The 64,314-nt window shown below is 39.6% G+C and overlaps 1 protein-coding gene across 2 annotated transcripts; it reads left to right on the top strand.

Moving 5' to 3' along the window:
* Positions 1 to 9,020: 9,020 nt before the first annotated feature.
* Positions 9,021 to 60,373, top strand: LOC140196408 (ubl carboxyl-terminal hydrolase 18-like). Of its 2 annotated transcripts, none has more exons than XM_072255550.1 (13): positions 9,021 to 9,571; positions 11,777 to 11,929; positions 13,793 to 13,940; positions 14,966 to 15,062; positions 20,256 to 20,401; positions 25,213 to 25,292; positions 30,351 to 30,500; positions 46,254 to 46,349; positions 46,542 to 46,622; positions 47,401 to 47,532; positions 50,417 to 50,496; positions 52,122 to 52,173; positions 58,545 to 60,373. In XM_072255550.1, exons 1-12 carry the CDS (start codon positions 9,341 to 9,343, stop codon positions 52,162 to 52,164), a joined length of 1,437 nt encoding a protein of 478 aa, XP_072111651.1. In that variant the 5' UTR covers positions 9,021 to 9,340; the 3' UTR covers positions 52,165 to 52,173; positions 58,545 to 60,373. The 2 variants fall into 2 exon arrangements, with proteins under 2 accessions (XP_072111651.1, XP_072111650.1); XM_072255549.1 differs by having other exon boundaries at positions 9,022 to 9,571; positions 46,542 to 46,685.
* The last annotated feature ends 3,941 nt before the right edge of the window (positions 60,374 to 64,314 follow it).

Raw genomic sequence — 64,314 nt, forward strand, 5'->3', positions numbered from 1 at the left:
TATGTTTGTGACACTTCTCACGCTCTTAAACTTTTCGATGATTTTAAGTTCCCTGGCCCCCACTGCTTTATTTTCACTATGGATGTCCAGTCCCTATATACTTCCATCCCCCATCAGGAAGGTCTCAAAGCTCTCCGCTACTTTTTGGATTCCGGACCTAATCAGTTCCCGTCTACAACCACTCTGCTCCGTCTAACAGAATTAGTCCTTACTCTTAATAATTTCTCCTTTGGCTCCTCCCACTTCCTCCAAACTAAAGGTGTAGCTATGGGCACCCGTATGGGTTCTAGCTATGCCTGTCGTTTTGTTGGCTTTGTGGAACAATCTATGTTCCAAACCTATTCTGGTATCTGTTCCCTACTTTTCCTTCGCTACATCGACGACTGCATTGGCGCTGCTTCCTGCATGCATGCTGAGCTCGTTGACTTCATTAACTTTGCCTCCAACTTCCACACTGCCCTCAAGTTTACCTGGTCCATTTCCGACACCTCCCTCCCCTTTTTAGATCTTTCTGTCTCTATTTCTGGAGACAGCTTATCTACTGATGTCTACTATAAGCCTACTGACTCTCACAGCTATCTGGACTATTCCTCTTCTCACCCTGTCTCTTAAAAAAATGCCATCCCCTTCTCGCAATTCCTCCGTCTCCGCCGCATCTGCTCTCAGGATGAGACTTTTCATTCCAGGGAGATGTCCTCCTTTTTTAAAGAAACGGGCTTCCCTTCCTCCACCATCAACTCTGCTCTCAAATGCATCTCCCCCATTTCACGCACATCTGCTCTCACTCCATTCTCCCATTACCCCACTAGGAATAGGGTTCCCCTGGTCCTCACCTACCACCCCACCAGCCTCCAGGTCCAACATATTATTCTCCATAACTTCCGCCACCTCCAACGGGATCCCACCACTAAGCACATCTTTCCCTCCCCCCCCCCCGCTTTCCGCAGGGATCGCTGCGTATGTGACTCCCTTGTCCATTTGTTCCCCCCCCATCCCTCCCCACTGATCTCCCTGCTGGCACTTATCCTTGTAAGAGGAACAAGTGCTACACATGCCCTTACACTTCCTCCCTTACCACCATTCAGGGCCCCAGACAGTCCTTCCAGGTGAGGCAACACTTCACCTGTGAGTCGGCTGGGGTGATATACTGCGTCCTGTGCTCCCGATGTGGCCTTCTATATATTGGCGAGACCCGACGCAGACTGGGGGATCGTTTTGCTGAACACCTATGCTCTGTCCACCAGAGAAAGCAGGATCTCCCACTGCCCACACATTTTAATTCCACATCCCATTCCCATTCTGATATGTCTATCCACGACCTCCTCTACTGTAAAGATGAAGCCACACTCAGGTTGGAGGAACAACACCTTATATTCTGTCTGGGTACCCTCCAACCTGATGGCATAAACATTGACTTCTCTAACTTCCGCTAATGCCCCACCTCCCCCTCTTACCCCATCCATTATTTATTTATATATACACATTCTTTCTCTCTCTCTCTCTCCTTTTTCTCCCTCTGTCCTTCTGACTATACCCCTTACCCATCCTCTGGGTTTTTCCCACCCTCCCCGTTTTCCTTCTCCCTGGGCCTCCTGTCCCATGATCCTCCCATATCCCTTTTGCCAATCACCTGTCCAGCTCTTGGCTCCATCGCTCCCCCTCCTGTCTTCTCCTATCATTTTGGATCTCCCGCTCCCCCTCCCACTTTCAAATCTCTTACTAGCTCTTCCTTCAGTTAGTCCTGATGAAGGGTCTCCCCCCGAAACGTCGACTGTACCTCTTCCTAGAGATGCTGCCTGGCCTGCTGCGTTCACCAGCAACTTTGATGTGTGTTGCTTGAATTTCCAGCATCTGCAGAATTCCTCATGTTTACATCTACATTTTTTCTTCCTATTTCAAAATTTTAATTAATTTCTACATAGAAGAATACAGAGTCCATGAAAATATATATTATAAAACAAAAGAAAAAATATAATACCAGATACATTATATTGAATCACATTAATGAACTCCTTACCCTATATTCATATAGATTAGATTAGTTCGTATGTTAGAATATAAACAATTTTATATTTAAAAAAATCTATACCCACTACCAAAGTCGAAGCTGTTTGGTAAAGAAAAAAAGAAAAAAAACTTTATCAGATAATAAATATGTTATTAACCAGCTTCTGTACTTCAAAGAGAAATCAAAGATTATGAAAATAATTTAAAAATGGCCCCAACAAATTTTTTAAATCTTGGTTAGATTCAGAAATTGAACAACGAATCTTTTCTAAATTTAAGCATGCCATAACATCCCGTAACCACTGAGCATGGATATGTGGAACAGCATCCTTCCATTTAAACAAAAGCACCCTCCTAGCCATAAGAGAGATAAAAGCCAGAATGTGCAAATCAGATATCTTCAAAATGATATCTTTCCCTCCAACAATACCAAATAGGGCAGTCAAAGGACTAGGCTTAAAATTCACTTTAAAGAGTACAGAAAAAGTTTGGAATACTTCCTTCCAATATTTTTCAAGACTTGTGCATGTCCAAAACACATGAATAAATGAAGCTTCTCCATTGTTACACCTATCACAGTAGGGAGATATATCCCTATAAAAATGAAATAACTTATCCTTAATCATATTAGCTCTATGGACCACTTTAAATTGTAGGAGGGAATGACGAGCACATAACAGTGAAGTATTAACCAATGTAATAATTTCATTCCAAGTTTCTTCAGAAATTGAAGTCTATAAATCTTGTTCCATAAGATTTTTGATTTTGTCTGAAGAATCATTTCTCATTCCTGTCAACATATCATAAATACTGGATATTGAACCATTGTAAAAAGATTTCAAATTAAGAATTTCATCTAATAAGTTCTTATCAGGGCTATTAGGAAGTGTATATAATTGAGATCGCAGTAGGTCTCTAATTTGTAAGTACCAAAAATAATGGGTTTTTGGTAAACTATATTTAATTGACAGTAGTTCGAACGAAGAAAGACTTCCTCCAACAAACAGATCCTGGAAACATGTAAAGCCCAATCTATCCCATTGTTTAAAAACTACATCAGTCATAGAAGGCTTAAAAAAATAATTTCTAAAAAATGGGACTAGAAAGGGAAAATCTCAATAGACCAAAATGTTTTCTAAATTCTATCCAAATCCTCAAAGTATGTTTGACTACCACATTTTCCATTATTTTACTTAAGGATAAAGGAAGTGAAGATCCCAAAAGAGAGATAATAAAAATTTTATTAACAGAGTTAGCTTCTAAAGAAACCCACCCTGGACAGTCCTCATGATTAATCTAAAATAACCAAAACGCAAGATTCCGTATGTTAGCTGCCCAGTAATAAAATCTAAAATTTGGTAAAACTAAACCTCCATTCTTTTTAACTTACTGGAGATGGACTTTATTCAATCGAGGACATTTATTTTTCCATATGTAGGAGGATAAACTAGAGGCCAGAGAGTCAAAAAAGGATTTAGGAATAAAAACGGGTAAAGCCTGAAAGAGGTATATAAATTCAGGTAAAACATTCATTTTAATAGAATTAATTTGACCAATCAATGGTAACAAAAGGGGTGACCAATTTGATAATGTTCTTTTTCTATATTAATAAAATAAGAAAATTTTCTTTAAATAGGTATTTATAATTCTTAGTAATTTTTACACCCAAATAAGTAAATTGGTTTCTTATAATTTTAGAAGGAAGGTTAATATCAGTTGATACCAAATTACATAGAGAAAACATACATAGAAAATAGGTGCAGGAGTAGGCCATTCGGCCCTTCGAGCCTGCACCGCCATTTAGTATGATCATGGCTGATCATCCAAAGTTCACTCTTGTGTAGGTTCAATTTATATCCAGAAAACTGACTAAAACAAGAGAGTAAAGAAAGTACAGAAGGTAACAAAGTTTCGACATTAGAAACGTAAGTCATTCGCATGAAGTGAAACTTTGTGGGTAGTACCATTCTGTAAAATACCAATGATATCATTAGATTCTTAAAAAGCAATAGCTAAAGGTTCTAAGGCCAGGTCAAAGAGCAAAGGACTCAAAGGGCAACCTTGTCTGGTTCCACGTTGAAGTTTAAATGATTTAGAATTCTGAGAATTAGTAAGAACTCGAGAAGAAGGAGATAAATACAGTAATTTAATCCATTGAATAAAATTGGACCCAAAATTAAATTTTTCTAAAATTTTAAATAAATAATGCCATTCAACACGATCAAAAGCCTTTTCAGCTTCTGAGGATATAACACTTTCCGATATCTCCTTGGAAGGAGAATAGATAACATTTAATAACCGGTGAATATTAAAATGGGAATATCGATTTTTAATAAAACTAGTTGGATCGTCAGAAATAATAGATGGTAAGATATTTTCAATCCTACGAGCCAGAATTTTAGATAGGATTTTAGCATCAACATTAAGTAAAGAAATCGGTCTATATGAAGAACATTTAATTGGGTTCTTATTTTTTTTAAGGATAAGCGAAATAGAAGCTTCGTAAAAAGATTGTGGCAACCTACCTGACTTAAACGAATCTGAAGAAACTGAACATAAATGAGGTATAAACAAGCAAAGAAGAAAAAGCCTTATAAAATTCTCTAGAAAATCCATCAGGACCTGGATCTTTCCCTGAATGCAGTGAACGTACAGCCTCGGCAATTACTTCATGAGAAATACATTGATCTAACTGTTTTTGGTTATCAACAGAAAGCATAGGAATATTTAATTGGTCTAAAAAAATGATTTATTACAGTATTATCTTTAAGAGGATCAGAACTATAAAGTTTAGAATAAATTCTCCAAAGGTATCATTTATTTCTGAATGATCAGTTGTCCTAACACCGTTAGCTTTATACATTTCTTTGATCTGTCTTTTAGCATTAGAAGTTTTAACTTGGTTAGCCAATAATTTACCTGTTTTATCTCCATGAATATAAAATTGACTTTTATCCTTTAGGAGTTGAGTTTCAATAGGATATATTAATAAAAATCATATTAGGTTTTAATTTCAACCTGTCTTTTACATTAAACAGGATCTGAAGTCAAGGCATGTTTTTCGTCTAATTGTTTCAACTGATTGGCTAAATTAATTCTCCCTTTATTAGCTTTTTTCTTAACACTTGCAGTATAAGAAATAATTTGTCCTCTAATATATGCTTTAAAGGCATCCCATATAACAAGGCTAGAAGTCTCCTCCACCATATTCTCTTCAAAAAGGAGAGTAATTTGCCTCTAAAAGAACTTTAAAAAATCCTTGTCAGATAACAAAGTTAGATTAAAATGCCAGAATCTGTTTGTTTGAGGAAAACCAGGAAGGTTTATGGATAAAAGCACAGGAGCATGGACAGAGATAGCAATCTCCTTATATTCACAAGATCGAACTAATGGAATCATTTGGTTATCAATAAAAAAGTCAATTCTGGAAATACGTATGAGGAACATGAGAGAAAAACAAATATTCTCTATCTGCTGGATATTAAAAATGCCATATATCAACAATACCACATTTCATTAGAAATGAGTGAATAAACAAAGCTGATTTATTAAGTGTCAATGGTTGAGAAGAAGACCGATCTAAAACTGGATCTAACCAGCAATTAAAGTCTCCTGCCATCACCAATGAGTACAAACTCAGATCAGGCAGAAACGAAAAAAAAAAACGCTCAAAGAATCCTGGGTCATCTATATTTGGAGCATAAACATTAGCAAATACCAACAACTTACTATCTAATTTCCCTGCCACTATAACAAATTGCTCATTAGTATCAGAGACTACTTTGTGTTGAACAAAGGGAACTATATTTTCTATAAAAATCAAAACTGCTCTAGATTTGGCCTGAAAACAAGAGTGAAAGTGTAATCCTCTCCATCGGCTAAAAAGGCGTGAGTTATCAGAGTTACATACGTGAGTTTCTTGTAAAAAAATAATTGGGACCTTAAGTTTTTTAATATAGGCAAAAATCTTACTTTGTTTCAAAGGGTGATTTAACGCTTTCACGTTGAAACTAAGTTAAAATTATAATCCATTTTGTTACTATTTAAAAGAAAATTAAAAGGATAATCCTTGGGATGATAAATAAAACTAAACAAACAGCACAGATCCTTGTGGAACTCCATTAATTACAGACCTCCAGCTCAAATAAGTCCCTTCTGCCACTACCCTCTGTCTTCTATACACAAGCCATACACTTAGACATAAGTCCAAGAAGCCAATTTACCACGGATACCATGTATCTTCATTTTCTGGATTAGCCTCCCATAAGAGAATTTTCCAGACTCCTTACTGAAATCCATGTAGACAATGTCCACTGCACTACCCTCATCTTTCTCTCTTGTCACCTTGTCAAAAACCTCAATCAAGTTGGTAAGGCACAACCTGCCCTACAAAAAGCCATGCTTGCTCTCCCTAATTAGGCCACGGGTTTCTAAATGCTCCTATATCCTATCCCTAAGAATTTTTGGCAGCAATTTTCCTACAACCGTCATGAGATGCACCAGTCTATAGTTCCCAAGATTTTCCCTCGTTCCCTTCTAAAATAGATGCAGTCCAGTGTTTAATGTTTTGAGGAAATGCTTCAGTGTGCATGCTTCTTTCCTCTCTCTCTACTGCAATCTCATCTTCTTTAATGCTTTGTCACCTCCTTTACAGATATCTCCTCTTCCTCCTCCTTTTCTCCTTTCTCTGTTCTGAGTTCCTGTCCCCTCCAAATCATTGGTCCCTACCATACTCACTTGCCCCGACGATCTCTCTTTTCCTCTGGCCTGTTCTCTTCAGCCATCTAATCATCTGCCCTTCCACTGCTTTCCAGTTCCCATTTTATTACAGTTTCCAAGATCATATTCCTACTCCTTTTGGATCTACCACACATTTCTCACTTCAGACTTTGCTGAACAGCAAACTGATAAGTATCAGTTGATAACAGATGAGAAATGTGAGTCTCCACATATTTGGATCCCAAACAAGCACTTGTTCAGAATGACTATACTTTAAATCTCGGTAGCCTTGAGTGTAGCTTTCACAAGTCAGCTGGCAAAAAAATTGTATAGCATTTTCATAAGAAGAGGTTATTCTGACACTGTCCATGACAGCCCCTGCTGCCACAGCATACATCCAAACACCATGATAATGACTCATTGCCCTGTGGGAGCTAGTGAATTTCAGCAAATTGATTGGCTCCGAGGATATGAGAGCATAACCCGGGATCAAGTCAATGACTACAATGACTAGCTTATAAAACAGGAATTGAGATAATTAATGTTTGGTTGATGATCAGGAAAAAGAATTTAGGTCAATGATGAGTTGAAAATTGAGGATTGGTCCAGTTATTGCTCAAGAATATGGAAGGAGGCATCGGACTGGTCAGTGATTAACTGTGTTTTAGGCAGATGGAGACTGGATCAGAAATGATTGGCCATTGATCAGGAAGAGGGACAGTATTAGCTAATGGTTGGCCGAGATTTAAGGAAAGAGACTGAGAATCTGTGCAATGATTGGCTGAGGAGAAACTGAGAATTAGACAAATAACACGGTGAAAATTGTTGAAAGATACCCAAGACTAGGTCAGTGAGGAGCCCTAAATTTGAAAGGTGCACCTAAGACTGAGCCAATCATCAAAGGTAGTGGATATCATATCTAAAAGAAAGCACAGTAAAACTCCATTAATCTTACAGCCTTGGGAATTCAGTGGTGGTGGATTGGCAGATTTTCTGTTCTATTGGATGTTACAATAGAAAATAGTTTAATAAATTTTCTTTAGAATCCAGAGAGGGAAATGGAAAACAATTGAGTTATGAAAGGGCCATTGAAAGCACACAGCAAGGTTAAAAAGACAGGGAAACAGAATTCAGTGAACCAGTTGCATTAGGATTTCAAAACATTTCATGTTAAGGTTCTGATGATATTTCCGGCACTTTCTCTTTTTTATTTCAGATTTATCACCAAAGTACTGCTCTTGCCTTTCACATTCAGGTAGGTATAATTACATAAATTAAAAGATATTTAGACTGGCATATGGATAGGAAAGGATCAGACAGATATAGGCCAAACATAGGCAAGTGAGACTAGCTCAAGTGTATAGCTTTATTTGTACTGTTAGTCACCTACCCATCAGGACTGTAGACTACATCCAGAGCAACTGAATTTAGTTAAATTGAATTGAATTCAACAACAGAATTTAGTAGGGTTGGAACTAATCAATTGCCGAGTATTGTATTCTCTGAACTCAGTTGAATTTACAGTAAAACTGTTTAGTTCTAACCCTACTAAATTCAATTTCTGAGCACTTTATTCTCTGAACTCAGTTGTATTAACACAAAATGTTCTCTTAAACTGGAGAAGCTAGCACTGGGCATTTCCATCTCCATTAAATTATATTCTTGATAAGTAATCTTTAATTTGACCCATAATGATAAATAAAACCTGCATAGATTAATTTCAATTTCATTATGCAGAGATTGTAAACATAGGCTCATAAAATATCTTGTCATATGCATTTAATAAACAAATTAATTTTCCATAGTTTTTGGATGAGTGAATGCAGTTCTATTTATAGTGTTACCTTACACTTGTAAAATCATGATAATGCTTTACATCATGAAACAAGAGACAACAGGACACTATTAGACATATTGTATTCAAGTATATGAATAACTGGGCATCAGTTTCAGGTCAATGTTGCACTACAACTGATAACAAGCCATCAACCCATAGGTGTTTCTTGAAATGCTGAGTGTTTCCTGTTTTCTGAGTGTAATGGTAAAAGAGTAGCAATACTGTATGTAACCCGCCATGGTTCCAATTTGAGCTGAAAATCGAGTCAAAAATCAAAATTACACGCCCACCCTGGTGTGAAATACTGTAATTAAAGTGATTTATTGCATAAACGTACCACATGGTTAAATTGCGAGTAAACCAATAAGTAATCAAGGTTAACCAAAAAAAATGGACATTTGCCACCGGGATCATTATCGATGCGTTCACAGATCTGGAACACTGCACAACCTGTGCTTCAGTGAGCGTGCCTGCTATCAAGCTCAGCCCAAGGTCCCCTCGGTTTTAATCGTAATACAATTTGGGATAATCCATTTGGCTGAAAAAAACAGTGAATACTAAATGTCTGAAATGAGACAGAAAAATACTGTAAATATTAGTGTGCTGATAGGTTCCTCGTGCTCTTACGCAAAGAATGCCCAGACATTTATTTTGTTTGTGATGTGCGGGCGGTCGTCGTGAAGACGAGGAAATAAAAGAGCACAGTTTCACTTTCGTTAGCTTGGAAAAGGTTTGTGCAAGCGGCTTCAATAACTGCGAGAGTCCGGGGCTGTAAAGATGTCGTACAGTAGATACGCATGGATTGAAAGGCCATATCGTAGTAACTCCAGATCTGCAATCGAGGAACGGCGTCCCCGAGGCACCGACGGGAGTCAGAGGAGGATCAGCGGCACCCAGGCCCTATACTACCCCCAAACCATTTCCCGCAACTATGCGGACCGGGATTACACCTCGCAACATTTGTTCCATGCAGGCTACATGGGCGCACAGTCGATATACACCCCTCAGGTAAGGACAGAATTTGACCCCGCTTCTGCTTGTCGCTACCACAATCTATCTTAAAGATCCAGAGGGAAGAACACAACTGAGCTTGCTGGCTCGCCAGCCTTAGATACCGTCTCCACTTCTCTTTTTCTTCCAGATATATCGCTCTCTGGTGCATTTTAAAATGATAAAAACTTTGCAGCTGCAAACGCTGGAAAACTTCGAATTTTTTTTAGTGTATAGTTAATATATATAGCAATGTTTATTTTGATATGTTTTAATTGTTAGAGCTGTATCCAGTTTAAATATACAGGATGTTTTCTGTTAGAGGAAAATCAAGTGCAAAACACAGTGTCCACGTTCTGATTAAAACAAATTATTTAATGTTACAGCAGACCGTGTTCTGTGCAATCTTCACATCCCAGGCTCTTGACTACTGTCAGATTTCATGGATCCATTTATCACAGCTGTGTCTGGAGTTTGAGAATTTCTTCTCTAAACCTGTCTGCCTTGCAATCTTCACTGCACTCCTCAATTATTTAAGACACTAGTGCAAACTTATCTGCCCTAATAAAATTCACAGGACTATGACTATAAAAAACCAAGCAGGTAAGGAAGTTTGTCTGGAGAGAGATACTGAGTTAACATTTCAAACAAGAGAAAATCTGCAGATGCTGGGAAATCAAAGCAATACACAAAGTGCCTGAGGAACACAGCAGGCCAGGCAGCATCTATGGAAAAGAGTAAACGTTTTGGGCGGAGACCCTTCTAAATAACGACTCATTTAAATAGTTCAAGTCCATGCCCTCTCATTAAGTGATTTGAAATTACTTTTTTTCCCACAGACCCTGCCTTCTAGCAATTCCTCATTTATTTCAGATTTTTGTTTTGGATTACTTGAATATTTCAGTACTTTAAAAGGATTGTACCAACATAGGAAGTGTAATAGCCCACACTTAAATACCATTATAGAATCATAAGACATGGAAAGAGTCACTGGCTTACTGAGTATGTGCCAACCATTAAGAACTGATTTACACTAATTCCAGGTTTTCCTCGCCACATTCTAACAACTCCACCCTTATTTGATCAACCTAATGACTAGGATGTGGGAGGAACCAGAGCATCTGAAATAAACCCATGCAGTCACAAGTAGATTGTGCAGGACTCCACCTTGCCAATGCCAAAGGTCAGGATTGAACCTGGCTGCTGTGATTCAGCAGCTACCAACTTTGCCACTCTGCTGCCCATTTGAGAGTGCTACTGAGAGCCGTTGACATCTTACACACGATTTAAAATTACTCTGACACTCAGTGCTTGGATGATCGATTTACAATAGAGTTCATTTTCCTTGATCTATCCTTGAAAGCTTTAATTCCCTCAGTCTAGCAACAAAAAGCCACAGATAGCTTGGCTTTATTTCAGATGGTCACATGCAGCACAGAAACAAGCACAACATGATAACACTGACATTATGCCCATCTAAGTAAGTCTCATTTGCCACATTTGAGCCGTATCATTCCAAACTTTTCCTGTCTGTGTACCTGTCCAGATGCCTTTTAGATCTTGTTACTGTTGTCATCTCCCAAAGATTTGTTACTGTGTGGTGAATAATAATGCTACTTATTTGCAAAATGGTAAATATAATTCACCTTTTTTAATATGAACCATCAAGAAAGTTCAAAATACGTTTTATTATCTAAGTATGCATACTTCATACAACTGTGAGATTCATCTCCTTATAGTCAGCCATGAAACAAAGAACCCTGATGGGACCCAATACAAACAAAAGAAGACTATCAAACACCCGGTGTGCAGAGAGAGAAGAACAACAAATCGTACAAACAGCAAAAGCAAACAAACAGCATTCAAAACTGCAGTTCACAACGCCTGGTATCACTGCAGCTGATCTAGATGTCACCTAGTTGCAGGCCACAGCTTCAGACCAGCACAGGTTCGAGCAAACCCCCCAGAGCAGTGAGCCGAACTCGTCTGTCTCCCACCTCCAACCCCGACCATTTCAACCTGGCCCGGCACTTCAGCTGTCCAAACTTCAGGTCATTCCTCACTCTTAGAACACTTGTATACAAAATCAACTTATGATTCTAAATAATTTATTTCAAAGTAATACAACAATGATTTAAATTTTTATGTAAAACAGGCATGATAGGTTTCATAATTGCATGTCTTTCTCTCTTCTTCCTTATATTATTTTGGTGATTCTTGCAGAGAACTCGCTTGAATCATGTCCAGGCTCATGAAGAAGCTGATCAACGACCACTGTACCCAATGAGCAACACAACTGACCAGTGCAATCGAAGCTCAGCCTGTTTAGTGAAGACTACTGATCCAGTCGTCAGAACAAGCACAAGTTCAGCAAATGTAAGAATCCAAAACTTTGGTGTGTGTAAATTTAACAATAAAAGAATTACTAAATTGTATGCCTTTTGTTAACTGTAACTCTTCCCGCAAATAGAACTGGCACCACCAGAGAAGCCACTCAAGTCAAAAGAACTGTGGAAGTTCACAGTCATGGAAGGAGCTGATCATAGCTGATACGATGAAGGGTCATCGGCCTGAAGCTCTAGCTCATTTTCTGTAACCACATTTGTTGAGTTTTTTTTACAGCGTTTTTTGCTTTCATATCAGTGCTAGCTGTTCAATTGTAGAAGTATAAAACTAAACCGATAGTCTGCTCATTTGCGTAATTGTGTCGACATACATTTCATTTAGATGATTCAGCCTCCCAAAGAAGACACTCAGTTATGTGGCTCCCTGTCTATCTCCATTGCAATAGTTGCAGAGAGCTTTCGTAAATTGCAGTCGTCAAAAATTCCAGTAAACAAAAGGAACTGTAGTCATACTGTAGGACAATACAAAGATGATACAGTTCACTTTAAGCAATGTCTTCAGCAATCTAATTTATTGTATTCAGATAAACTAGTAGTCATAGTCTGAATGAGGTGATCTCACTGTTCATTGATGCCTTTCTGAATTGGGAACCCACAGTATCAAGTGGGTAAGTACTGATTCATAATTAATATCATAAGTTTGTATGTTTTAACCATCAGAAATCATGGCTGTGCTTCTGAAAAATGTGTTGAGCTTGAACAAAGAATTAGGAAAAGGCAAAATGACTCTCTAACCATAACATTTTCCACATTCCTGCCTTGCTGTCGCTGACCCATTCAAGTAAAGTGTTACCTGAGATCAATTAAAGATAGGCTTGTGATGAGAGTTGGGAAATACCCAGGCTATGGTGTTTTGAACATCAGGCAGACTGCATGCTAATTTGGTTTTGTGGTAGATACATAACATGTTAAAACATTTAATCCATTTAATAAAGCAGTGACATTTTCAGAAGCCAGTAATTCACCTGTCAGAGGAATTGGGGAACCTATTCAGTTATTGAATTGAGCAATACCATTGTTATTTCCCATGATAGGGGATGACGATTTTATTTTTCTGAATGAAAGGATGATAGCAAAACGGAGGGCTATAGAAGAGGGAAGGAGCAGGTTGATAATAGAGTAGGTTATTGGGTAGGCACAACATTGTGGGCTTGACTGTACTATGCTGTTGTGTTCTACGTTCTAAGGTGTCAAACATGCCTGTTCATAGTCAAAAGCTGGAATAGGGACCGTTGAAGTTATTGAGAGTCTAAAAAAGTTCCAGAGAGCTATTTCATAAAGGATGATACCCCTTTAGTGTGCTTGAACTTCTAGAGTACTACTAGTTTGGTAATTTATTTCAGGGTGAGAGTGAGTTCTTTTCTTTACTGTTCCCTCCATTGAGCTGCTCTCCTGTTCCTCAAGTATTTTGGAGCTCATGTAAAGCTATTTGGACAGAACTGTCACACTTGGTGATTAAACAGATTAGTAAAATCTACTTGCAATCGTAAACGTGATTTGTTTTCTAACAGAACTTCAGAAATTCTTCCTGTGTCATTTGGATCTCCTGCAATGTGGAATTGGAATATACTAATAATAATTATTCACTGCTATATTTACTGCTAGAACGTGGAGCTATATTGGAAAGTAATCTTCTTTCCAAGACATGCATGCAAGTTGCACTTGACTGTAGCCTGTAAACATTATTACAAGTATTTTGATCTCAGGATCCTTTACTTGTTGTTAATCTACCATTTATATTTTATTGACTGGTTTATCAGCAATGGCTTACTAGTCTCAACCTGTAGATAGAGTTGCATGTAAAATGACTCTACTCCACATTGATCTTTTTCAGGAAAGAAAATTAAACAGCGATTCAATGGGTATTTCTACCAGAAATGAAATCCAAAGGCATTCAACAACAGGCTGCAACAACCGTGAAAAGAACACCTTGGATGTCGAGCATGAAGAAAGAAGATCTACACGATACAGTGGTGATAGAAGTATGTGTGTGTTAGATGAGTAGCCTCCCTTACCATGCCTCATAGGTCCTTTTCCATGCATACAAAGGACACACAAGAAACTAGAAACAAGAACAGAGTAGCTGGTCTCTCAGGCCTGTCCTGCCATTCAACGTGACCACACTGATCTACCTCAGGCTTCAACTCCTCCTCTGTGTCAGTTCCCCATTGCTTTTAATCCCTGATCTATGAAACAACGAATTCCTATTTTAACTCGACCAGAAAACACACCTGCAGACTTGGAATAATCTCATCTGATTTTTATTTTTGATGAGTATCATTTCTGTGTATGCGTTCAGCACACTGTGATACAGAAGGTCATGATGCTTATTCATATCCCATTTAGAGTCAGTTTTTTAGGTTTGGATTGCAAATACTCAATGAAATTTTACAATTGCTATAGGGATATGAGTTGCAGTGTGTGGTATTAAATGCCAGAATGTCACCATCACTTGTCACAGTACTGAAGCCAAGTGATAGTTGAACATTCATCTGAAGGCATAGATTACTCTAAAGCTTCAGGGTAAATGTGAGTGAGTCCATTCTCAAAAACAATTTTAAACAGTGACATTATGTGCTTGTCCAGATGAATGTAAAAGATCCTAAATGTGCATTAAAAATTTCCAGTCCCAAAAGTGTACCTCAGTAATCCATTTTAAACAGATTAATCAGTTACTTCATTCCTGTTTGTGGTAATTTACTGGCAAAGAAAATAATCCCCATTCAGTGGTGCTGAAATGCCTACATTATTACACTCTGCCTTTTAAATTTACTCCGTTGAAGACGGCGTAATAAATTCTGGAGTCAAAGGCTAAATCGCAAACATTTCAGTGTAGTACATTAAGGGTTACCAATTGGGAATGTTTTTTATTAGCATTTGTTTTCATATTGATTATGTGTTTGTTATAGTGTCTTGTTTACTTTTGCCCAGTAGAAATTTGAAGGAACATATCATGAAAGGTAAGGGATATCATCATGTATACATCTAACAACATTATTTTTCGTAGTGTTTGTGGGGCTCATCAACATGGGCAACAGCTGCTGTGTGAATGTCCTTCTGCAGACTTTGTTTATGACTCCTGAATATAGAAACTTGATTTTGAGGTGAGTTCTAGTTTTGCTGGCCTTTGCATTTAGATCAAATCTTATCCTGTGCTTTAACTCAAGCTAGGTTTTGCAGACGTAATCAATGCCCCTGTATCTTAACCATGCACATATAGTGTCGGCAAGCTCTTTGGTCCATTGAGCTATCAACAAAGCGTCCTTTATTTAAGCTGGTCATCTGTCAAACAGCTGCATTGGGTAGTACAGCAATGTATCAAAGATTATACCACATGGTACATTCAATTCTGAAAGGGTGCACACATATAATTCTATATTTCTTCCCCTTTTCAGAAAGCTATGGGCCAAAGCAAATCATTAAGTATTTAGTAACAAAACCTATACCAACAATTATTTACAAATTATAAAAGTCACTTAGTATATGCATGCTTATAAATTTAACCAAACATAAATTGACTTTGTCCTTGCTGTCTTAACAACAGAACTATAGAAGGATTTCATGGTGTAGAATTTGTCAAATGTGTTCAGAAAAGTTTCCTTATTCAATATGTAGAAGTCGCAACTATACAGAGCACAATACTGGATCTCCTCTTAGGGATTGAGACAAGACTGGTGACAGAAGTATGTGTGTGTACGTATCTAGTGATCACAATTCCATTAGTTTCTTGCTATTTATGGAGAAGGATAGGACTAGTCTGCGATTACGGTTATAGATTAATGAAAGGCCAATTTTGAGGGTATCAGAATGCATCTGAGAAGTGTGGATTGGGATAGGTTGTTTTCCAACGGAGATCTTTGGTAAGTGGAAGACTTCAAAAGGCAAAGTTTGGGGAACCTAGGTTATTGAGGAATGTTGAGGCCCTGATATGAAAAAAGGAGACTGAAATCAGCATTAGGCAGTTAGGATCAAGTAAGATGTTTGAGGAGTATAAGAAGTGCAAGAGAACAATTAAAAGAGAAATGAGGAGGGCATGAGTTTGCTCTGGCAGACAAGGTGAAAGAGAAGCTCAAGGGCTTCTACTTACATATTAAGAGCAAAAGGGAAGCAAGGGATAAAGTTGGTCCCCTTGAAGATTAGCATGGCCATCTATCCGTGGAGCCAAAAGCAATAGATTTTTTTTTTGTGTTTATTTACACAAAGTCTATAGAACTGAGTCAAAAAGACTAGTGAGATCATGGACCATATTCAGATTATGGGAAAGGAGGTGCTTGCGAATTAGGATAAGTCCCCAAGGCTTGACAAAGTGTCCCCTTGGCATTGCAGGAGATTAGTGCAGTAATTTCAGGGGCTCTGGCAGAGATATTTAGAATTAGTACCAGAGGACTGGAGGATAGCTGTTCTGTTGTTAAAAAAAGCTCCAAGAAGAAGCCAGGAAATTCTAGGCCAGTGAGCCTGATATCAGTTGGGTATAAGTTAAGTTATTCAAAGGGACAAGATATATAAGTATTTGGATAGACAGGGCCTGATTAGGGATGGTCAACATGGCATCATGAATAGCAGGTCATGTCTTATCAGTCTTATAGAGTTTTTTGAGGAGATCACGAGGAGGCTTGATGAAGGAAAGTTAGTTGATGTTGTATACAAAGCCCTGCGTAGGAGGCTGGTCGAGAAGGTTAAGTCACTCAGCATTCAGGATGAGGTTGTCAATTGAATTCAACTTCGGCTTAGGAGGAATAGCCTGAGTGTGGTAGTAGCTGGTTGTCTCTCTAACTGCAGGTCAGTGACTAGTGTTGTGCAACGGGTATCGGTGCTGGGATCATTGTTTATCATCTATCTTTCTGATTTAGATGATGGTGTGTAAACTGCAGATGACACCAAGATTGGGGTCATGCTGGACAGTGAGTGTTTACAGTGGGATTTGGCTAATGGGCTGAGAAATGGCAAATGCAATTTAATACAGACAAGTGTGAGGTGTTGCACTTTGGAAGGACAAACCAGGGTCAGACTTGCACAGTGAATGGTAGGGCACTGTGGTGTGTGGTAGAACAAAGGGACCTGAGAATACATAGCCATCATAGGTAGAGAGGATCATCAAGAGTGCTCATTCTCATTTATAAATCTGGGCATTGAATACAAGAGTTGAGATGTTAAATTGTATAAGACAACTGGTTAGATCATACTTGGAGTATTCTGGGCCGTTGTGGTCATCTACCTACAGGAAGGATATCACTAAGCTTGAAATACAGCAGAGAAAATTTACAAGGCTGTTGCCAGGACTTGAAGACCCAGGTTATAGGGAAAGATTGAATAGGCTAGGACTTTATTCACTGGTGCATAGGAGAATGAGGAGAGATCTCATTGAGGTATATAGATAAGGTAAATGCTAGCAGGCCTTTTTCCTTCACTTTTGATAAAGAGCTAGTTAATGGTAATATTGTGCTTCCTTGATGATCCATATATAAAGTCAGTACTGCAATTTTGTTGAATTTATGCAGCAAACATTTAAAATGGGCAACACAACTTTGGGTTAATTGTGACTTAGCTGACAAGCATTGTCCTGTTAACTGCCCACCCCCTTTTAGATATGCTTGCACCATTTCTCTAACTACGTAATATTATTTTCCTCTTTTATCATCCTTGGAGTCATAGAGATGCAGCACAGACACTGGCCTTTCAGCCTGCCATCAATTACCAGATTCCTGAGATTTTCCCTGGTTCTTGGAAAATACCATATCTCTGCTTTTGCACATTAAACTGTTTCTCATTGTTGGGTCTTTTTTTTCTAATAAATAAATCCCCCAAAAAATACAGATAATAAACTTGTCTGACTGCTAACACTGTCAGCTCCAGCTATAACAGGTGCTGGGCAATACTGCCATCTACTGGCAGGTGAGATTTGGTAATGCATGTTTTGTTCTCCCTTCAGGATGTAATTCAACTTAGCGCAAGAAACTTGCAAAGGAATACAGCAAACCATAGTGGGTGCATTGATTATCGTACCCACATTGTTAAGCAAATTCAGTGCAACAAAGAAATACTTAACTAAAAGACTATAAACACAATCTGTCCTTTAGAACCTTGGAGTGATTATAACGTGGTCTTTTTCTTCTGCTCTGCCCTGTTAACTGGGTGCTCTAATCTTACCCGATATTTCTGTCCTGAGATATCTTACCTAGTCCTCAGAAAAATGTTTCATTTGTCACTTGTCAATCTCTTCTTTCTCAGATGAATCCATTTCTTAATGAGCTTTATCTTGAATGAGATCCTTATACATATTCTGTAGAATTCTGTAAAAAAAAAGTTATTTGTTACAGCAACCAAACCTTGTGGTTATTTCAGTCCTTTTGTTCTATTTCATAACCAGTACTTTGGCCCAACTTTGTTTCAAGTGCCAACTTAATTAGACAGCCTAAATTAGTATTCAGACTATCACATTCTACAAGCTTTAAACATAATCTTATCTCAGCACAAGATTCTTTTCAGCCAACATTATTTTTGATTTAACTATCATGCTTTGCTTCTTAACTTTGCACCAATTCAACAGAGTTAATACAACATTGAAACATTTAAGATACTTCATGCAGGGAGTCCAACAATACTGCTGTGTTCTTGGCCTCCCAGTATCTAGATCACTTTTTGAGCTGCAGATTTCAAATTCCCAATTTAAGATGAAGATCTACTTGCACAACAATAAATTTTAGGGCATACAAAAAAAATTGTGTAACTGTTGTTGTTTACGCAAAGTAGCTGCATATATTTTAAATGAGAGGGCATAATTTAAAATGATGAGTATTGCGTAGTGACACTAAACCACACAGTAGTTTAGACAGCAAACATGAAACCAGCAGGCTAGACAAGGGAGATGCAGTGGATGTTGTATATTTGGATTTTCAGAAGGCCTTTGACAAGGTGCCACACATGAGGCTACTTTACAAGATAAGAGCCCATGGAATTACAGGAAAGTTACATACGTGGATAGAGCGTTGGCTGATTGGCAGGAAACAGAGAGTGGGAATAAAGGGATCCTATTCTGGTTGGCTGCCGGTCACCAGTGGTGTTCCACAGGGATCAGTGTTGGGGCCGCTTCTTTTTACATTGTACATCAACGATTTAGATTATGGAATAGATGGCTTTGTGGCTAAGTTTGCTGACGATACGAAGATAGGTGGAGGGGCCGGTAGTGCTGAGGAAACGGAGAGTCTGCAGAGAGACTTGGGTAGATTGGAAGAATGGGCAGAGAAGTGGCAAATGAAGTACAATGTTGGAAAGTGTATGGTTATGCACTTTGGCAGAAAAAATAAACGGGCAGACTATTACTTAAATGGGGAAAGAATTCAACGTTCTGAGATGCAACGGGACTTGGGAGTCCTCGTACAGGATACCCTTAAAGTTAACCTCCAGGTTGAGTCAGTAGTGAAGAAGGCGAATGCAATGTTGGCATTCATTTCTAGAGGAATAGAGTATAGGAGCAGCGATGTGATGTTGAGGCTCTATAAGGCGCTGGTGAGACATCACTTGGAGTACTGTGGGCAGTTTTGGTCTCCTTATTTAAGAAAGGATGTGCTGACGTTGGAGAGGGTACAGAGAAGATTCACTAGAATGATTCCGGGATTGAGAGGGTTAACATATGAGGAACGTTTGTCTGCTCTTGGACTGTATTCCTTAGAGTTTAGAAGAATGAGGGGAGACCTCATAGAAACATTTCGAATGTTAAAAGGCATGGACAGAGTGGATGTGGCAAAGTTGTTTCCCATGATGGGGGAGTCTAGTACGAGAGGGCATGACTTAAGGATTGAAGGGCGCCCTTTCAGAACAGAAATGCGAAGAAATTTTTTTAGTCAGAGGGTGGTGAATCTATGGAATCTGTTGCCACAGGCAGCAGTGGGGGCCAAGTCATTGGGTGTATTTAAGGCAGAGATTGATAGGTATCTGAGTAGCCAGGGCATCAAAGGTTATGGTGAGAAGGCAGGGGAGTGGGACTAAATAGGAGAAAATGGATCAGCTCATGATAAAATGGCGGAGAAGACTCGATGGGCTGAATGGCCTACTTCTGCTCCTTTGTCTTGTGGTCTTATGGTCTTATGAAACCGAGACAGAACAGTAATGACCAAGGTTTGATTTCCAATTTTTGCTGAGGCTGACAATTTTGGTAGTATTCAAGTAGAGGTAATTATTCCCAGGCCTTTGACCCAGGAATGAAATATCACCCGTCCCTTGTGTTTCTGATTTTCATTGCTGCACTGGGCATTGTATTAGCAGAAGGGGTACTCAGTTGTTTTGTTCCTTTGTTAAAGGTGTCGACAAGAAAACATTCTGAAAAATGAACCTAACCATGTCCCATATCAGCTTGATAAAATGTTCCAGCACCTGCAAGACACTAAGCAAATTATTGCATCATCTTTCGACTTTACTTGGTGCTTAAGTTTAAACCACATAAACGGTAAGTGTACTTCTTAGCAGTGTTATGTACCCTGTAACTGGGTTGCCAAACCAGCAGAAATGGAACGCTCGTTGGAGTCTGTGATTACTAGGAACTAAAAAAGTTTTATTAAAGAAATAAGTAATACAGTACACTAAACGTAAAGATATAAATGTAACAGGTTAGCAATGATAATACACACATATACACAGAGCTAGGGTAATAGGAATCAACCAAGCTCTATCGCAGTCGAGGAGTAAAATGATCAGTCTTAAGTGAAGCAGAGTTCAGTTCAGTTTAGTGCAGTTCGAAAGTAGTCGCTGTTGTTGTACCGTTGGAGAGAGACAGAGAGAGAGAGAGTGAGAGATGCAGTTGGTTTCAGGCAGACCTTCTGATGTCTTCGCAGTTGGTTTCGGGCAGACCTTTTGATGTCTTCTAATCCTGCTGTGGTCACTGACTGTGACCCCTCCGTTCCAGATATGATCGTTCTTCCGTGGTGAACCCGGCACCCAGGCAAGGGCAGACACACACCCTAGGTGCCCACCGATCGTACCTTTACACTCTGTGAGCCTCTGATCAGTTCCCGTGAACCGGTCTTCCAAACTCTCACCAAATTGTGGGGGCACACTGCTCTCTCCAGGGTCTCGTGGCGTGTCTCGTGCCTTAGCAAACCTGCTCTTTTTATCCCCCTGCTGGGGTATCACCTGTCTATCAAACTTCAAACAGTTCAGGTTCAAAGCAACCAGTCTGTCAATATCTGAATTGTGTTTCTTTCTCGTTAATCTCTCTCTTCTCTCTTATTAGCATTTTGAATGTTTCTCCATTGTCTTTCGTTATCTCTCTTATTAGCATCATCCGTCCGGTAGCTCTGCTTGGCGTCACACATGACAGCAGTAGTTTTGATATTTTACTTGCCTGTTAAAATGTAGAGTCTGTAAAAATATGATATCAAAATCAGAATCAGGTTTATTATCACCAGAATGTGATGTAAAATTTGTTAATTTAGCAGCAGCAATTCAATGCAATATATAATCTAGCAGAGAGAGAAAAAAAATAAAATAAAACATAATAAATAAACAAGTAAATCAATTACGTATATTGAATAGATTTTCAAAAATGTGTAAAAACAGAAATACTGTATATTAAAAAATTGAGGTAGTGTCCAAAGCTTCAATGTCCATTTAGGAATCGGATGGCAGCGGGGAAGAAGCTGTTCCTGAATCGCTGAGTGTGTGCCATCAGGTTTCTGTATCTCCTACATGATGGTAACAGTGAGAAAAGTGCATGCTCTAGATGCTGGAGGTCTTTAATAATGGACACTGCCTTTCTGAGATACCGCTTCCTAAAGATGTCCTGGATACTTTGTAGGCTAGTGCCCAAGATGGAGCTGACTAGATTTACAACCTTCTGCAGCTTCTTTTGGTCCTGTGCAGTAGCCCCTCCATACCAGACAGTGATGCAGCCTGTCAGAATGCTCTCCTGACCCAGATCTGGGCCGTACCCTCCAAATATCCGGACCTGCCTCTCGGTTTTTTTGCACTACCTTACTTTCCATCTTTCTATTTTCTGTTTATGATTCATAATTTAAATGTTTAATATTTACTAATTTTAACTTTTTAATATTTTAATATTTAATATTTGTAACCCAGGGAGTGGGAAGCACAGAATCAAATATCACTATGATGATTGTACGTTCTAGTACCAATTGTTTGGTGACAATAAAGTATAAAGTACGACACATCTGTAGAAAATTTTGAGTGTATTTGTTGACATGCCTAATCCCTTCAAACTCCTAATGAAGTATAGTCACTGTCTTGCTTTCTTTATAACTACATCGATATGTTGGGACCAGGTTAGATCCTTAGAGATCTTGACACCAAGGAACTTGAAGCTGCTCACTCTCTCCACTTCTTGTTTTATATCTGAACGCAAATGGGATAATTAACATTTATCAGTCAAAGTTTTCATTTAATGATATCTTGGAAGAGTGCTGCAATATAAAATTATATCAGTAGTTTGCAGTGCCCACAGACCATGTAAATAACACTCCTCATCCTATTAATCCTGTTCATTGATTTTACTTGTTAAAGTTATTATAATTCTTGTTTGTGTTCTTCATTAAGTTGTGCTGCAATTCCAGGGCTCATTAAGTCATTAACATGCTACACTACATACTACACTAGTGCCATGCTTGATGATGGATTTAATCAAGAGTAGAAAAATGTGCAGAATCTCTCTCCTCCTGGGCTACAACTCACGGGGCATTATTTAATAAAAGCAAGAAGAAAGGAAAACTGAGAAGAGATGGGGGAGACCTTGAATGGATTTTTTTGCATCTATATTTACACAGGAATGGACATAGAGTCTATAGATGTAAGGCAATGCAGCAGCAAGGTCATACTATACAGATTACAAAGGAGGAGGTGTTTGCTGTCAAGGCAAATTAGGGTGGATAAATCCCCAGAGCCTGACAATGTGTTCCCTCGGACCCTATGAGAGACTATTGCAGGGGCCTAGCAGAGATATCTAAAATATCTTTACCCACAGGTGAAGTGCCAGAGGACTGGAAGATAGCTAATGTTGTTCTGTTACTTAAGAAAAGCTCTAAGGATATGCCAGAAATTATAAGCCGGTGAGCCTGACATCAGTAGTGGAAAGTTATTGGAGGGTATTCTGAGGAACTGGGTATACAAGTATTTAGATAGACAGGGACTGATTAGGGTTATTCAATGTGGCTTTGTGCAAGTGTTGTCTAACCAATCTTGTAGAGTTTTTCAAGAGGGTTTCCAGAAAAGTTGCTGAAGGCGAGGCAGTGGATGTTGTTGACATGGACTTTAGCAAGGTCTTTGACAAGGTCCCTAATGGTTCAGTTGCTTGATTCAGAATAAAGTAGTAAATTGGATTAAACATTGGCTTTGCAGAGGAAGCCAAAGAGTGGTTGTAGATGGTTGCCTGTCTGACTGGAGGTCTGAAGCTAGTGGTATGCCACAGGAATCACTGTTGGGTCGTATGATAATATGTAAACGATCAGTGAATTTGTAGGTGACAATGAGATTGGGGTGTAGTGGAGAGCGAGGCAGACTATCATAGCTTGCAGCAGGAATTGGACCAGCTGGAAAATTTAGTTGAATGAGGGCAGGTGAGACTTAATGCAGACAAGTGTGGGAAGTTGCACTTTGGGAGGACAAACTAGGGTGGAACTCACACAGTGAATGGTAGCCCACTGAGGAGAGCGGTATAACAGGGATCTGGCAATATAGATCCATAATTCTCTGAAACTAGCATCATAGGTAGATAGGGTTGCCAAGAAAACTTCTGGCACATTGGCCTTCATTAATCAATGTATTTCAGACAGGAGTTGGGATGTTATGTTGAAATTGTATAAGATGTTGGTGAAGCCTAATTTGGAGTGTTACGTGCAGTTTTGGTCACCTACATACAGGAAAGATATAAACAAGATTGAAAGAGTACAGAGAAAACTTACAAGGATGTTACTGGGACTTGAGGACCTGAGTTATAGGGAAAGGTTGATAGGTTAGGAATTTATTCCCTAGAACGTAGAGGATTGGGGGTAGCTTTGATACAGGTACAGTATACAAAATTATGAGGGGTAAAGATAGAGTAAATGCAAACAGCCTTTTCCCACTGTGGTTGGACATGACTACAACTAGAGGTTATGGGTTAAGGGTGAAAAGTGAACTATTTAAGGGGATCATGAGGAGAAGCTCTTCATCCAGAAGATGGTGAGAGTGTTGAACAAGTTGCCAGAGCACCAGAGCGAGTGGCAGATGCAGGGTCGATTTCAACACTTAAGAGAAATTTGGATAGGTACACAGATGAGAGGGGTATGAAGGGCTATGGTCAGGGTGCTGGTCGATGGGACTAGGCAGATTAATGGTTCAGCACAGACTAGATGAGCCGAAAGGCCTTTTTTTGTGACTATGGCTGTAAGTGATGGTGCAAGTGTAAATAATTTAAACTAATTTATGATGTTACATATCTACAGAAGCCTGGAACTTCATAAAACAATGGTTCAGCCACAACTAGAAGGTTGCTTGCATTTCTGGATGTCACTCTTTAAGAATGATAGGGCCTTAGAGAGGGTACAGAAGAGATTTACTGGAATAATTGTGAGGAATTTTATTTGCATGGACACTTTGGAGAAGCTACAGTTGTTCTGCTTAGGACAGAGGAGATTGCAAGGGGACCCAACAGAAGTATTTTAAATCATTTAAGAACCAAACAATATAGACAGAGGGAGATTGTTCCCACTAGCTGAAGAATCAAGTATCAGAGCAAATAGCAAGGACAAGGAACCAAAAAGAGAAAGAATGATTTTATGCAGCAATTGGTTGGGATCTGGAATGCACTGCACTACCTTGCTCTTGAATAGAACAACCACAAATGTGATGTGCTAATTGGCCTCTTGTTGCAAATATTCTGTTTTCTGCAGTTACATTTAATGTACAGTGATAATAGATTTCAAAAATACTAGGTGGTATTATTTATTAAAAATATTAAGGAGTCCTTTAATTCAAAATGTCACATACAAATCTACTCAAAGGAGTGAGATTAAGAAATCTTACGACTTAAATACACAATACTATGAACAAAATTCTCTGTTCTAAGAATTATGCTGTGGAGTATCAACTGTAAAAAAAGGAACTTTACCAATATAGTAGCTAGATCCATAAATTCAATTTCAACCTGCAGTATAAACCCTTAGAACCACTACTAAACTAAAAGGATGCAAGATGTATTTGTTGTATTTTGCAATAGGTGTAAAGATTTCCCAATTTTGTATGACATTTTAGTTATGCATCTATTTTCAGTCAGGATTCAAATGGATGTTGAAGAACTATTTTGTTCCGTCTTTTGTCTCGTACAAGATCAATTGAAGGGGACAGACCTTGTAAGTACTGAAGAAATATAATGACTTTTATGAGTAGATGTAAAAGTAAGCAGTATTGAACACTTAAATGAAACAAATACAGATTGCCAGTCTTTTTCTTTACAAAATTTCTGTCACCTTTTATAAATGTATTTTTGACATAACCAAATTTCAATCATATTTTGAATATCAGTAAGTTATTGAGTAGTGAAGGACATCACTCCCAAGTTCAGTGCTAACCTAGCCACTGGTCCAGACATATGCCTGTTAAGCACGTTTCATCTGATGGTGGTTAGGAAGGGAAGCCTAAGTAACTCTTGTCCTCTTGGATATTGGTCGTTAACCTTCATTATTGTTGTCCCCTGTCCCACCCTTAGCGAAATTATCATTCTTGGTTCCTAAACATAGATGTTATAGTCACACCTTTCTACTGCTGCGTGCCTCTCTGTAGAAAAGTAAGTTTTCTATATTTGGTATGAAGTTTAGTGCTGTTATACTGAGTAGCAATTTTATTTGTTCATTTTGCAAACAAAAAACATGGCAAGATTTTCTTGTTCGTGAATGGAAAAGGAGGCCACTTTAGCAGGTTCCCTCTGTTCCTAATAAAGTGGCCACTGAGTATATGGTCATGATATTCTGCTGCTGTAGCACTTCCACTTCAAGTTTCGACGTGTTGGGTGTTCAGAGATGCTCTTCTGCACACCAGTGTTGGAACATATTGTTTCTTGGGTTACTGTTGTCTTCCTGTCAGCTTGATGCCTGACAGCCTGAACCAGTCTAGCCATTCACCGCCACTCTCTCTCATTAACAGGGCATTTTCACCCGCAGAACTGCCGTTCGCTGTATGTATTTTTTTTTGTTTTTCACATCATTCTCTGTAAACTAGAGACTCTTTGTGTGAAATCCCCAGGAGATAACCAGTTTTCGAACTACTCAAACCAGCCCATCTAGCACCAACCAGAATGAAATATTGTAATAGTTATTTGACTTTTTTTTGCATTTACACAGAGCATGGCATGATATGCTATAGAAAAAAGTAGAGTTTCATGCAAATCACTTATAGAAAAGAAAGTCCAGTTTTGATGGCATCAGAAATTATCTGGCAGGAGTGGATTAGGATAGGTTGCTTACTGGCAAATAAATGCTTGGTAAATGAGAGACATTTAGAAGGGAAATTTTGAGTGTACAGAGGTTGTATGTTCCTTTTAGAATAAAAGGCATGGCTAACAGGTTCAGGGAACCTTGGTTTTCAAGGGATGGTGAAGCGCACATTAGGTTTAGGCAGTTAAGATCAAATGAGGCACTTGGCATTCAAGATGAAGTAGTCAACTGAATTCATCATTGGCTTAACAGGAGAAGCCAGCGAGTGATAGTAGATGGTTTCCTCTCCGACTGCAGGCTTGTAACTACTGATGTACCACAGGGATCAGTGTTGGGACTGCTATTGTTCGCTATGATAATGTGTAAACAATCAGCAAATTCGTAAGTGACACCAAGATTGGAGGTGTAGTGGAGAGCGAGGCAAACTATCATAGCTTGCAGCGGGATTTGGACTAGATGGAAAAATGGATTGAATATTGGCAGGTGAAGCTTAATGCAGACAAGTGTGAGCTGGTGCACTGTGGGAGGACAAACTGGAGTGGCATTTACACAGTGAATGGTCGGCCACTGACGAGTGCAGTATAATAGAGATCTGGGAATATAGATCCATTCTTCCTTGGTAGTGGTGTCACATGTTGACATGGTTCTTAATGAGACCTTTTGGCACATTGGCATTCATAAATCAGGGCATTAAGTAAAGGAATTGGGATAGTATGTTGTTGAAGCTGTATAAAATGTGGTGAGGCCAAATCTGGTTAAGAGTGGAAGGTGAAGTATTTAAGGGGACGCTGAGGAGGAACTTCACTCAGTGGTGCAAGTGTGGAACAAGCTGCCATCAGAAATGGTGGGTGTGGGTTTGACTGCAACATTTAAGAGACGTTTGGATAGTTACACAGATCAGAGGGAAATGATCCTGGTGCGTGTCAACAGGCAGTATAACTGTTCAGCATGGACTGGATGAGCTGAAGAGCTAATTTCTGTGCTCGTGCTCTGTGAATAAGAATACATATTGAATAAGCATAATACAATTGAAGACATGATATAACACAACGGCATCATCGGCAATGCAGTAAAGGGTATTTCAAATATTAACAAATGGCCTCCTGTGGTGCAATTGTCCTGTTCCTCCACACAATTCACAAAATCTCATTCCACTTATGAGAGGCAGCTGTTTCTTTTAAGCCCTTTGACTATAGACAACCTATATTGTGTTTAGTAAGTAGAGTCACAGATAATTACTTTTGTTTTTGGTGATTAAACTTTACAGATCTATTGTGTACTCTATGTGGAATGTACATATATTCTCAACAGAACTCAATGATAATCTGTTCCTTTAAGATCATTCTTTGGCTTTTCTCTCTATAGGAATCCATAATAATTGTAATTGTGGCTGAAATCAATCAGAAATCACTATGTTTCAGTCATGTTAATGCCTGATAATTTTTGTGTTCTTTAGATTTTTAATTAAATTAGATATAATTGTGTAGATTCTGCACACATCAATATTATAAGATGAAAAATTGCAATAAGCAGCCTTGCATTGTTTTTGGGAGAGCTAACAGCCATGAACCAGGTACAGACTTTTGGATGTGAGTGATACTGTTGAGCTGCTGTCTCACGTCTCCAATGAAACGAGCTCAATCTAGACATGTGGTATATCTGTGTGAAGTGTGCATGTCCTCCCTGTAACTGTGTGGGTTTCCTTTGGACACTCTGGTTGCTTCCCATGCCTCAGAAACGTGCAAGTTGTTTTATTCATTGGCTGTTGTAAGTTGTCCCTACTGTGTAGTTGACTATTGGAATTTGGAAGGAGATGATGGAAATAAAGTGAATATAAAAATGGGATTGGTGTAGGATCAGGTTTGTGGTCAGATAAGAGGCTTGCTTCTACTATAACTGTTCTTGTATAATTTTTGTGCTGCTTTTCTGCTGCTCAACTGGCCTAAATTAGTTTTTGGCAAAGTTTTGAATAAAATTGTCTCAGTAGCAAGTGATGTCAATCATTCCCAAAAGAAGCAGTTCTAATAGCTCTGATGGAAGAAAGGGTCAGGGATATCTTTCTTGCAGTCACAGGAGGAGTGACACACAACTCTGCGGTATACGTCTCAAGTGGATCCAAATGCTCAAATTTGGATCCAAGTGCACACCACCATGTCACTTTAACAGGTTAGACCTCAGAATTAAATGCTGGAAGTGCAAGCAAAATCCTACAAATAGGGAACTGGTTCCTTAATTATTGGATCAGGAATTAATTCAAATCTTAGAAGCAACTTTCTAAAAGCTTACTGGCATTAATATCATTTGCACTGAGGCTGCCTCCTGATGACTCCTCATGTAAAGCCTTGCCGGTTTCTCTGCCCCCTTCACTACCTCCACCTCCTCCACCAAGGTGACCCTGCAATCATTGTAGTATATTCCAATGTGTTGCCAAAACCTGTCAGAGGTAAAAAGAGTATTGCTTTGGTGACGTGACTCTTTAAGAGGTACTTCTTGGTGTCAGGAATGTGAGGAAAAACAGGAAATATAATCTCTAACTCCCTTAATTTCACATTTTGGAGCCATCTATTGCTGTTTTGGAATTGGCACTAAAGAATTTTGAATTCTTTAAGAAGAATGTTAAACAGCTTTGTGGACCTAATGTCTTTCTTGGTCATGGCATTATATGAAAATTATTAAATTTATTCTTCCTCTCCAGTGGTTTAACAGCATCAGTTGAAACAGGTGTGGGACTGTAAAGGTTCTTTAGCTAAAAGGTGACGGTGACAGAAGACAAATGAGTAATTTGAAAATATCATATAGAGTAGAAATGACAAGGATTGTCCAGCACATCTTCCAACCTTATCACATTACAAAATGTCATTCTCTAATTTCTCCATCATAGCTTATTAAAAGAACCAAAAACATAATCATGTAAATTCATAGCTAAACATCTGCACCCACCGTACTATTTTTTTTTTGGATGGTGGACTGTTGATCTGTAGACCCATACATATGTTTTCTGCTTGGTCTTTGAATAGAGTAGATTGGTCATGGAGAATTTGCTCCTACCTTCCAAGATAATTGTGGAGGAATAGAATCTATCAGCAAGAGATAGTCATCTGAAGTGACATGGGTGCTAGAATGCAACATCAGCCGAGTTGGAACAAAAATGTTCCAGCATCTCTGATTCTTTAATAATTCTTGGACAGAGTGGCTGTAAAGGAGCAGCGAAATAAGCAGCAAAAAAAGTTGGACTACATAAGATAATACAGTTGCCATTCCAGAAAAGCAGATTATCCATTTTATCACAAGCACCACTAAAATTAGGATTTGCATTTATACAAAAATTTGTTCGAGTGTGCACTCAAAGAATTTGAAATACTGAAGTGTTACAATGTGTAAATGTCTGGAACGTCAGAGCCTATGGTAGTGACAAGGCCACAACACGAGCCCTCTGTTCAATAAACATCACATTTAATCGGGTGATGTCCCGAAGAAAAATCTGACCAGAGGCATTAATACATCTTCATTCTTTTGGATATTCATTAATTTATGTCTGCATTTTTTGAGTTTGATTTATCTCCAAAACAGTATTGAGAAAGGGAATTCTTCTTTTGCATCAGAAGCTGTTGAATTATAGTAGAATATTCTCCAAAATGTCATTGTTTCAAAATTATACTTTGCCAGATAGCTCGAGGAGAAATTATGCTACTTGGCTCTTAGCTAAATGTTTGCCATTTGACCAGTTAAAATGTAAATTGAATTGTAAGTGCACAGAGAATGGGCAGAAATGAATTTGTACATCCAGTTCTGCATTCCTAGAAGGCATTCCCTGAAATGGAGTTTCAGGTATAAACAGTAACTGATCTTTATTTGGTTTTTCCTGATGTGATACCATTTACTAACCGAGGTGAAAAAAAAGAGGCTACAGCTATGCCTTGATGCCAGTAAAGAACAGGGAACTGTGATTAATGAATGTTGTTGTACATTTTCCTGTAGATTGCAGAATTTAATAAACTTTACACGGTAACTACTGAGGAATGTATAAAGTGTTCTCAATGTCAACAAGAAACCGAGCAGACTGGAAGCATGCTGACTATTCCCCTTTCTCTATATGATACAACGAATTCAGAGCTTCATGAGAATGTAGTAAGTATTTCTAAAATCATATCTTCATTGGAAATGCCTTGTCTTAATGTTTGATCTTGTATTGACACTATAGCCCAATTCTTCAACCTAAACCTTTTGGACTCAAGTTGGAACAAAATTTTGATTCCAGTCTTGACTGCCTTTTTCTGTGCAGCATGACATCCCTGCATTTTATCAAGAATGATGGTTGAATCTGGATCAAGTATTAGTCTACTAAGCAAGTGGTGCTGCTGGAGCTGACAGTCCCACGGGAAGATAGCTTGGAGGAGGCCTTTGAAAGGAAGCTCTCCAAGTACACAGGACTGGTCAGCAACTGTCAGCAGGCTGGATGGAGAGCGAGGTGTCTCCCAGTGGAGGTTGGTTGTAGGGGATTCATAGCCCGTTCTTTAGTTAGAGCCTTCAGCATTTTGGGCATCGAGGGAGAGAGGAAGAGGAGAGCCATCCGCAGTACCACCGATGCGGCAGAGAGGGCCTCAAGATGGCTGTGGCTCAAAAGAGGGGAGCCATGGAGTCATAAGTAGCTAGCCATCTGGACACAAGCTGGGGTCTGATCAGCCCCGGCTGGGTCACCTGGAGGAGGTTGTATGATGTTGAAAGACCCGAAACACCCGATGATTCCAGGAATATCACTGAAGATGTGTCCAGAAGCATCAATAGATGTATGTACACAGTATTATCTCATTGATGACTGAAGTTAGCTTATTATTTGAATGAATTCTAAAAGTCAGACCCTATAATCATTTAGATTGATTTCAAAATGAGCTTTAGTACTAAGGGATTCTTATGATAGCATGCACATATGTATACTTTCTTTCAATGAAAAACATATATTAAGGTATGTTAGGAAAAAGGCTGTTATCTCAAAATTGTATTTCCTTGTCAGTGAATTATTGATGTTCCAAGATATAAAGAAATAGTATATATTTTATATCTTGGACTGCTCAGATATGTTGAGAAATAACCTGTGTCAATAATAGCCATCCTGCCCAATGTTTGAAATGTGTTTATTTTGATGTGAGAAATATTTTGAATAAAGGTGATGAACTGAGAGCATGAATCAGTAGATGGAATTACGATGTGCTGGCCATTAGCTAGAGGACAGATTATTATGGTATTAAGCGAGAACTTGGAAGCTTAAATTAGGAAGAGATATTTTTAGGGAAATGCATAGCAAAAATGCGAAGGTTGGTTAGAAACCACTTGCATGGGACCCTGGTTAAGCTTGTCCCACTGAGACTGGGAACAGGTGGTAGGATAAAGAAGCGATAGTTGCTAAGAGATGGGGATTAGCTAGTCAAGAGAAAGAAGGAAGCATACTTAAAGTTTAGGAAGCAAAAATCAGACAGGGCTCTTGATAGCCAGGAGGGAGCTTAAGAAGAGACTTAGCAAAGCTAGGGAGGGACATGAGAAGACAAAGGAATACTTCAACACATCCCACTTGTACGTGAAGAACAGGAGGATGACTGGAATGAGCATAGGACTGCTCAGGGACAAACGGGGAAATGTGCTTGGAGTCAGAGGAGGTAGACGAAAGTCCTTAATAAGTATTTTCCTTCACTGTTCATTAGGAGAGGGACATTAAAGAATGTGAAGTTGACATTGTTGTGTGTTTTTAATATTTAAGTTATATTTGAGTAATCTTGTGTATATATTGGTCTTTTAAGCATTCTTGTTTGTTTAAATAATCTATTATAGGTTATATGTAGAAATACTTTAATTGCATATGTCATCATGCTACCACGTGATACATGCATGCCTCGCTTACAAGTAAACGCAAAGTTAGACCCACATTCCTGGGTTCCTGTGTCTTCCTTTGAATTAGTTTAATATTTTGAAGTTAGAAAGCCTAACATTGGCGATGAGGTATTTTTTTTAAATGAACCTGAGACAGCTACTGACCTGCTGAAGTGCAGTGGGATGTTCAAACTAAGAAAAAACACAGCCCAGCATATGCAGAAACTGCTGTGTTAGAAAAAAAGACAGTAAATGGAGGAATTCATAAACAGTGAGTGCTGGGTGATAGTCTGTCTGTCTAGGTACCATATCCATTCCGGACATTGGTGACCATGGTTTTCCATACAGATCTATCCCTCGTTCTTTGGATGACTTCCATTTCCTTGATTTGTAGCCACCTGGCTAGGCTTTTGGTGTACATAAGCTGAGGTCTCCCTCTAGGTTTGCTCCCCTCAATCTTTCCAGAGAGTATGAGTTTTTCTAGTTCATCTTTCCGCATGAGGTGTCCTTGGAATCTGAGTTGTCTTTCTTGTTTTGTTGGTATGAGTGATCTAACTGTCTGGCCTCTTTTGAGAACTTCTTCATTTGGTGTGTGTGTGGTCCATGATATTTTTAACATTCTCCTGTGGAACCATAATTCAGCTGCTTCTAGTCTCTTTTCCATTGCTGGGGAAATGGTCCAGCATTCACTTCCATAAGTCAGGATAGAAAAAGGCTTCAAAGGACTCACAATTGAGGCCATAATATAAATAACATCAGATATGCTGATGACATCATACTAATAGCTGACTCAGAAACAAAACTTCAAGAACTATTCACTATAGTGGGTAATAGTAATTGTAAAAAAAAAAGAACAGAAATGGCTAGCTACAATGGAAAGATTGATGCATTTGATTATACAACAGATAACTGGATTTTATGTACTGAATGGATTGAACAGCATTTTGAAGCAAATGAAACAACCAAGAAGAAATAAGTACTAATTTTGCTGAGTGCATTGGGTTTAAAGGCATACAGTTTGCTTCAAAGTTTGACTGCTCCAACCAAACCAGTAGAAATGAGCTTTGCTGAAATTACCAAAGTGATGCAGGAACATTTAGAACTGAAGCTATTATTTATTATGGAATGCTTTATTTATTTATTCATTTATGTATTTATTTATCGAGATACAGCATGGAATAGGCCCTTCTAGCCTCACCACCCAGCAATCCCCTCCCTAATTTAATCCTAGCCTAATCAGAGTACAATTTACTATGATCAATTAACCTACCACTGTCTTTGGACGGTGAGAAGATGCTGGAGCACCCGGAGGAAACCCGCGCATTTATGGGGAGAGTGTACAAATTCCTTTCACTCACTGATGAAAATTGAAGCCAGGTCTCTGGAACTGTAAAGCATTGTGCTAATCACTACGCTATCAGGCTGCTGCCAAATTTAGCTCTCATAAGCAGAATCAAAAAGAAGGGAGGGAGTCTATTTCAGTGTGTGTGGCTGAATTGAAGATACTATCTGAGCGCTGAGCATTGTTATTTCAGTAATGGACTTAGTTTCTGGAATCTTACAAGAAAGCATTCAGAAATGGCTCTTGGCTGAAGCACAACTTACACTTAAAAGAGCAGTTGAAATCGCTGTTTCAATGAAAACTGCAGACAGAAACGCAATTGAGTTGCAGTCAGGAATGAAAGTGAGCATGAACAAAATTGCAACTTCTGAACAGAAACTGTCCTCTCCAAACAAATGGTATTACCACTGTGGCAGGGGCTCACATACACCAATGTAGGCTTAAAGGAACACCTTGCAGAAAATGCAACAAAGTAGGACACATACAAAGAGCATGTCAGGCAAACAAACCTAAGTGCACTGCACAGAGAAGAGAAAAAGATAAAAAGTCAAGTAACAAATTCAAAAACGGCACTATTCTGCATGCTGTTGAAAATTTTGATTATGATGAGAGTGACACAGGACTGAGTAGCCTTGAGATTTAGTATGAAAATTAACAATGGACAAACAATATGGCCTATGCCAGAAATGAATGGCAAATTAAATAAATGGAAATGAACACTGGTTCAGCTGTTTCAGTGATTCCACAAAATGAGTTTGAAAGGCATTTCAAAGATATTAAGCTGAAGCTTGCAGGTATCCAATTCATATTGGAGGACAGGTAATTCCTGCAGGAATGATGCATAACAGTGAAATACAACAACCAACAAGCCTATTGATCTTGTATGCGGTAAAAACAGGAGGACCAGCATTGTGGAGGTGTGATTGGCTGAGACAATGACAACTTGATTGGAGGTCCATCCAAAATTTGCATGCCATATCCTCTGCAATGAAGCCATAAGAAAATGAATTAGGAAAGGTACTGGATGATGCCCACAACTGTCTCCATGCCAAACACCATGAACCATTGCCCAACAGAGGACAGACAGGTGTTGGAGCCAACCTCTGTGTCTCTGGTTGGAAAGCATATTGGACTAAGGAAGGACCATGCTGCTCAGCAGAATTATGAAAATGACAAAAGCAGAAGTCTGACAACAACAGTTTTGGTAGACAACATATCTGAGAAGGCTTCTGATATGTTAATCAGGCAGCTATTTGCAAAATGTGGCTTGTTGTTAAGCTGGAAGAGAGTTCGATGAGCTTCAGGAAAGTTGCAAGCATTCAGCCTTTGTGAGTATACAGAACCAGAATCTGCTACATGTGTGTTAAAAGTTTAAATAACCCATTGTGGGTTTCATGTATAAATACATGAATTGTATATGTCATCACGCTACAATGTGATAATTGTGCACCTCACTTAAAAGTGAAAATGATGTTAGACGCGCATTCCCAGACTCCCATGTCTTTGTTTGAATTAGTTTAAGGTTTGGAAGTTACAAAACATGAGAAGGATAGAATAGGCCAATGTGCCAGAGTAGTGGTTCCAAAAGTGAGCGATATCACCTCACCTGGGGCGGTGGGAGTGTCTAAGGGAGTGATAAAGATAAAGCCGGCAGTTGGGGCGGCACTTGGTAGCAAGGGGACAGCTGAGGGGGTACTGGCTTAATTAAATTAATTAATTAATTATTATAAGCATTTGATCCATTGCCTCATGTAATCACCTCATCTCTTGTTAACCCTTTGTTCCCTTAGACTTTACTCGGAGCACGTTATAGGTGTTGAAAAGCAATGTGACGCTGCAGTATTTGGTATATTATGAGAACTTGGTACTGAAGGGATGGCAGGACTTTCATATGATGAAAGACCGGATCGACTAGGCTTATACTCGTTGGAATTTAGAAGATTGAGGGGGGATCTTATTGAAACGTATAAAATCCTAAAGGGATTGGACAGGCTAGATGCAGGAGGATTGTTCCCGATGTTGGGGAAGTCCAGAGCGAGGGGTCACAGTTTGAGGATAAAGGGGAAGCTTTTTAGGACCGAGATTAGGAAAAACTTCTTCACACAGAGGGTGGTGAATCTGTGGAATTCTCTGCCACAGGGAACAGTTGAGGCCAGTTCATTGGCTGTATTTAAGAGGGAGTTAGATATAGCCCCTGTGGCTAAAGGGATCACTGGGTATGGAGGGAAGGCCGGTACAGGGTTCTAAGTTGGATGATCAGCCATGATCATACTGAATGGCGGTGCAGGCTCGAAGGGCCGAATGGCCTACTTCTGCACCTATTTTCTATGTTCCTATGTTGAAAGGAGCCATACCTAACATATTTACCATTCACTGTAATTCACAGACGATATCCTGTGGCAAAAAAAAATTTGATTGGCTGCAAAAATCATTAAATACTGTTAGCACAGCGGTAAATAACAGCAAGTCCCATGCTCTCAATCCTTGACAATTTCGAGAGCTTTCTATTGAGAATGATGAACAGTTTGATCATGTGCTGTTGCACACATAAGTCAGATATGTCTCAGAAGGATGCACTCCTCTCCTTGAAATATCAATTGGTTTGACATAAGAACTTCTCTCTCCTTTTCGAAGTTCTGCACCATGACACCAAGATCTTTTTCTATCACCTTAATCTCAGAGCCCACTTCTTTGACAAGAATTCTCCCACACCGTTGACTCCTTTTCCTGTCTCTAACCCTCCTCGTCTTGGACATCCCGCTCTGGTTCTGTGCCTACTCTGGACATTTTCATCTCTAATAGCCGACAAAACTTCAGCACTACTTTCTCTTCAAATCTTACACCATCTGAATGCACTGCCCTCCACTCCCTCCACACCAGTCTCAACCTTATTTTCAAATCCACAGACGAAGTGGTGTCTGTTATAGTGTGGCAGACTGAACTCTACCTTGCTGAGGCCAGGTGGCAACACTCAGATGCCTCTTACTTAGCCATTGAAAAGAAAACTATTCTGGGCCATCAGAAAATTGTCTCTAACACCAACACTAATCTTATCAACTTTTGGGAACTCCCATCCACTTCCACCAAACTCATAGTTCCATTACCCTGCACTGCTCCTTTATACCTATTATCCAAGATCCACAAACCTGACTGTCTGAGTGGGTGCATTGTCTCTGTCTGCTCATGGTCCACTGAATTCATGTCTGCATACCTCGACTCCATTCAATCCCACTTGGTTAAGTCCCTTCCCACCTGCGTCCGCAACACTTCACATGCTCTTGATCTCCTCAAAAACTTTTAATTCCCTGGCCCTGACCACTTCATTTTCACCATGGATGTCCAGTCTCTATACACTTCTATCCCCCATCAGAAAGGCTTTAAAGCTCTCCACCTCTTTCTTAACAGTTCCCCTCTACCACCGCCGTGCTCTGGCAGAACTGGTCCTCATCTTCAACAGTTTCTCCTTCAGCTTCTCCCACATTCTCCAAAATCAAGGGTTGGCCATGGGTATCTGCATGGGTCCCAGCTACACCCGCCTTTTCATTGGCTATTTAGAACAGTCCACAATCCAAGTTTTTCCTGGTAATTCTCCCCAGCTCTTCCTGTGCTACATTGATGACTGCTTTGATTCTGTTCCATGCACCCGTGCTGAGCTTGTCAATTTCATCAAATTTGCCTCCAACTTCTGCCCTGCCCTTAAATCCACTTGGTCCATTTCTGACACCTCTCTCCCTTTTCTCAATCTCTCTGTCTCTATCCCTGCAGACAAACTGTTTACTGACAACTTTTATAACCCTAGCAATTCCCACAGCTATCATAACTATACCTCTTCCTACACTGTCTTCTGTAAAAATGCTATTCCCTTTTCTCAGTTCCTTTGTCTCTGGCACATCTGTTCCCGGGATGGGGCTTTCCTTTCCAAGGCATCAGAGATTACCTCCTCCTTCGAAGAAAAAGATTTCCCTTCCTCCACCATTAACGCCGCCCTCAACCACATGTCCCCCATTTCCCATACATCTTCCCACCACCTTAGCAGGGATAGAGTTCCTCTTGTCCTCACCTATCATCCCATGTATCTTTGAATCCAGCACATCATTCTCCGCGTCTGCCATCTTCAACAGGATCCTACCACCAAACACATCTTTGCTTCCTCCCACTCGCCACTTTCCACAGGGATCACTCCCACATGATTCCCTTGTCCAATCGTCCCTCTTCACATATCACTGGTAATCTCCCTCCTGGAACATATCACTGCAAGTGATAGAATTGCTACACCTATCCATACACCTCCTCCCTCAGCTCCATTCAGGGCCCCAAACAGAGCTTCCAGGTGAGGCAACAATTCACCTGCAAATCTATTAGGGCTGCATATTGCATCCGGTGCTCCTGATGCGGCCTTCTCTACATTGGTGAGACCCGATGTAAATTGGGGGACCACTTTGTCAAGCACCACTGCTCCATCCTCCAAAAGCAGAATTTCCCGGTGGCCAACCATTTCAATTCCTGTCCCCACTCCCATTCCAATATGTCAGTCCATGGCCTCGTCTTTTGCCATGATGAGGTCATTCTTAGGATGGAGAAGCAACACCTCATATTCCATCTAGGTAGTCTCCAACCTGATGCCATGAACATCGATTTCTCCTTCTGTTAATTTTTAATTTCTTTAACCTTCCCCCTTCCCACTTCTTCTCACCTGCCTATCACCTCCCCCTGGTGCCCCTGCTTCTTCCCTTTCTCCCATGGTCTAATCTCCTCTCCTATCAGATTCTTTCTTCTCCAGCCCCTTACCTTTCCCACCCATCTTTCACCTTCCTGCTAGCCCTCCTTCCCCTCCCCCCAACATCTTACTCTGGCATCGTCTCCCTTCCTTTCTAGTCCTGAAGAAGGATCTTGGCCCAAAATGTCAACTGTTTACTAATTTCCATAGATACTGCCTGACTTGCTGAGTTTCTCCATCATTTTATGTATGGTGCTTTGGGATTTCACCATCAGCAGAACCTCTTGTGTTTCTCAAAAGGAAACTGACTGAGACATTTTTATGCACTTTTTGAAAATGTGATAACTCTTTGAAGACTTAAATGGTTCATTCAGTAATCAAGTCAAGAATATTGGGCATGACACTGCATATTTGTCAATTATTTGCAAAGTTTAATTTAATCAATCTTTAATTGTGAGGAAGTGATACGAATATGATCAAAGTCAGATTAGTCATCTCCATATTTCTGTCCAAATTGGCTCCATTTAAGTGTGAAGTTGTCCATTGTGACCTTTTAAATTTCCTAGCCTCTCTGGAAGAGGACGAAAGAATACCTGATGATGCTCTCAAATATACTGTGCCCTCCTGGGTAAGCTGCATAAAGACATGACAGAGAGGTTTCAGGATCTTCTCTCCATCCAAATTCCAGATTGGATAATAAATCCATTCCTCAGCACTAGTAATGAGGAATTAACGGGAAGGATGGAGGAAGCACTGATCTTGCTGCAAAATGATTTTGAGCTAAAGCCAAGGTTGAAAAAGACATCAAAATTTTTGGTTGCAGAAAGAAATCTCTAAGTACTGTACTGCACAGTGGAGAAAGGTCAAGACGTTCTTTTATTACCTTTCCTACAGCATATTTAGTTGAGTGAGGTTTCAGTGCAGTCACCCAACGTCTTTCAAAGCAACATAACAAACTGCAAATTATTGAAAGTGGGGATCTGAGAATGTTTCTGAGTGACTTTCAGCTTGATGTTGTGAAGCTGATATCACTGCACCTAGCCCATCCATCTCATTGAAAGGTGAAAAAGCAATGAAACAGTGAATAGTTGGACTGCTAGCATAACCTCTAAAACTGTTCACGAAAATTGTTTTTACTATAATTAAATAAAGAAATAATTTTATTTGTACCTTTAAATAGTATTAAATAATTTTTGCAATTGTTTGTTACTGCTTTGAATTTGCAGTTCCTATTTTCTTTCATTATGCATTGTAAATCAAAATTCTTTATAGTTTTAATGTAATGGCTGGAAAAAGAGAGGGGGAAGGTTGAGGATGTGGTCTGAGAGCCGAGGGGTGGCATCCACTGTGCTACGCATGTCAACAGTAAGAAAGTGGCATTGTTGGAGCTTCTAAAAATACTAGCATTGATAAGGTCCCTGAGGCTGCTGGAATATACCCCAGGTTGCTTCGGGATGTGAGAAAAGACATTGCTGGAGTGTAACGATTGTCTTTGTGTCCTCTCTAGCCACAGGAGTGGAATCAGAAGATTGGAGAATGGCAAATGTTGTGAAAGATAATAGGGATAATCCCTGGAATTACCAACCAGAGTGCCTTGCATTAGTGGAGGGCAAACTAATGGAGAGAATTCTTATAGACAGCATTTATGAGAATGTGATGTAGCATACTCATATTAAAGAGTCAGCATAGCTTTATGAGAGGCAGGTCATGTCTCATGAATCCAATTGAGTTTTCTGAGGTGACAAAACAAATTGATGAAGATAGAATTTTATATATGTGATATATGGCTTTTAATAATGTGTCTGACAAAGTTCCCTATGGTTGGCTAATCCAGAAAGTCATGAGGCATGGGATACATGGAAACTTGTGTCCCTGGATACAAAATTGGCTTGGTCATAGAAAGCAGCAGATGGGATTAGGTGAAGTATATTCTGCCTGGAATTCTGTGACTAGTGGTGTTGCACAGGGATCTGTTCTAGAACTTTGTTTTTTGTGATTTTTATAAATTACTTGGATGAAGAAGCAAGACAGAAAGATTGGTGGTGTTGTGGATAGTGTAGAACAGGGGTCCCCAACCTTTCTTGTAGTGCGGACCGCTTTCATGTTGACAATATTCTTGCGGACCGGCGGACCGGTCGACCCAGGGGCGGGGGGGGGGCAGGGTCGGGATGGTTGCCAATGGACAAGAGTAGCGGTCAAATACGTTGCGTTTACCCAGAGTAGGACTACAATGACCATGAAGCCTTGCGCAGGCACCAGTGCGTGCACCTGCCGATTATTTTTCCACAAATCACGTTTGGCGATTCTGTTCGGAGGGGGGTGTTAATCACAACCAGAATATCGATGATAAGTGGCTAATACACTCAATTTCGTTTCTAAGAGGCTTTATCTAATGAATTTAATATTAAACACACAGCGCATTTTCCTCGCATGAATATAGCGATAAGTCAATTATCAGGGGAGGACAGGGGAGCTAAGTGTTGAACGAACTTCCAGTAGAACTGTCAGAAGCAGGTTCGATATTATCATTTAAAGAAAAATTGAATAGGCATATGGACAGGAAAGTAAATGGATGGTTATGGGCTGAGTGCAGGTCGGTGGGACGAGGTGAGAGTAGCATTCGGCACGGAGTGGAAGGGCAGAGATGGCCTGTTTCCGTGCTGTAATTGTTATATGGTTATATAAGTCAATAGCATCATAACATTTGAAGTAACGTTTGGATATTAAACACACAGCGCATATTTTCCCTGTATGAACTTATAAAATCATTGCAACACACCAATATCGCTGAATCAGTGGGAGCCCTGGGCTTGTTTTCCTGCAACAGGACGGTCCTATCGAGGGGTGATGGGAGACAGCGATACTCGAATGGGGTTCCTCCTGTCCAGTCTAATCCGCAGTTTAGTTTTTGTTACATTCATCGCAGAGATATGTTGGAAATGGAAGCAACGTTTTCAGTGCTTTCGTGGCTATCTCAGGATATTTAGCCTTGACTTTGATCCAGAATGCCGGCAGAGATGTTATGTCAAACAGACTTTTCAGCCCGCCGTCATTTGCAAACTCGAGGAGTTGATCTCCTACCCGCACTGACATGGACGATGCGCGGGTAATGGCCCAACAGTGGGCGTGACAGGGAATGAGGAAAGATGCAGCTGACTCATATCGCCAAATCATATCGTTTCCTCACGGCCCGGTACCGGTCTGCAGCCCGGTGGTTGGGGACCGCTGGTGTAGACGATGGTTGTAGGTTACAATGGGAGACAGACAGGAAGAAGAGCTGGGCAGAGAAGTGACAGAGGTGTTCAATCCAGAAAAGTGTGAAGTTGTATGCTTCAGAAGATCAAGTTCAAGGCAGAGTACAAGGTTAATGGCAGGATTCTTAGCTGTATGAAGGAACAGAGGGATCTTGGGGTCCAAGTCCATAGATCCCTCAAAGATGCTGTGCAATTTTATAAGGTGATTAAAATGCATATGGTCTGCTGGCCTTCATTTGTTGGGGAACTGAGTTCAAGAGGTAACTTTACAACTCAACAAAACTCATTGGACCACACGTTCAGTTCTGGTCAGCCTGTTATGGGATGGGTGGAGCAGGTTTAGAGAGAGTGCAGAGGAGATTTGGCTGGATTAAAGAACATTCCCTTTAATTTGTTTTTTAGAGCTGCACAGACCAACCATTGCTCTGAGCAGGAAAATTTTACACGGCCTGAAAAATGTGTGTCACTTCCAATGTTTTTTTGTAATGTGCATATGATGAATATTTAGAATGAAAGTAGAAAAATCGCATACTTTTGATTTTATTTATTAATTGAAGGGTATCATGAAATACAGTGCAACAAAAAAAAACTTCCACATTTCTAAATATTTTCTTGTCTGTCTTTATTTCAGCTGTGTGGCAACAAATGCTACGTGTGCGGGCGCATTTCAGTTACTGTGCAGCAGTGCACCCAGCAGCTTGTAGGAAACAGTGATCCCTCATGAGGAAAGGTTGAGTTCTCTACAGTGAAGAAGAATGAGAGGCAACTTGATAGAGGTGTATGATCATGAGAGGCATAGAGAGAAGGGATAGTTGGAACCTTTTTTCCCAGGGCAGCAATGGACAATACCAGAGGGCATCTGTTTAAGGTTAGTAGAGCAAGGTTTAGGGGAGATTTCAGAGGTAGCTTTTTTTACACAGTAAGCGGTGGGCACCTGGAATACACAGCCACAGGTCGTGGTTGAGGCTGATACAATAGGCACATTCAAAGGGCTTTTAGATAGGTGCAAGGATATAAGAAAAATTGAAGGTTATGGGGTATGTAGTAGGGAAGGGTTAGATTAATTTTGGAGTATGTTTATATAGGTCAGCACAACATCGTGGACTGAAAGGCCCGTAGTGTGCTTTACTTTTCTGGGTTCTATGTTGATGAATCCCATTTTTGGTTATGAAATACAAATGGTTAAATTGGTAATTTTAATTTTCTTTTAATCCAAATGTATTCTGCAGTAGAAGGGAATAAAATACTATTCAAGAAATTTTCTTTACCATGCACTACCCAATGGACTATCCAAGCTTTAATCACAGTTTTGTTTTATGAATTAGTGCTTCATGACCTGCTTCCGAAACTTGTTCTGTTCAATCATTATACTTTTACTTCCTTAACTGGCAATTGTTATTGAGTTTTTTTTTCTATTTGTCTCATGCCTTATTTAATTCTGTAAAGTGACATCCCATTCAAATTGTTTCAATTCTACAAGTACAGTGGATCCTGGTTAATTGAGCTGTCAGTTAATTGGAGCAGCCGCTTATTTGGGACAACTCTTAAGGAACAAAAACTAATCAAGAAAATAGCCAGGATTCCCTTTGTTTATTTGGGACACTATGCCACTTAATTGGGACAGAAGCTTGCTGCAGAACAATTTCTTACTCGCGTCAGTCACGTGCACTTGTGTGGCTGTTAGACTGTACACTATGCTTAGAGTGAATAATTTTTAAATAGTGTCAATTGTGTATGTTTCTGCTCAAGAAGCAGTGATTTTTATCACTGATAGCTGGCAAATAATAAGCAGTAAGATAATTCAGAACTGTTTTGCTCACTGTGCTTTTAAGCATTCAAGCTTGGAGATGCCAGAAGGCATTACGAAGTGAACAATTTTTAAACAGCATCAGTTGTGTGTGCTTGTGTTATGTTATCCATTTGGACCGATGGAGATGTTTTTGAAAATAGTGATTTTTAATGATTTTATTCTATATTTTTACTTTATGCATGAAGGTAATGAAGGTGTCCATTATCTATTTGGTGTCTGCACTGATCTTGTTCATTTAGAGTCAATCAAAAAAACGTGGCAGCTATGTATTCTTCTGTCAATAACAATTAGAAATGAATACACAGCTTTATAGTACTGTAGTTCTAGTGGTAATATTCACATTTGTTCTGTATTTCATTTAAATACATCATTAGTTACTTGTTTGTTACATACACCTGTTAGGGTGCATTCTCCAGTTACCTTATAAGGTAACCGTAGCCTTCAGCCAGGAGCAAATGTCATCAGGTGGTTCCCAATCTTCACAGAGTTTTTCGACCCTTAACCATGACACTCTCTAGCCAGTTGGTGGGCCGGCAGTGGTGGCCAAGTCACTGCCCATCTGCTCCTGGCTTCCAGCTCCCCTCCTCTCGCCTACTCCAAATCCAACAAGAGGCTTATTCTGCCTCTTCCCCCATCCTACGAGCTGCTTGTTTTTTGCTCCTTTTGTCCAGGCCCAGAGCTGACCACAACTGCCATGCTGATTTGTCTGGGAAACCTCTGCAGCCGATCTCCACAGGGAACAACTAGGCCTGCCTCCCCTTGTCTTTACACTCCTGCACTCAGGGCTGGTACTTCAAGGCCTTCCTCTCGTGGGCCCCTTCCCATCCCTCCTTCCACGGCACAGTCAGCTCAGCCAAAATTATTTCCTTGTCTTCAGTTGACCACAGTACAATGTCCGGGCGTACGGTTGTGTGCACCACATCCGGGAACTGCAACCTCCTTCCCACTTTGACCCTCATCTCCCAGGACCTGGCCGTTAGCAGCAGATTGAGCTTTGGTTGTTTGGTTACAAAAGGCCCAGCTCCCTCTTTGATGAAAGTGATGACCTTCCTCAAATCTGTGCCAGCCGTCCTCTTCTTGCATCTCTCCCACTCTAGTGTGTCAGCAAGGGCCAGAAGCACCTTATCATGGCGCCACCTATACCGTCCTTCAGTTAGAGCTGTTTTACACCCAGACAGTATATGAGCCAGTGTCCGCTTTTGACCACAGAGCTTACAGTTCGGGTCCTCTCTCATCCCTCATGTGTACACATGTAATGGTGAAGGAAAGGTGTCATACACGGATCGCAAGAGGAAGGAAATACGGAAGGGCTCCAGTCTCCATAACTCTGACCATAAGATCTTGCGCTTAGGCAGATCTCATTTTGTCCAGCCACCTTGGGACCCTTGTTCCACTGCCTTTGACATCCGCTCCTCTTCCTCACGGATCTGTACTATGTCTTGCCTGTTCCTTATGTTTGCGTTTCCCCACTGCTGGAAGTGAACTGAGCCGAGGCCTTGCCGCCCGACGCAGGGATTGCCGATGATATCTCGCAACTTCAGAGAACACACTGCCTCCTCCACAGCTGCGTTGGCTGCCCACTTGTGCCCAGATCTGGTTGTAACGCCTGATTGCTTTACCAAGACGTTATTGGAATCTCTCAAGCTTAATAAGGCCCTGCATTTTGCCACCTTGAATTCCTCCACAACAAATGACAGGGGAAGCTGCAGTTGCCCAGAATGAGTATAGAGGCTCACTAAAGAGAAGCTGGGGGAACTCCCAACCATCTCCTCAGGTGCTTGTTGGTTTTCCTCTCAATGCCCTCTACGGTTGTCATAAGGAGCTCATAAAGAGTGAAGAGCCAGAGAAGCCTGGGCAGAAGGCCTTGTTGGTACAGCCAGGTCTTGAGTTTACTGGGAAGTCCGGATTTGTCGCTATTCTTCAGCCATTCATCTGTCTACTTCACAGCATTGGTGACATTGGCCTCATCTGTCAGTGACACATTAATCCACTTCCCCAAGCATTTTATCGGGTTATCTTCCATGGAAGGGATGACCTCACTCTAAACCTGGAGGCTAAACTTGCTAGTAACTTTGCCCTTTCTGATCACCATGCACCTGGACTTCTTGGCCTTGAAGGACATCCTCGCCCAAGTAGCTAAGTTAACAAGTAGTTTGTCTTTGGTGTGCCTTTAACTATTTCCATCAAACTTCAGCTAATTGGGGCAGCTGCTTAAATGGGCTATGGTGTACTGGTCCCGATGTGCCCCGATTCACCAGACACCACTGTATTTAGTTTTGGGATTATAGAATCAAGGAGCACAGAAACAGGCCTTTTGACCCACTGAATTTGCACCAGTTGATCAATCACCCAAACATCCAAATTGTTCACTAACAAGAGAAAAGCTGCAGATGCTGGAAATCCAAGCAACACACCTGTTTTACTCTCTTCATGTTCCCAACAACTCCCCCCATTCCACACTCCTATTGACACTAGAGGCAAGTTACAGTGGCAAATAAATTCTACAAACCAGCACTTCTTTGGGATCTGGGAGTAAATTGAAGCATTCCAGAGTCTGTAGAAGAAAGTGTAAACTTTACTCTGATAGTGCTGTCGGTCAGGACTGAACCAAGGATGGCAGAGCAGTGAGGCAGTAGCTCTTCCAGCTGGGCTATGTAGAATCTGATCTCACGTTTGATTTTGTTTAAATAAGAAATCCATCCAAAAGATATCTTGGAGGATTTAAGTCCAAAAATATATTGGGAAAAATTCACTTCTGAATGATAAATTAGTCCATTTCTTGTTTCATTGCATTTCTTTAATGTATCATCTGAAAAAACTAAATTTATTTTCTTTGTGATAGATGGATCAAAGATTCTCATTTAACACTGAACATCTTTATTTTCCATGTAAACAGGAGAATTCTCTTGCCTCCTTCTTCGAACCCCAAACATTAGATGATTGTAATATGTGCTATTGTAATAAATGCAAAGAAAAGACAATCACAATCAAGGCAAGTACTGATATTTGAAGTCAAATTTAAAAGGTTTAACAATTCTTATGTCAAATTGTAAAACTTAATTTTATTGAAGTGCTGAGTAATTCTTAGCTGAATGTTGTATTTTTCATTCAATAGAAAATGAAAATTCTTAACAAGTAAATTAATTATTGTTAATATTAACAATATCTTTTCATTTATTTACAGAGCTACAGAAAGATGTCTTATCCACAAATACTGTGTTTACATCTGAAACGATTCAACTTTTCCACAGGGAGAACAATAAAGGTTTATGATTTTATGGAATTTCCTGAGACCTTGAATGTTACAGAGAAGTCTCATAGCCAAATGGTGTGTTTAATGCAAATTATCTTTTTGGTACTCCGCCTCTCTGAATGTTTCCCTTTCCATTTCCACCAATTCAAACATTGTCAACACATTCAAAGGATTTGCTTCTGATGCTGACCCCTCTGGTTTTTTCTCTGGTTTTTCGAATAACCTAACTTTAATTCTTTCTTAGCAATATTATTTACCCATTTGTAATGCCGGGCAAATACATAGGGTAAACCATAGTATTCATGTGATCTGTGAGCTCATCCTACATCTGAGTTTGAAGCTTCTAATTCTATTCATTTTATTTAAGATCACGTGTACACACCACTACACTATCTTCTACCTCAGCCCTTTTCCCTCTGTCACATCCAAATAGGAATGACCCTCTTTTTTGCTGACCTGTTCTCTCCCTATTGGTCCAACACTGTCATGCGCCATTAAGACCTACTAACCCATCACCTAGTCCTCGCTAATCCCTCACAATGTCCAAATCTTCCACCTCCTGTATGCCCCCAGTGCTATTTTACTTCAAAGTCAATAGATTCATCATACCAAAAGAATTCTCGTTCTGTTTCCCCAAAACCTATTTCTCCAAATATGTCTTTTGACTGCTCTTCCTAATTATTCTTTTCCATTATATCCTGTTTGTATGGTAACTTGTGCATTTTCTTTTCTTGTCAATGCTTCTGTTGCAAACAAGCTGCTGCTAATGGATTGCTTTTCCCCTTTGTAGAGCAAGCTTCAGTACCATCTCTTGTCTGTGATTGTACATATAGGCAGTGCATCATTTGGTCATTATTATGCTTATATAAGGAAATTCCCAGAAATGGACTGGTATTGCTTCAGGGATGAAATTGTCAGTAAGGTAAGTGTCAGTTGCATTACACTGATTCAGTGATTTGTAAGATAAATTATTTATTGGATTATTCAATACTTGTATCAGTGTTTCATGTTTAAATATTTAAGGCAGAGGTTGATCATTCGGTCAGGGCATCAAAGGATATGGTGAGAAGGCAGGTGTATGAGGTTGAGTGGGATTCAGGATCAGCCATGATGGAATGGTGGAGCAGACTCAATGGGCTAAATGGCCTAATTCTGCTCCAATGTCTTATGGTCTTTATATACAGGCATCCGTTCATCTCATGAGATCATGGATTTGCATCTTGGAAGGTTTCCAAGGCGCAGGCCTGGGCAAGGTTGTATGGAAGACCAGCAGATGCCCATGCTGCAAATCTCCCCTCTCCATGCCACCGATGTTGTCCAAGGGAAGGGCATTAAGACCCATACAGCTTGGTACTGGTGTTGTTGCAGAGCAATGTGTGGTTAAATGCCTTGCTGAAGGACACACACGCTGCCTCAGCCAAGGCTCGAACTAGTGACCTTCAAATCACTAGATGAATGCCTTAACCACTTGGCCATGCGCCAGGTCTAAATGTAGTTATTTATGCAAGATTGTTTAGTTCAGGACTCCAGCGATGCCATTCCAGTTAAAGTCAAACTACAGGTGGAATATTGCATCTATGGATTTTTCTTATCGTTGCCATAAGAATGTTTAAGAAAAAGTAGAGAGCATGATTTCTAATCCACCAAAAAAACAAAATGTTTGTAATGCCGTAGTAGTTTGATATATCTATGGTGTATTGTCTGTGTTTCTTTCAATTTCCACCAATACTAACTTTATGCATTGTGGATTATGCCAGGCAAGGTCTTTAGTAACACACACCAAATGCTGGAAGAATACAGCAAGCCAGGCAGCATCTATGGAGAAGAATAAACAGTCAGCATTTCAGGTCGAAACCTTTATCTCATCCCAAAACATCAACTGTTTACTCTTTTCCATAGATGGTTCCTGGCCTCCTGAGTTGTTCCAGCATTTAGTGCGTGTTGCTTGGATTTCCAGCATCTGAGGATTTTCTTTTAATACCTTTAGTAAACATATTCCCTATTTTAATGAATCCAGCTTCTTAAAAATAATCAAAGTGTGGTATCAAAAAATTCCTTCAATAAGAATATATCTGTGAAGGTTCTCAGTCATCCAGGTCATTGTAGATCAAACAGTAGTAAATCAAGGCTACTGGACTTGCTGTGCTACCCAGAAGACGTTTTGCCTCTCATCTGAGAGGCTTCTTCTGTTCTGACCCGTGGTGGGTAGTTCTGCAGCTTATAAATTCCATGAGTTGTTTCAAGGTACAGCAGTCACATGAGGGCTGTTAGGAGTCGTAGAGGTAATGAGAGGGCCATTGGATGTAGCTGTTAGATGGAGTCATACCCCACCCCCTAACATGCAGTCCTAACGTCTCTGCTCCTGCATCTCCACAGCAGTTCACACCTCTATTCATGCAAAGATAGGACTAGTGACCTTGGCATTACCTTTACGACCATTACGACCCTCATGTGATTGGGAGACCTTTAAACAGCACCGAGTTTATAAACCAGAAAACTACCCACCATGGATCGGAACTGAAGAAGCCTCTTGGATGAGTGGCAGAATGTCTTCTAGACAACACAGCCAGTCCAGTTGCCTTGACTTACTACTGTCTGATACTCATTTTAGTACTTAATCACAAATGATACACGATTAGGGAGAGAGCGAACCTGTGGTATGTTGAATTACTGAGTGAATGAGTAGTCTTTGGGCACTACAAGTCCGTGTCTTTACTGATGCTTTGCTGCACACTTGAGTGCTTGGTGGAGGGTGCCGATGCTTCTTTGCTGGTGGGGGAGGGGAGGTTGTTGCCTTGCTGCTGCTTGTACGTGGGAGGGGGAGCTGGGGGTGCTATGGGATTCTCACATTTAACTGTTATTTTTTGGGGCACTCTTCTGTTTTCGTGGATGTTTGCGAAGATGACGGCGCGACGCAGCTCGCAGCAGCCACTTTGGTGGTGATGTCTGTTATCTGTCAAGTAGGGTGCCGTGCACAATCCCGATTTAATGGAGACAGACATGAGAGCACAGAGGAACATGTGGTGAAACTTCTGAAATGTCTGCTTCGCTGCCACTGGCTGCTACTGTGTGATCCAGAATCTCCGGAGGAGCAGACCCGGAGTCCTCAGCTTTGCTTGTTCCTTGGCGGCTGGGGCAGGGTCAAAGCGCACGGCAGAGGATGGTGCTCGGTGCTCGGTTTCGGAAGACTGGTCGGAGGCTCAAAGTTTTTGAACGGACTCAGAGTCCACTGCGGTCGGGTGTTTCCAATGTTGCGGTATCGGCAACTTTGCGGCACTTGGAGGTTCATGACAGGGAGAGTTTCTCCCTTCTACCATCTGAGTGAGATGATGAGGCTATCGGAACTTTGAGACTTTTTTTTACAGTGCCCATGGTCTGCTCTTTATCAAATTACGGTATTGCTTTGCACTGTTGTAACTATATGTTATAATTATGTGGTTTTGTCAGTTTTAGTCTTGATGTGTCTTGTGTTTCTTGTGATATCATTCTGGAGGAACATTGTATCATTTTTTAATGCATGCATTTCTAAATGACAATAAACGAGGACTGAGTGTCCTCATAATCTAATCTAATCTAAAAAGAATTTCAGTATGTATATTGTATACATTTTTCTGACATTAAATGTACCTATTGAAACTGCAGTCCTTTAATTGCTTATGGAATTAAGAAGTAAACTTGATAGAACCTGAGTCTGACACTTGCCATTTATGTGAAATGTGTTCTATCAGTTAGCTAGCATTGCTATACTTGGATTATCACATTGTGTGCACTAATTTGTATTATTAATTATTACTTATCTATGATAGGCCACATGGGAAGATGTAAAAAGTACGTTTGGACCTTCACAAATTAATTCAGAACGTTCAGGACAAAGTGGATTTCAAAGGTATGTTATTGCAATGTATCCCATTTACTTTGCATAATTTAGATATCAGTGCCTAATTTAATTCTAATTTAATTTTAATGATCATATCTCAGGATTGATACTGAAAGGCCTGAATAGAGTGAATGTAGAGAGAATATTTCCATTAATAAGAGAGTCTAGGATCCAAGGGCACAGCATCAGAATAAAAGAATGTCCCTTTAAAATTGAGCTGAAGAGGAATTTCTTTCAGCCAGTGCTGTGGGGGCCAAGTCAGTGGATGTATTTAAGGCAGAGATTAATAGGTTCTTAATTAGTAAATGGGTTAAAAGTTATGGGAAGAAGGCAGGAGAATGGGATTAAAAAAAGAAATCAGCCATGATTGAATGGCAGAGCAGACTCAATGGGGCAAATGGTTTAATTCTGTTCCAAATCTTACAGTTTTATTATTGTTTTAACATTTTTTTCAGAGAAACAAAAGCTTTAGAAAGTGTATTGTATTTAAAACTAAATTAAAATATTGTGGCTGTTGGAAATATTCAGCAGGTCTGGCAGTGTCACGATAAACTAGATTTTTTTGATGCAGTTGTACTCCTCCAGGCCAACATTTATTTCTCTACACTGTCACATTTCCACCTTCTTTCACTTCTTTTGTCATTTTATCTCGAATACAAAGCTTTTGTTTCTCGTCGCCTTCACCCCCTTCACTTTTTTTCCTGCATCTGAAAAGTTGTTTCATTTCTAATATTGGATCTATTATTCACTCTAAAATATGTTGTCTGTATTGCTGAACATTTGCATCACTTTTTGTTTATACTGAACATTTTAATGTAAAACTTCACATTTTAACATAATGGATGTTTTAAGTTTATCCCCTGCTAAACATATGCACCAAAATAGTACAATATAGATTAAACAATGCTATGTATAGAAGTTGAAAAACGGGCATTACTTATCACAGAGGCATTGCAGTAGTTCAAGAAGATGGTTCCCTGCCATTTTCCCCAAGGAGAATTGATAATAAATAAATAGTGGTCTTGCCAGCATTGTCTGCATTCCAAGAGTAAATACAAAACTGATTCATAAAATTGAAATTAGTCTTTGTAAAATTGCTTATTTCACTCTGGAGTGAAAATTATTTTTGAATCATCAAAATCCAGAACTAATTTTTGGATTAATTTTGTCAAATACTGTGCCCAAAAAGCAAAAAAAAAATCTGAAATTAAAAACAGCAAATGTTAAAGATATTCAGCAGGTCAGGCAGCACTTAGGGAGATAGAAACAATATTGACGTCTTGGGTTTATGAGTTTCATTTGAATCAGTCAAATACTTGGCTTTCCCAAATTTGAAATAGGCATGGAGGATTTGGTGCCAGGTTTAACATTTAGAATCTAGCCCACAATGGTTTATTGACAAATTTGAAACACGCACATGGAAACGAGGTCTCACTTTTCAATGCAAAGCACTATTGCCATCCTCTGCTTTAAGCAATGGACAAAGTTCCAATCAAGTTCCATGCTACCACCAACAGAATATCCTATCCTGGATTTAGATCAAACCTTGTAATCCTGATGCAATGGTTGTTAATGCAAGGATGTATGTGTGCTTCCATGAACTATCTAACTTTATTGTTTTGCATTCTACAAAGGGGTGGAACAGCTTATCTTCTATTTTACCATAGAATGGAGTGATTACTTTAGGTAAGTCATTCGTTGCTTAAGAAAATATGCAACTATTTCCTTGCTTTAACAGATTTAAGCAATAATCTTGCTAAATAAAGGATATTTCCATTGTTATTAACCACTTCGATCTCATTTTAGTGTACATATAGTATAATGTGATTCTTCTGCTTACAATATAAAAAACAAATAAAATTCATGAAAGCGAGGGGAATAGTAGCATACTGGTTAATTCTTGTAGATCCCTAAATATGAGCTCTGATAACATCCTGGCAGATAGAGAATTTAAATTCCGTGAGTCACTTACATCAGGATTTTTTTAAAGCTATTCTCAGTACCGAGGATTGGATTGACATAAAATTTATCAAGTTGATTAGTTTTCTGTCAAAAAAGAAATCTTGCATCTTTACCAAATCTCCCCAATATTGGACTTCTAATCCACCAAACTGATTGGCCCCTAATAATCTCTTCAGTTGAGAGCAATTTTGACAAAAAGTGCAGTAAAGTCCAAATCCTGCAAATAAATAATAAAAATAAAATCTAACACATCTGGAGCTAAAGACCAAAGCAGTGGGTTTGATAAGCATCTGACCATAACCACTCATTTCTGTTCAGACTAAAGCTGGGCTTATAGGAGATGGGATTTATAGAGTATTAGATCATGTGAATTTAGAAATAATGTTTGCATCTTCATTAATTATACAGCAGTTGCTAATGAGAATAAAGCCGATTGTTATATTTGATTTTTGCACAATTAATTTTTCCATAGCAGACTTCTAAAGATACTTGCATAAACCTGCAGTCTTTCTGTTAGAATTTTGATCGATGTGTGATGGGGATCATTGTTGGATTGAGACTTTATCTCTGTTGTAAAGAGGGAGGGAGAATAGTGAGATGAAAAGGAGAAAGGAATGCACAAATACGGAGTTCTGTTTGGCAGCTCCTGTTTCAAGTTAAATACTTTTTCACAGACTTACAGTTATTCTTGCACCTACTTAAAAACCAAAAGATATTGCCACTGTCTTAAAATAAAGGTAAGGTTTACAGAATGGTAGTTCATTTCGTAGAACTGTTTGATTAGAATGTAATTCAATTCTGGCATCAATATACAAATTATGTTACTGTAAAATGCTAAACATTAAATGTAAAACAACAATGGCAAAAAGGTCATGCTCTGAACAAGAACAACCAAATAAACCAACAATCTACCAACAATAATCAATGAGACAGTTGAGAAATGAAATTAACCTAAACATCAGCATGCTAAATTTACTTCCAATTCAGCATCTTAGACTGCCATTACACCATGAAGACATTGACTCTTGTCCCCCGTCGTCTTTTAATCTGGGCCAATCCAGACATTGGAAGATTGAGAGGAGGGGATTTCAATCAGGCCCACTGCCCGAGTAGAAAAGGCAGCAGCGAGTGGGTTGCAGCCGAGTAGTAAACATTACCTTGCGACCAATCCATGCTTGTGATTCTTTAAAAAGAGCAAATTAAAGAAAGGCAGGCGCAAGCACAAAGGCTATCGTCTGAGTGGACACAATCAAAGTGGTGATCTTGAGACTTTAGCTCAACTTCAGCAAAGAGAGGCTTCAACCAGAGAAAGCAAAAAGTAAGAAAAGCTCGAGGTTAACTTTTTCCTTCCTTCTTTATATCTGTGCAGTTAGAACGGTGGAGATGCCAGGCACGATAGTGGAATGTTATTCTTACAGGATGTGGGAAGGCAGGGAAACCTCCAGTGATCTGATGACCACAGCTGTGAGAGGTGCATCCAGCTGCAGCATCTAACAATCTATGTTAAGGAGTTGGAGTTGGAGCTGGAACTGGATGAACTCTGGATCATTCAGCTGGCCGAAGGAGTGATAGATAGGACATATAGAGAGGTAGTTACACCCAAGGTGCAGGGCACAGGAGACTGTGTGACAGCCAGGAGGGGGAAAGGGGTTAAGGAGCCAGTGCAGAGTGCTCCTGTGGCCATCACCCTCAACAACAGGTTTATCATTTTGAATACTGTTTCGGGGGTCATTGACCTAACAGAGGAAAGTCACAGCGGTCAGGTCTCTGGCATTAAATCTATCTCTGTGACTCAGAAGGGAATGGGGAGAAGATGCACGCTGTGCCGATAGGGGATTCATTACTTAAGGGAACAGACAGGAGGTCTGTGGGTGAGAACGAGATTCCTGGATGGTATGTTACCTCCCGGGTGCCAGTGTTTCAGATAGAGTCTTCAGCATTGTTAAGTGCGAGGGTGAACAGCCAGAGGTTGTGGTCCATGTAGGTACCAATGATATGGGTAGGACGAGTGACAAGGTTCTGCATAGAAGGTTCAGGGAGTTAGGTGCCATGTGCTAGTGAGGCCAGAACTAGGAAGATTATGCAGTTTAAAAATGTGGCTAAGGAGTTGGTGTAGATTTTTGGATCATTGAGCTCTCTTCCAGGGAAGGTGCGACCCTACAGAAGGGGCAGTTTGCACCTGAACTGGAGGGGGCTATCATCTGCATGGGAATAGTCATAGTCATACTTTATTGATCCCGGGGGAAATTGGTTTTCGTTACAGTTGCATAATACTGCGCACTGGTGTTTAAACGAGAGTTGCAGAGGAATAGGAACCAGAGTGTCAGAACAGTTAGTGGAGAGGTTATGGAGACAGATGTTAAGACCTCAGACAAAGTTAGGAATCAAAAGGTTGAATATGGTGTTACTAGTGTCCTGAGCTGTGTACGTTTCAATGCCAGAAGTATTGTAGAGAAGGTGGATGACAGTACTAAAGATGAGGTATCTGATTTACAAACAGAGGTAATGTGTTGTGAGGAGAGGCTGTTGATAGGGTAAAATTGCAGTCAGCAAGGTGAGTTGCGACGTAAAAGAGGAAAAAATTAAAATGTGTGAATACGGGACTGAAGGTGCGTGGTATATAGAATAAGGTAGATGTAGCATAGTTACAGATTGGCATGTATGATATGATAGGCATCACTGAATCATGGCTGAAAGAAGATTATAGTTGGGAGCTTAATGTTCAAGGACACACATTGGATTGAAAGGACAGGCAAGAAGGCAGAGATGGTGGCATTGCTCTGATGGTTAAAAAATGAAATCATATCTTAAAAAGAGGTGACATAGGGTCAGCAGGTGTTGAATCGTTGTGGATAGAGCTAAGGAACTGCAAGGATAAAAAAACCCAGATGAGAGTTATATACCGACCCCCAAGAAGTATTAAGAATATGGTCTACAATGTGATATAGAAAATGCATGTCAAAAGGGCAATGTTACAATAGTCAAGGGGGATTACAATATGTAGGTAGATTGGGAAAATCAGATTGGTGCTCGATTCCAAGAGGGAGAATTTCTAGAAAGCTTACGAGATAGCTTTTAGAACAGCTCATAATTAGCCCACTAGGGGATCAGCTATTCTGGTTTGGGTGTTATACCATGAATGCATATTGATTAGAAAGTTTAAGGTAAAAGGACTCTTGGGGGAAAGTGATTATAATATGCAAACAACAGGAATTCTGCAGATGCTGGAAATTCAAGCAACACACATAAAAGTTGCTGGTGAACGCAGCAGGCCAGGCAGCATCTCTAGGAAGAGGTGCAGTCGACTGCACCTCTTCCTACAGATGCTGCCTGGCCTGCTGCGTTCACCAGCAACTTTTATGATTATAATATGATTGAATTCACCCTGAAATTTGAGAAGGAGAAGCTAAAGTCAGCTGTATCAGTATTATAGTGGAGTAAAAGGAATTACAGAGGCATGAGAGAGGAGTTGGCCAGAATTGATTTGAAAACAAGACTGGCAGGGCTGATGGCAGAGCAGCAATAGCTGGTATTTCTGGAACAATTTGGAAGGCACAGGATATATACATCTCAAAGAGGAAGATGACATAACCATGGCTAACAAAATAAGTCAAAGCCAACATAAAAGCAAAAGAGAGGGCATATAATGGAGCAAAAATTAGGAAGCTGGACGATTTGGAAGCTTTTAAAACCAACAGAAGGCAATTTTAAAAAGTCATTAAGAAGGTAAAGATGGAACATGAAAGTAAGCGAGTCAATAATATTAAAGATATGAGGAGTGTTTGTCAGCTCTTGGACTGTATTCGTTAGAGTATAGAAGAATGAGAGGAGATCTCATAAAAACATTTCGAATGTTGAAAGGGTTGGACAGAGTAGATGTGGAAAGGCTGTTTCCATAGGCAGGTGAGTCCAGGACAAGAGGCCACAGTCTTAGAATTAGAGGTTACCCATTTAAAGTAGAGTTGAGGAGAAATTTTTTTAGCCAGTGGGTCGTGGATTTATGGAATTCGTTGCCACATACAGCTGTGGAGTCTTGATCATTGAGGGTGTTTAAGGAGGAGATTGATAGCTATCTAATGAGTTAGGGTATCAAGGGATATGGGGAAAAAGCCGGAAATTGGAACTAGATGGGAGAATAGTTTAGCTCATGGTGGAGTGGCGGAGCAGACTCGATGGGCCAAATGGCCTACTTCTGCTCTTTTGTCTTGTGATCTTGTGAAGATACCTAAAGTTTCTTCAGATACATAAAAGTGTAAGAAAGAAGTGAGAGTGGATATCAGACCACTGCAAAATGATGCTGGAGAAAATGGTGGATGAACTGGCAAACTGAATTTTGCCTCACAATCACCAGATTCTGGAATGGTTCCAGAAGACTGGTAAATTGTAAATGTCACTTCACTCTTCATGAAGGGAGAGAGGCAGAAGAAAGGAAACTATAGGCCAGTTAGTCTGACCTTAATGGTTGGAAGATGTTGGAGCTGATTATTAAGGACGAGGTCTCAGGGTACCTGGAGGCACATGGTTTCTTCAAGGGAAAATCTTGTCTGACAGATCTGTTGGAATTTTTTGAAGAAATAACAAGCAGGAAAGATTCTAGCATGGATAAAGCAGCAGCTGATTGGCAAACAATAAAGAGTCGGGATAAATGGAGCCTTTTCTGGTTGGCTGCTGGTGTCTTGTGGTGTTTCACAGGGGTCTGTCTGTGTTAGGATTGATTCTTTTACATTATATGTCAGTGATTTGGATGATGGAATTGAGGGGTTTGTTGCAAAGTTTGCAGATGATATAAAGACAGGAAGAGGGGCAGGTAGTTCTGAGGAAGTAGGGAGGCTACAGAAGGACTTGGACCAATTAGGAGAATGGGCAAAGAAGTGGTTGATGGAGTACAATGTTGTGAAGGATATGGTCATGCACTTTGGCAGAAGAAATAAAAGTGTTGACTATTTTCTAAATGGAGAGAAAATACAAAAAAGGACTGAGGCACGGGGTACTTGGGAGTCCTTGTGCAGGATTCTCTAAAGGTTAATTTGCAGGTTGAGTCTGTGGTGAGGAAGGCAAATGCAATGTTAGCATTCATTTCAAGAGGACTAGAATATAAAAGCAAGGATGTGATGTTGAGACTTTATAAAGCACTGGTGAGGCCTCACTTGAAGTATTGTGAGCAGGTTTGGGCTCCTTATTTTAGAAAGAATGTGCTGAAACTAGAGGGGGTTCAAAGGGGGTTCGTGAAGATTACTCCAGTTTTGAATGGCTTGTCATATGAAGAGTGTTTGATGGTTCTGGGCTTATCTATATTCACTAGAATTCAGCGGAATGAGGGGTGACCTCATTGAAACCTATCGAATGGTGATAGGTTTTGATAAAGTGGATGTGAGGAGGATGTTTCCTATGGTAGAGTCTAAGACCAGAGGACACAGCTTCAGAATATAGAGACGTCCTTTTAGAACAGAGATGAGGAGGGATTTCTTTAGCCAGAGAGTGGTAAATCTCTGGAAATCTTTGCCATGGGCAACTGTGGAGGCCAAGCCTTTATGTATATTTAATGCAGAGATTGATAGATTCTTAACTGGTCAGGGTATGAAGGGATACAGGGAGAAGGTAAGAGATGAGGCTGAAAAGAGAATTGGATCAGTCATGATGAAATGGCAGAGCAGACTCAATAGCCAAATGGCCTAATTCTGCTCCTATATCTTATTGTCTTTTAAGAGACAAATTTCTGCATTTTATTGATTTTCTTCATTGAAAATTCAAACTTACTAATGTTAATAAACTCTTAACTAATAATTATGCCAAACTGAAATAATAAAAAAGCACAGTTAAATCTTCAAATTACAGATTTTCTAACCTTGAAGCACCAGTGGATTTCATAACTTTCACAATAACTAAAAGGATAGGGAAATGCCAATGTATTAGTTAAGAACAAACGGACTGTCAAATTAATTGATAATTAAGCTGCATCTACACTGGTTTTTGATATGCATGTCATATTTTTAATATATAATATAAATATTTGTAATATAACTTCTGAATTTTCCAAGTTTATTCTAAATTTATTTTCCTTTTTTATAATGCAAATCATGCTGATTTGATTGCAGCTACAGTACGGCAGACCTGAAGGAATATAACTATCAAGAAGATATCGCAGAATTTCATATCTCATTACTTGTTGACTGTCTTTCCTATATTTGTTTAAAGATTTAAATGAAATGCTTTATAATTTTAAATTGGGCGTCAGCGGGTTGTCTGCAGTGCAGAATCTTCAATGGCTCTGATTTTTAGTGAAATGGCATCCTATGCTCTTAGGCCAGTTAATTTAAATCTATTATAAGTTAAAATTGATCTAAAATAAATACCTGCAGAGCAGAGTTTTCTAATTGGATTCTCCAGGCCTGTTCTGAATTTGTTGGAACCATTAGAAGCTACAGGAAAGAAAGAAATATCTGATTTGTCAGACTTCCAACATTCCAATTATTAAATTCTAATTTTGCAAGCATTCTGGTCTGCTGTTAAAGCCAAATTACACGACTGCAGCCTGTGCAATAAGACTGTCTAGCTTGGGAACAATTTTAGTCACCATAGCCTGACAAGGTCCACTTCTGTCAACCAGACTAACAGTCCCAGGCGTAGGCTTGTCAACAGTTCCCAGAAACACACAAGCCTATACCAACTACTCAAAAAGAGTAAACTCTGATGTTATTGGACACAGTCTGTCTGTCTGAATCTGACAGGCAATCCACAAGCAATTTCTAACAGGCTAGAAATCCAATGCTGTTGGCAAAGCCCAGGAAACGGTTACCTGTTTTAGGACCAGGGATAGTACCAAATCAGTCCAACTGCAGTTGTGTATGAAGGTGTATGGTACTAGTGGGCATGGGTCTGTCACTGTATAATACTGGGGTTACAGTATTGGTTGGAGTAGGTGGGCTACAATTTAATATTATGGACCAATGCTACTGATCAGTTTGTCACTGTATTATGGCTGTAAGAGTGGTAGGTTTAGATCTGTCACTGCTGAACAACAGGGATCTTACACTGTATGATGGATACGATACAGGAAAATGTAGGATTTTTCCTTAACACTACGCTTCTGGGGTGGGGATACACAGGTAATACTGTAACACTTGGTTACATTACAGGTAAACACAGGTCTGGCACCCGAGGGCAATGTCGCTACAGCATTCAGGAGTCTTTGATTTGAAACTCAAGTGGTCAGGAAGGGTGGTAAAACCTAATTCAGTTCCAGATTTCAGAACGGATTCATAAAAGCAGCTGGGAGAGATTAACGGGCAATAGGAACAGCTGCAAAGAGAATGAGTGGCAGTGGATGTTGAGGTGGTGGAGAGGAATGCTGAAGAGTAGGGCAATCAAAAGGAATAACGAAGGGATTGAGTAAAGAGGGGAGCAACTGGGACAGTGATAGAAAGGTAGAGGGTACTGAAGCAGGAGGAGGATCAGGGTGGGTGCTACAAGCACATGCACATGTTTCACGCTAATTCTGGGTGCAGAACTAGATTTCCAGTCACTTCCCAGCTGGAGACAGGACTGACCCTGCTGCAGCTCTGTGTGAATTCTCATCACACAACATTTTCAGATCTTTTTATCCAAAGCCGCTTGCATTAATTACCGTCTCAAACAAAGAAAAAGACATTACACTGTGGGCAGTGATATGGTACTTGTTTATTATATTCTACCATAATAATATTCATATGTCAACACATGATTAATAAACAGGTTTTTGGGTGATGACTGTTGCTTGGATTTCATGTTGAGCCTGAACCTCAATACTAAAACCAAAATTTTTGTTTCAGTTATATTTTGAGAAAGATTGAAATGCTATATTAAAGGACTGAACTGATTTTGTATTTTTATATACTCCTAATTACAAGAGACTTCATATTAGAATCTGTAAAATAAATAACTTCTAAAATAATAATGACTGAGTTTATTAATCTTTAGTAAATCAGTTGTTACATTTTGTACTTGCATTTGGAGAAATTTTAATCCATTTAACAATTAATAAGTTATTTCATGTGATGGACTTGAACAATGATTTTCAATCTCTGTAGAAAGCAGAATATTTTCTCTAAGAGAGTATACTTTAAATTGGATTATTTCTTACAAACATTCTTTCTAAAAACAAAGTATTTATTCGTAATTGTCATATCACCTTAGCCTGTGATTAATTTGTACACAGCTTATGGCTCAGCTTGAACACTAGGTTGACATAGAAACCTGACCAGTTGCACCCAATTTATGCCAAACAGTCTTGGAAGGTTGTGGGAGAGAGAGACTGGGTTATGGAAAATGTCAACATTGCTTACGGCTTTCACATAACTGTACTATTGTTTAACTGAAATTGCTGTAAACTCATGGCACCCCAGGATATATTCCAGTAGATTCTATTTTTTAAATTCAACATTATATGAGAATTCACAGTTAATGTGCAGAATGCCTTGTTTTACTGTTGGAATGCAAATTCTTATGGGAGTGATATTAGCTGTAATTGAAAGTAATGCAATTCATTTCAATAATTTGATATCATTGGACGATGTCAATATTCTACATGATAAACTTTCCCTTGCTGATATGATTCTAATGCAAACAAGTCTGCAGATTTTTGTGGGAAAAATCCATCATTTTCTTTAAAAATATTGGCGAACTCTGGACATTTTTCATGATAGCACACTATTTAAATATTAAGTTGAGCTTTATTAAACATAGCTAAACATAAATTCACATAACTAGAATATTTATTAATTGACAGAAAACAGATGCTTGAGATAAATGGGTTATTTTCTGGTTAGAAATTGGTAATCATTGGGATGATTTGTGATCTCTTCTGTGTTTCAGCTGTTTACAATTTATTTACATGTATTTTCTGAAAGGGTTCCAATGCAACCAATCCAACTTTGCTGTCAGTACAAAATTAGAAAGGAAAGAAAAAAATAGTTGTGAGACTATTAAATAACGTTCTTAATATCTTTTCTTCCTAGTAGTCACACAATTACTTAAGTATTAGTGTAGTGTTCTCGTGCAGTGTGTTGAAACTCTGACTAAACACCAAGCTAAACTGGAGCCAATGAAGCCAGAGTCATAGTAAGGTTAACCATTTACTGTTCACTCTTCCACATTAACATCGCATGGTGAAAACTGTTGATAAAAAAAAATACAAACATATACAGCTTCTGTTTCATTCTGGAGACCACGCGCGCTCTCTTTTTTCAGCGAGTGTCTCCAGCTGCCCAGAGTAGCAAGCGAGGGGGGTCCCGTCAAACCGCCATTGTGCTTGAGCCGACCGCGCACTTGAAATTGAAAAGCCAGTACGCGTGCCACTCGAACCGCCGCTTCCTTAACAGAAACCGCATTAATATTTTTACTTCAAATACTTTCATAGGAACTTACGGCATTGCTTCTATAATGTTTCTTTGTGGGTAGACACAGAGCTCTTCACGATCAAGCTGCATGCATGGCACCCACCTTTACACCTTCCCGAACTGGAGGTTACACATAAGACGCGGCGAAAGCGGAGGTGATGTCATCACATGCCACGATATACCATAGACAATGAATTTACCTTTGTTATACTGTAACATAATTATCAACCTTTAACTTTAACTAGAAAATAGTTACAAACAAATCATTTAAAACGTAGACCCAACGAAGTTAAATAAATGCCTTAAGGGCAACACAATTAGTGTTAAGAATATTTTACAAGGATGCTCTTGTAAATGAAGATGGGGAGAAAAAGTAGAGTCCATGATCAGAGGAAGACTCCTGTCTGAAGAATTGGATATCCAAGTAAAAGGACCAGAAGAACAACTCAAATTATACTATGCTCAGAGTTCACAGGGATATAGAAGGATAAAGCTGAGGTTCTGCTAACGAGAGATTGTTGAGAATTAAAGTGGTGTCAAGGAACATGAAGACTTCAAAAGATCTGAAGGAGTACTTGATTGGATTAGATATTGATGCTGTTAAGCCTTGGTGCTTGCAGGAAAAATGTAAAGTCTATTGTTAAAGTACCAGATTCTCCCTCAACCAAGACTCCTTTCCACCATAGCTGACAGGCCAAGATGTTCCAATTCCCATATGTCTGCTTTCAATCCTTTTCACTCCTGCATCAACGACTGGACTTTGCCAATTGTCATTTTACCTTCTTGTAACTTGCAATATCTTCAATGTATGCCATCGACTGTTAGATCATTCCATCTCCTCCTCTCTTGGCATCTGAAGGGAGCGTTTCTGTAATGAGACTCTCTCATTTCTCCTTCCCACAGCATCTTCTCACTTAACTGCAGGACATGCAATATCTGCCCTTTCACTTCCTCCCTTCACGCCATCCAGAGACACAAACTGTCTTTCCAAGAGGAGCAGCGATTTACTTGTACAGCTTTCAATTCAGTGTACTGCATTTGCTGTTCATTCTGCTGTCTACTTCAATGAAGAATTCAATCTCAGATGAGGTTGCGGTCCAGAACACCTCTGCTCAGTCTGTAAGTGTGAAACTAAGCACCACCCCTCACTCTCGCTCTGATCTCTGTGTTTTCAGCCTTTTATACTGTTCCAATGAAGGCCAAAGTGAACTTGAAGAATGGAACTTCTATGTAAACACATCACAGCAATCTGGGTTTAGAAACTTTAGATAATCATCATTCCAGCCTTCATATCTCACCTTACATAGGATTTTCTCATTTCTTTTGGTAATTTCACATGTTTCTTCACCAATTTTAGTTCTGCCAAACATGTATTTTGCTACACATTCTCCCTTCACCTGGCACCACCACTACATATCATTTAAACCTTTCTGATCTCCATCTCCCTTCCCTTTCCATCTTAAATCTTGTTTTACCTCTAAGTAATCTTAGTTCTGATAAATGACCTGATATGTTAAATCTCTTCCTTCACGGATCCTTCCTGATCTGCTCAAGAATATTTCCAGTATTTTCTGTTTTATTTCTGACTTCTAGCAAATAGAGTATTTTGACTTTGGAAGAGCAAAAGAGAAGTTTGCTTATCCTGGCTGCTGAGCACACAATCCTTTTCAGAATGCTTAATCTGTAATATCTACAAGTCTAGGGGCTGGAGCAAGTAAGCCTTCTATGACATGATTCTGCAGCATCACTTGATTATCTTTCTCTATGAAATGGTTAAAAATTAAACTGTACTCGTCGAAAATTTGGAGAAATTGCTCCTTACACGAAGGGTCAATAATATGCATGCTGAGGTCCAAGGAACTCAATGCAGTCTAGCATTTGGTAAATATTACATTTTAAAAATGCTTATAAGCCTTTCATATCCATTGAGAGGCTAGGAATTTAGGCAAAGAACAAGCTCCAAGCCCATGCAGGCATTCCTTGGAAAATGTTTAATTAAAGGAGGATTAATAAATTGAAAGCTTTGGCTGAAATGCGATATGTTCCTATTCATGTATAGTGTTGTCTCTACTTCTTACTATGAAAAAGAGCTGAGAGTATAAATGAATGGGAGTGATTTTAAAAGCAACAAGCCTCGTTGGGAGTGAGTTTTATTTGAGCCAATGAGAAGAAACGAAGTGTAAGTGGAGTGGCCATTATGGGAGCTGCCATTGTTGGAGTGGACAGTGTTAGAGTGGTCAGGCTTTGGCTCCAGAGGCTTAGATCGAGAAGTCTCCAAGTAAGGTTCTAGTAATTTTTTAATCTTTCTTTGTCTTTAGTACATAGCTCGTGTAGTGAGAATAGATCCAGAGTCAGTGGTATTTTCTTTGCATGAGACATGGAATTTCCATTCTCTCTGATAACTTCATCTGCAAGAGGTGCATCCAACTGCAGCTCCTTACAAACCAGGGAAGGAACGAGAGCTGCAGCTGGATGACTTTTGGCTCATACA

This window comes from Mobula birostris, chromosome 4, assembly GCF_030028105.1.
Source record: "Mobula birostris isolate sMobBir1 chromosome 4, sMobBir1.hap1, whole genome shotgun sequence".
NCBI classification, from domain to species: Eukaryota; Metazoa; Chordata; class Chondrichthyes; order Myliobatiformes; family Myliobatidae; genus Mobula; species Mobula birostris.

Excerpts from the sequence above, each read along its gene's own strand:
- LOC140196408 (XM_072255549.1), top strand. The coding sequence starts at position 9,341 with ATGTCGTACAGTAGATACGCATGGATTGAAAGGCCATATCGTAGTAAC. Across the intron at positions 11,930-13,792 it reads CAAGCACAAGTTCAGCAAAT|GAAAGAAAATTAAACAGCGA; the intron begins GTAAGAATCCAA and ends GATCTTTTTCAG. Across the intron at positions 46,350-46,541 it reads AAAAGACAATCACAATCAAG|AGCTACAGAAAGATGTCTTA; the intron begins GCAAGTACTGAT and ends ATTTATTTACAG.